This window comes from Merops nubicus, unplaced genomic scaffold (genome assembly GCF_000691845.1).
Source record: "Merops nubicus isolate BGI_N331 unplaced genomic scaffold, ASM69184v1 scaffold11639, whole genome shotgun sequence".
In the NCBI taxonomy this organism is placed as follows: Eukaryota; Metazoa; Chordata; class Aves; order Coraciiformes; family Meropidae; genus Merops; species Merops nubicus.
The window spans coordinates 1,391-72,943 of NW_008633073.1; the positions used below are offsets into that span (position 1 = coordinate 1,391).

General features: G+C 38.4%; 1 protein-coding gene across 1 annotated transcript; it reads left to right on the forward strand.

Annotated features, from left to right (window-relative positions):
- The first annotated feature begins 9,481 nt into the window (after positions 1 to 9,481).
- On the forward strand, positions 9,482 to 52,764 carry PLCL2 (phospholipase C-like 2). The gene is made up of 5 exons (XM_008948122.1): positions 9,482 to 11,964; positions 15,108 to 15,311; positions 28,155 to 28,230; positions 41,981 to 42,090; positions 51,508 to 52,764. Exons 1-5 carry the CDS (start codon positions 9,529 to 9,531, stop codon positions 51,685 to 51,687), a joined length of 3,006 nt encoding a protein of 1,001 aa, XP_008946370.1. The 5' UTR covers positions 9,482 to 9,528; the 3' UTR covers positions 51,688 to 52,764.
- The last annotated feature ends 18,789 nt before the right edge of the window (positions 52,765 to 71,553 follow it).

Below are 71,553 nucleotides of genomic sequence, written 5' to 3' on the forward strand. Positions count from 1 at the left end.
AAGGATAACAGCAAAGACTGAGAGGTTTCTTCACTCCTGAGCTATACTGAAAATTGTTGAGCCAACTTCCTTGTTTGAATTCTCCAGTACCTTCATCTGCAGTGTCAGTTTTGTCATCTTCAGTTATTCTTCAAGCTAAAAACAAGTGTAAACATTAATCTTTTATCTAATAATCAATGGCTGAAAAAAATAAGCACTTATAAAGGTAATTTATTTTCATTACTCTTTAGTAGTTAATATGGTGAGTTGGTTATAGTCGAGATATAGTTTCTTAGTACATGAGAAACTAGGAGTCTAAAATACTTTCTACTTACTTACCCAGGTTATTACTCTTTTCATGCCATCAAGTAATTTTTAACAGCTTTCTGTCAATGCCTTTTCCTCAGTTTAAGACTGAACAGTATGTAGTAGTTGCTGGTTTTCAGAAATTATTGTTGTTTTTATGAATTTGGTTAAAATATTGCTTATTTGGCTCTGAAATAGACATGTTCTGTTTTTACCAAGTTTGTGAAAACTGGATATCTCTTTTGCTCCGTTGAAAATGCTACCCATAAGCTTGAACTGTGACTGACTTAAAAAAATTAAAAGCTTAGATGTTCATGCCAAGCATAAGTCAGGCTTTGGCTCTCTCAGTGCTCACCGCAGTCTGGTTTCCTTAGATGATGCTTATTTATTTTCTTCTGAGATCAGATGTTTCTTTTCCCCTGCACATCTGTATTGTAAATTAACCCCTAAAGCCAAATGCCCTTTTGTTTTAATATCATAATTATGCAGATATACTTAGATATGAAAGAAAGCCTCAGTAGTGTTTGAATGTAATATTCGCTCCTGTATTGTAATACTCAGGTATAGCATTATCAAGTTCTCTCATTATGTGTATAGTTTTATAAACATAACTGTGTTTCATTAAGTTACTTCTAGAAAGCAAATATACTTGGCAGCATGAAACTGCAGAATAAAGAAGTCTTGATTACTACAGACTTTTTAAAATCTAGATCAAAATCAAATGTATTGTAAAGTAGTTACAACTCCTTTATTTTTGTCAAAGTAAGCATATCAGATTGTTTACTTTCTTTTGAAAAACATGTGGAACAGATTTATGTGTTTTGAGTTAACGTGGTGAAATACCGCCATGATTTAATGTTTTGGTTTTAAGAAGCTGACTGATTGATCCTCAAGAGATCAGGCATACATTTTGCTGTTAAAAACATGGCCACGAGAGGAGACACACCTGCTGAAAACCAGGAGTGCTCCATATAATTACAGTTCTGTCATTAACCTGAAGAATGTTCTCAAACTGAGCTACCATTTCTTTTCTAGTTCTCTGTAAAGCTTACCAATATGACTTGGAAACACTAACAGTGATGAATGTAAGACAGTTAACGTTTTAAGACATGGAATGTGTTCATGCTGCTTTAGAAAGTTGTAGCATTGAAGTTAGGACATTCTCTTACCTTGTTCAGCTTGCGTCAGCTTTAAGAGCTGTGCAAGAGGGAGCAAGTGGGAATATTCCTGGGGATTTCTTGGGCATCTGGATGGGAGAGGTGTCTGCCTCATAGCAGAGGTTCACAGAAGGCTCCCCTGTGACATACTGAGGGCTGAAGAACCTAAGGATACTTAAGACATAACATTAAAAACAAACAAACAAACAGGTTTCTTGACTAAATGAGCTTTTCTGCAAGAAGTTTTACAAAGAAAACCTTAGTCTAGACTTAACTTGCAAAAAACATCCTGTTATTTCCCTGCTCATCACAGTCACAGTCTTTAACTGAATTAAATTGCCTGGCCTAAAAGCAACAAGGATAACACAGGGCACATTTTTCTCTGCTTCTCCTAATAGGTAGTGTGTAGTGATCATATAATATACTCATAAATTTTCTGGTGTCCTGTTTTCCTGAAGTGAGGCAAAACAAAATGAGCCGAAGGAGCCCAGAGAACCTCAATTCTGCTATTTTATGGTCTTGGTAGTTCTTTGGTATAGCTTGCCTTTATGTTCAGTATGTGTATGAAATTGTTGATGTATATTCTGTGAGGTGGACTAGGATGAGATATTTTGTTTTCCCTAATGACATAAAGTTCTCTTGTCAGGTCATGTAGGATCTAATTTCAACAGAAAGGTTTCAAGTGCATTGATTTTCATGGAATTAATTTCTTAATAAAAGTGAGTGATTCTGTTCTTTCTTCCCCTTTTTAATCAAATCCCTGTTTCTAGTTGTTATTTTGAATGAACTCTGATACTTACCTGATCACATGATAAATGGACTTGAGTTTGCTAAAATTGCAGAAAAATAATTCAGCAAAAAAGCAATTTTTTGTTTCCTGAGGTAGTGAGGTCAATTAACTTGCTGTATGCCAGGTCCTGATGCAGGTCTGAGAGCCGAGGTGGAGTGAAGGGAGGTGCAGCTGGGTCAGGAAGAAGAGACAGGACAGAAAATTAATGTTTTGAAGAGAGTTTGACGAGGAAGTTGGTTTAGCTGTATCATGAGCCATGTAATTGGTTGATCAGAAGTAATATAGATAATTTTTTGGTTGGATATTGGGCTAAGAGTTGCCCCTGTGTCCATATTCCTTTAATAATAGGATTCTGCTAGTAAAAGAAGATCTAAAAAAAAAATAAAATCGTTACTTGTGCAGCTGATGTTCATATTTTTCTTTTCCTCTCGTATTTATAACGTTGTCTAACTGGGTCTGGCCGGGGTCAAATCACCACACGTGGAGAAAATACGTATCTCTCAAAAGGTTTCTGCAAACAGCAAATATGCCATGAATGCCAGTTTAGAAAAATATTTAAATGCTGAGCTCAAATATGGTGACCCATGACAAGTGGGAGGCCCTGTGTTTTCCAAATAGCTGATGTTTTGTCTCCCCCCAAATGCCTATTATTTCAGCTGAGGACACTTTGCTTTGTCTTAAATACAACTGCTCCATGCTGTGTACTGGTAAACAGTGGCTGCAGCTCCATTCAGAAACCATTGTACATGATGTGATTTAATATGTGCTGTTCCTGCAGTGTTAGGGATTCTGTCAGCTCAACTGTTAATTACTGGGAGAGTTTTTTCTTGTTTTGATTTTCACATGGTCTGCAAGCTTTGGACAGTTGTGTTAAAGCATCATAAAGTGCCTGCTTTTTAGTGAATTTGGGTCACTGTGTTGGTAAGAATCTCCTACTAATGACAACTTGGAAGGTACTGACTAGGAAGCACGTAGGTACGTGGCTGGAGGAGAGGTTCTGAGTGGTGGCTCTCAGCTGATTCTTGTGCTGAGTTGTTGGAGAATTGGGCTGAGAGAGGGTGCACCAATGATGTAGACCTCCTGCTTTTGCAGACATGGCTTCTAATGTTGAAATGCCTTCCTGTCCCACCATGTCTCTGCTTTCTGTCCCCCTTTCTCCCGTTTTTCTCACCCTCCACCAAAGAAGACTCTGCCATTAGCTGCATGTAACATTGTAAATCAGTGCTAAATTTTGTGTAACAAAAATGAAACACTCTTGATTTTACTAACCGATTAATTTCCTTTTTTTTTTTTTTTTTTTTTACTGACTCACACAAAATATTGCTTAGCTGGCAGCTGTATGTAGGAACCTATATATAATTATTATTTTGTATTTGCTAAAACAAGTGGTCCTGTTTATTGTTGCTGTATCAGTGAAAGCTGTTTTTTCAAAGAAAAGCCTAACTATTTTTTGTGATGAAAATATTTATGAAGAGAAAGATAATATGAGACTGACATTGTATTCATAACTCATTTGTGGATCTCTGTCTGCATTCATATGTCTAAACTCACAGGTGAAAGCATTTAGAAATTGAATGTTTTAGAATTCTGCCTTAAATATGTGTGATTTTTTCCTTTCAGTAGACCTAACTGTATCTAGGCATACTTGACTGCTTTCTTAAGTATAAAGAAAATCTGTAAAATTCAGATGTTGTTTTGTGGGGTTGTGAAACAAAATACTTAGGAATCTTAATTAACTAAACAAAGCTTCAGTTTTCTTTAACAGACCACTTCCTGTAATATTTTGCAATTGCTGCAGAACTGCATTTGATGAAGACAGGCAGTTTTCATACTCAAATTGGCTGTTTAAGTATCACATGCACTATAAAAGCAAGTCATCAATGAGTTGTATAGTGTCAGAAGAGTAGTTCACTCTATGTTCGTCATGAAGATCATTAGAGCGTCTGTTCTCATCATAAAGGAGTGAATTGTACTGCAAATGTTGACTACAGATGTACATTACATTACTTCTAAACCAGATTTTGTGCTATACTACATTAAATAATAGTGTGATTTTAAAAAAATAAACTTAACCCAACTTGAGCATGGCCTGTGTTCTCACCTACTCACCAGCAGTTGTTCAGACTGTTGCCATAACGCTGACCTTCAGATTCACAAACTTGATTCAGAAATCACATGCCAAAAAAAAATTATTTTTCATCTTAAAAGCTCTGGAGATACTGTACATGATTGCAGTCTTGTTATGACAAATATGTACAGATATTGCCATCTTTGCTAGGCTGAGCATCAACCTTGTTTGTAAGCCTGTTTGGGATTAACCAAGTAGGAGTTCTCAGGCCTGTGGATTCTGTAGACTGTGTGCCATCATTGCCACAAGATGTGTGGGTTTCTTCACATGCTCAGCCATTTACAACCAAGAACCTGCAGTGAGGTCCTAGTGTTAAGGGGATCTGTCTTGTGCTCAGCTTTTTAGGTAGTTGCTTGGTTGACAGAGCACTCACCTACTGACTGAGTGGTTAAGCTTCTAGTCCTTCTGCCTGAGGGTCTTCAAATGTGCAGCTCCTTGTGTGCTAGCCTTGTGCTCATAACACTAGGATGGAGCTGCCTTCCATGCTGCTGCTGACCCTCTGGTACGTAACCATGAACAAAAACATTGCATAGTTGGAGCATAAACAAGAAGCAGCAGGATTTGTAACCTGGGGAGGTGGGTATTCCTCTGAGAGGGCAAAATTCAGTGTCCTGATCCCTGCTGCATAAACTGTACATTTTGCATTCAGGGTCACCAAGTGAAATGTTTATGGAGTAATGACATCAGGAACTTTCACTTTCCAGACAAGTGCTCTAAAAATGTGTCATTCTGCCACTTCCTCTTGTTGCTGTTGTCTTTTCTGTGTAGTCCTCTGTCCCGAAATGAGTGCCTTGGTACCAGGTCTAAATGCAGATAGGGGACTTATTCCAGTTACAATGACCGCCTCATCAAAGCTGCATGTGGCTGCTTTAGTCATGGACAGAGGTGGGATTGCAGACACCAGTCTCTGAAGTTTGCATTGCTGAGTCTAAGGACCATTCTGTATTGACAGATGGAAGGACCAACCTCCAGCTGCAGCCCCTCACTTCCTACCTTGGGGTGGGGTGGATGGGAAGCCCTGGTGTTGGGCTACAGGTTCCTTCCCAAGGATTCAACTGTATTGAGCAGTACCTAAACTTCTTGGTAGCTCCAGGATTGAATGTGTTTTGAAATACCGCTTTCCTCATGGTATCTTCTGAGGCATGGTTTATTTGGACATTTACATGTCATAAAGTTCACTCTTTGCATCGTTTCCCGTAGTAGATGTTTACAAACCTTGCAGTATTCATTGTTTCCTCTGTCATCCTGATCTGTTACATTACCGAATCTCTCAACTACACCACTGTCCCTATCAGTACATGTGGTTATTAGAACTGCTTTGTAAGTAATTTTATCATAAAGTTGCATATATTAAAAACTTAATTCCTGAGTGCTTTTAATTTATTATGTTATCAGCTTATCTCCCAGTGTCTGATTCAAGATTCTTTGTTATTTTCAGAATTCTGTTTCATAGATAGTACTGTCTTAGTTGTACAACCATTTCTTTGTCTGTACCTTGAAAGTAATGAAAAAAAAAAGTTATCATGGAGATAGTGTTCCCTGTTTGCTCTTTTAAGCTGTTTTCTCCATCTGTCTGTCTCTCTTAAGTGCCATAGATGGCAGCTGAGACTATTTCTGGGTTTTAAACTACTTTGCTCCCGGGTAAACTAAACCCTTGTCACTTTTAACAGATATTAGCAAAGGTGCACAACAGCGTTATCTGTGGTCTGGTCTGTTTCACAGAATTTCTTGCAGGCGACCTTGCATGTGACACACGTGGTTTTAGGGAATGTATTGATGAGGTAGGCATTCTGGTTTCAATGGTAAAGTCTTCTTCAGAACAGGCAGACTTTAAGGGAAGTCCTGGGTTATGGTGTTGTAATCTGCAGATTGACATAGTCTTCATTGTTTGAGATATCCTAGAACGACTCTAAAAGTTGTTTCAACACAAAAAATTGTTGCTTCTGCGGTGGACTGAATTACGCATCTGTGCTGTAGAGCCAGTCTCACATTGAGCATCTTGGACAGCCTCAGGAACACTCTTAAGTCTCATGAATGCCGCTCTTAAGTCTCATGAATGCCGATAGGTCTCTCCTGTGTTTGTTCAGATACATACAGTTTTCTAATACGCCAGTCATTACTGATTCAAGACGGACTTCAGGCCATGAAAGACCTGACCCTGTTCGTTAATGCTGCCCCACTTTCAGAGTGACATCCTCCACATCATATAGCAGAATCTGTCTGCCTCCTCCTCCTTGCCAGACTGTCTCTGAGGCTCACAAACCTGCTTCATACAACTTGCGCACACTCTATGCGATTACATTCTCCAGTCTATGAATGACAGGTTCTTTTCTGTTGCTTTTTAGACAGGTGAATAATTCAGACAAGTGGATAATTCTGGCCAGGGTCTTTGGGGTCTTTGGGAAACTCTTCTTTAAAATCTTCTGTGTATGCAGATTGACTGTGACTGTCGTGTCTCTGTTAGGATGGGGATTTGCCCAGGCAGTCTAGTAGCTCAAGGTCATAGATTTCTGGATGAAGGGTGTTCTGGAGCTCAGAGCTGTGAGAAACTCACAGGAGCATTTTACAATTTTGTCTTCATGGTTGTCACATTCAGACAATTGTATCTACTGCCAGCAGGCTTTATATAACTAAGCCAAGTGGAGTGATTGCTTTACCCTGCAGAAATGCAGAATACTGTTGAACTGGCTTCAAATTCATCTGGCAGGCAAGCAAAATCATCTTGCAGGTGGCAGATTGTGTTATTCCTCCGCTCTGCATGTGTAAACTCCGATTCAGTCTTCAGGTATCTAGAGTTGGGAAGGGAGTTATCTTGAGATGGACCTATTTACCTCAGATAGCACCAAAAAATGGCAGATTTGTTTTCCTCCCTTGCTATTCAGTGTCTTGGATCAGACGCAATCCTGAGTACAGAGAAGGGCATAGACCTTCCTTCCGTTTGGCAAATACTGATCCTGGCCAGGCAGAGTAATACTTCCCAGGCCTTGACTGTCCTGGTGTCAGGAGGATGTCTGTCAGCTGTCTCTCACTGAAGAATTACGTTCCCCTCCTGGATCTGTGACTGAGAAATCTGGAGCATTACAGAATTTCAGTATGCGTCATTCCAAGCCCTAAAATACTGGACAAGAACATCATTGCTCATTTCTGTGGGGCTGTCCCTTGCCACTTTTTCAGGTTAGGAGATATAGATAGGTAGCTAAACAAGAAGCTAGGTGTAATATAGAACAAAAATCTTGGTAAACAAAAATCACATTGGTTATTTAATATTTTTTTAAAGTGAGGAAATATGCTTTTGTTTGAAAGCAGTCCTTATGCCCAAACTACGTGTAGTGAGATTCCAAAAGCCAACCCTGTGAGGTGTCTGTTGCAGGTGTTTGATCTGGAGTTGGAAATAAAACAGTCCTCTGTAGGGTTATTCACTTTTATGGGTCTCTTGAGAACTTGTGTAAAGCAAATTCTGCTATCATTAAAGGTGCAAGAAGTGTACAGTTGATTAATTTTCTCAAATGTGGAACAGCAAATATTAAGTCTGCTTGCTTTACTAATAATTGTTTTCGATGAAAGGCTTTTCAGATGCTTATAAATGAAATTACAGAATGGAATTTTTGATTTTTAATTTAATGATATTAAACATACAGCACATTTGCCCTGCATTGGAAATGCATTCTGTAATGGCTGTTTTTTATTTGAACATCTGTTCAGCATAGCAGTCGTTAAAAGTTTTCTTTCCCTTTCCTTTCTGCCATACAAGCAATGCTGATTTGCACTTGAGCGTACTTCAAAGGGCAACCTATTAGAGGGAAAATCAACATTCCTTTTGTATACAGCTTGAAAAGTAGTTTTTTTGAGATGTGCTGGAATATAAGAAGAACACCTCTAAAACGGGTATCTGATATAAGATTATTTCATGGTAGTATTATTTTGGACTAAAAGTTAGCTATCAAGACACGTGATGTTCTTAGAAAAACAAACCAGCTTTTTTTCAAACTCAAAAAATGCAGATAATGAAAGCACATGGGTTTATTAAATTCAGCTCTTAGGAAATTTATTGTAATTTTTTACTAATTTATTTGCACTCGTTTGAATTAATACAAACAGCAAAAGGAGGTAGCTAAATGACATATTTTTCTTTCCTTTTTTTTTTTTTTTAAAATTGCTTATATATGCAGTTTTCTACCCAAGCTTTCTATAGTAGACTAGTACCTCTGTATTACTTCATTGTTTTAAGGGCAAAGGTGAATCACTTTGGCTTCCTTTTCTGACCAGGTCTTGCATTTTCCATCCAAGTTCTTTTTAATGATACCTGGCTCTTTGGAACTAGTTAAACTTTAATCCTCTCAGACAGTTCTCTTCTGAGTCACTGCTGTATTGCCTGACACTCAGAACTTGCAGTGAATTTTGTCTGCTCCAGTCCAGTCGCTTGTGTTTCAGTGTAGCTTCTGAAGACTTTTGTGGATGTTTTCCTAGTGTAGGGGTGGCATGTATGTGTCAGTGCTCTGGACAGTCGGTGGGAAGGACGTGGATGGATGCAGCAGAGAAGGGACATATGTGTAGTAAGTGCTGTTAACATCATGTATGCATAGATTTGGGCCATATCCTATGGATTTAATGTGGTTAATTGGGTATTGATTTCTTCTGGTGTTCATGAGGACCCTGTTGGCATGGTATCAAAGCATTATATTCTGTACTGACAAGGTTCAGCAAGTGCCTGTAGGGACTGTGTCAGGACGCAGAGGAAGGATTACTTCTGCTGCCTTGGCTGAGGAACCCATTGTCTCTGTAAGCAGGTTATTACTAATGAAATAAAATGTATTTGTACAACATTATTATTTCATCAGCATTCAAAACTTCCTTTGTTTAATCTCGTGTTTTTACAAAATATTTTTTAAAAAAGACCCTGGAAGATTACTTGCCCAGGCAAGAACAAATATTAAGCTTTATTAGTGTTTTCATTTGTGGTGATTCCGGTAAGAATTTCCATCTTGCCGTTCATCACGCAGATGCCAGACCTTTTTGAACTACTTCACGAACTTTCAGCGTGAAGGTGAAATGCATTTCGGTGTTGAGCAAAATCATGCTGATACATGTTTTCATTTTTCCTCTCCCTTGTTCACCAGGATGGTACGAAACAAAAGCGGGAACGGAAGAAGACCGTGTCGTTTAGCAGCATGCCAACTGAGAAGAAGATCAGCAGCGCAAGTGACTGTATAAACGCGATGGTGGAAGGCTCCGAGCTCAGAAAGATCCGATCCAACTCTAGGGTGTATCACCGATACTTCCTTTTAGATGCAGACATGCAGTCTCTACGCTGGGAACCTTCAAAAAAGGATTCTGAAAAAGCTAAGATTGATATTAAGTCAATCAAAGAAGTAAGAACAGGAAAAAATACCGACATTTTTCGCAGCAATGGAATATATGACCAGATATCAGAAGACTGTGCGTTTTCAATTATATACGGAGAAAACTATGAGTCACTAGATCTTGTTGCTAACTCAGCAGACATTGCAAATATTTGGGTTACTGGCTTAAGATACCTGATTTCTTATGGAAAACATACTCTAGATATGATAGAAAGTACTCAAGACAATATGCGGACTTCATGGCTTTCACAAATGTTCAGTGAATCAGATGTAGATAATTTGGGACATATACCCCTATGTAATGCTGTACAGTTTATAAAAGACTTAAATCCCGGTTTAAAAACTAATAAAATTGAACTAAAATTCAAGGAGCTACATAGATCCAAGGAAAAAACTGGTACTGAAGTAACAAAAGAAGAGTTTATTGAAGTTTTTCATGAGCTTTGTACCAGACCTGAAATCTACTTCCTCTTGGTTCAGTTTTCAAGCAATAAAGAATTCCTAGATAGCAAGGACCTCATGATGTTTTTAGAAGCAGAGCAGGGTATGGCACATGTCACGGATGAAATAAGCCTTGAAATTATCCAGAAATATGAGCCAGCCAAAGAGGGCCAGGAAAAGGGTTGTCTTTCTATAGATGGGTTTACGAATTACCTTACTTCACCAGACTGCCACATATTTGATCCGGAACATAAAAAAGTTTGTCAAGATATGAAACAACCTTTATCTCATTATTTTATAAATTCATCTCATAACACATACTTGATAGAGGACCAGTTCCGAGGGCCTTCTGACATCACAGGTTACATTCGTGCTCTTAAAATGGGTTGTCGAAGCGTTGAACTGGACGTCTGGGATGGTCCGGACAATGAGCCCGTGATTTACACGGGGCACACGATGACGTCGCAGATCGTCTTCCGAAGTGTAATTGACATCATTAACAAGTATGCGTTTTTTGCTTCAGAATACCCTCTTATTTTGTGTTTAGAAAATCATTGCTCTATTAAGCAGCAGAAAGTGATGGTCCAACACATGAAGAAAATTTTGGGGGACAAACTACATACACAGTCTCCGAACATTGAAGACTCTTATCTTCCATCACCAGAATCGCTTAAAGGGAAAATACTAATTAAAGCAAAGAAGCTTTCCTCTAATTGTTCTGGACTAGAGGGAGATGTTACAGATGAAGATGAAGGAGCAGAAATGTCACAGAGAGTGGGAAAGGAGGGGGTAGAACAGCAAAACTCAATGACGGGGAAACGATTCCAGCTCTGCAAAGAACTCTCTGAGTTGGTAAGCATATGTAAATCAGTTCAGTTCAAAGAGTTTCAAGTTTCATTTCAGCTCCAGAAGTACTGGGAGGTGTGCTCGTTTAATGAAGTGCTCGCTAGCAAATACGCCAATGAGAACCCAGGAGACTTTGTGAACTACAACAAGCGGTTCCTTGCGAGAGTTTTCCCCAGCCCTATGAGGATCGACTCCAGTAATATGAATCCCCAGGACTTTTGGAAGTGTGGCTGTCAGATAGTAGCGATGAACTTTCAGACGCCTGGCTTAATGATGGATCTTAATATCGGTTGGTTTCGACAAAATGGAAACTGTGGCTATGTCCTTCGTCCTGCTATCATGAGAGAGGAAGTGTCCTTCTTCAGCGCCAATACCAAGGACACCGTGCCCGGAGTTTCACCGCAGCTGCTGCACATCAAAATCATTAGCGGGCAAAACTTCCCTAAACCCAAAGGATCAGGTGCCAAAGGTGACGTTGTGGATCCGTACGTCTATGTTGAAATACACGGAATCCCTGCTGACTGTGCAGAGCAAAGGACAAAAACTATGCATCAGAATGGGGATAACCCAATCTTTGATGAAAGCTTTGAATTTCAAATAAATTTACCAGAACTAGCTATGGTGCGTTTTGTAGTACTGGATGATGATTACATTGGGGATGAGTTTATTGGGCAATATACTATTCCCTTTGAGTGTCTACAGACTGGTTATCGTCACGTTCCTCTGCAGTCTTTAACTGGTGAAATTTTAGCACACGCTTCCTTGTTTGTGCATGTGGCCATTACTAATCGAAGGGGTGGTGGGAAACCTCATAAGCGGGGCCTCTCTGTGAGGAAGGGCAAGAAGTCAAGGGAATATGCTTCTGTGAGGACATTATGGATTAAAACAATAGACGAAGTGTTCAAGAATGCTCTCCAACCTATTCGGGATGCCACGGATTTGAGAGAAAATATGCAGGTACAGTTTTTACAATGAATTTGTCAGCTCTTATGTGTATTTTTTTATAACGATGCATATGGAATATATGTTTTTGACAGTCTTGCTGCATTTTATAAGTTATGTCATTTAAGTCTAATGCTGAACAGCTTTAAAAACAGATTATGTCAGAGATATTATAACATCACCCATGTTTTAGGTGATACTGTCTACCGAGGTAGCTTTGGGTACATATCTGCATTTTGTTGAACGTGAACTGGAAATATGACTCCAGTGTTAGAACTCAAGCCTGTTGACTGTGTCCTTGAAGGACTGTTAGATATACAATAGAGGAAAGTATCGCAGTATTTTAGTTTTAGGCAATTAAGTTGAAATGCAGGAGGAAGATACAGCTAACAGAAGAAGGAAACTTTACTGCTTATTAGAAAACTTCGTGCATGTGAGAGTATGTTCATTATAGCTTCACTTAGTTTTTGTTTTTTCCTCATTCCAAATAGAAGGCAGCGCTTTCAGAAAGACCATCTGCTTTCCATGATTCTTCCTAGCAACAATATGTTAGAAATACCTGGAAGTACCGCTGAGGTATTAGAAGGCATCCTTTAGAAGGAATTGCCTTACCTTAAAGGTCACGTAGGGTAAACACATTGAATGTCAGGAAAAAGTTCAGGCTGAGGTGCTTGTTTTTATAGAAACCAAGAGATCCCACTTCAACAATACGTTGTTTGGAGATTCCAATAAAGATTCCAGGTAAATAAACCCTTTTACATATAAGTTATAGTGAGTTATAAAGTTATGTTTTATTTCATAAAGCTTTTAACGATCTATAAACTTCTGGTGGAATGCCAGCTGTGATCAATAAAACTAAGTATAGTAATTTCAAATGAAGTGACCTATTAAATCTTCTTATGTCAGGTTATGGGGAAACTGATTAACTTTACCTGTAGTTAAACTATCGAAGGCTAGAATTCTGTCATATAAAGGTTACTCTATTTCAAGATATCTTACAAGGAAGTACTGAACCCAAGATATGAGGAGACAGTGAAAACATAACATTTTTGTAGCTACTTTAAAATCTTTATTGTGCATGTTGCTGTATTTTCCAGAACTGATATAATTGAAAACAGGCTCTAAAGTGTGATTACTTTGAACATGAGATACTGAAAAGTATTTTATGTATTTTATTCTGTCAGTTTGAAAGTTGTGCTATTGGCTAAATTCATCATTATCATGTCTCAATCAAGAAATATTTTAGGTGGATGAAGGAGTATTGGTTTTGCATAGCTTTACTGACATGCTACAATATGCACAGTTTAAACTGTGTAACTAAAGTTTTGCAGCTAACAAAAGTAAATAAACCACTCAAAAGAAATATCAACTTATGTCAGGGAATGTGAGTTTTGTTTAATTTCTCTATTACTGGAATTTTGTGTTGCAAATTATTATGATATAGTAATAATGTCCCCACGAGCCAAATCATAAAGAGCAAAGTTGTTTGGGTTGGGTTTTTTTTTGGCTTTTTTTTTTTTTTTTTTTTAAGATAAGCTGGAAGAAGAGAAAAAAAAGCAAGCGTGCAGGTTTCTCTAAATCGATGTACAAATAGCCAGCCTCTTTTTGTTCCTGTTAGGTGCTACATTAACATAACGAAAGCTGACCTCATAACTTCTTGTTACATATTAGTCACTGACGTTGCATGTTTAAGTTGTTCGACAGTAGGAGGGATAGTCTCTGGATATAAGGTTCAAAGTCCAAAGACAAGAATTATAGCTGTAGTTCTGTTGTGCCTGCCATTAGTCAATCTATTTGTTCCCTGGGTGCTTGTTAACCTCTCTGTAAAATTGTTGTTCATAATGGCTTACACTTGGTGTTTATCTCAAACAAAATCTGTTTGAATGGACTTCCCAATGTCTGTCTTTTCAACTATGTCATTGTGTCATTAAGGTATAGTCCAGTTAATACAGGTAGTTTCTGTTACCTGGACATTTACTAGATGCTACTAAAGGTTTACGCAGACTTAAAGTATGCTGTGACTGTAGTAGATGTAACTCGGTTTCACATAATTTTGCATGAATATGCTATACATACATAATTTGAAGTCTGCTTTGAGAATTTTGTCTCATAAAGGGACAGCAGAATATCTCAGGCTTGATTCCTTTTTGTATTAAGATTGGCATTATGTCTCTAAGAAATTTGTCCACAAATGAGTTTTATCATGCCAGCAAGATGGAAAGTGGTTTTGAGTAAAATTAAAACCTGTGTCAGATACCCTGATTGGGTAAAAATTGAAAGACAGGAGCACTAAGCACATTTGTAACTTAAATATACCATGTTTTTGGTTTTGTTTGCTACAGGAACATAAACTCCAGACCTGCCATAGATCACCAGCTCCCACTTGGTACAAAAATCCTAAATTCATTACAGTGCTGAGAATATTCCCATCATGGAATTTCAGTGGCTACTTGGAGTCACATTGTATTTGTAATACTGGAAATTTTCTTCAAGTTTAAGTATATGATTTTATATTCTGCCATATTGGATATAAAATATAATAAATTTTAGGGAAATGTACAAAATTGGTATTTATATTAAAGTACCTTAAAAATTCACTTAAGTGTGATTCTCTGGTAGGAATGACATCGGTAGTGGAGTTCTGGGTTGGTGAATCACACCAAATGGGAGCCAGCAGATCCACAGCACGTCTGGACTGTAGTTCAGGTATGTTTAAAGTTACAAATGTGCTGAATTCTTCCTTCTGCTTCACTTTGCTTAGCTAGGACGTTCAGCACCTAATATTTTGTTTCTCTTGGTGGCATTTTAAAAATTACTTTGAAATGTCTTGTACAATTTTTCAAAGTGTATAGCCAGTACGTTTTAGAATTAATTTATTTGCATGGTTAATTTTAGTAGTAATAGAGACCAGACATACTTGTTCTAAACAGATTTTTTTTTTTCTTGTGGGAAGTATTGAATTATTTGAAATTTTAACATTTTTTATTAAATGTATGTGTAATATTGGTTGCTTTGGAAAACTGCCAGTTTGTCAGGGAAAAGCTGAGTTAATTCCATGTAGTAGCTCAACTATAATAGTGAAGTATTCTATCCTGAGAGAATGAGACATTAAAATTCATATTTAACTGTAAAGGAAACTCTTTCTTTCCTTTTTGCAGAATGCAGTAGTCTCATTCAAAGAATTATGTGGCCTCTCTCCTGTAGCAAATCTTATGCAGTGCATTTTGGCAGTGTCTATGCGCCTGGTTGGGCCTGATAATACACCCTTGGTGGTACTGAATCTCAACGATCAGTATCCGACTATGGAGCTCCAAGGGATTGTTCCAGAGGTCTTGAAAAAGATTGTAACAGCATATGACATGGTGAGTAGCCCTTTGTGGTTATTTTTTATGCTATTTGAGAGACTTTTGGTGTATAATATATTTTTATAATATACTGTGTCTGTTTTGAAAGATCAGTTTAACCTGTGACTTCCTATTTCATCCTTCGTTTCATGTGCTTGGAAGTTGTTCTGTGAACGTACAGCAACTGATAGTGTTTTCATACTGAGTAAAACAGAGATTAATGTACTGCATGCAAATACCTAAGTGTTTGTACACTTCAGAAGGCAAAGTGGTTATAATGAAGAGTTTGTAACACGAAGAGGATGTATTAATTTACCTATTTTGCAGTAACTTGGAACTTTTTGCCTATTTATAAACCTCTTACATTAATTTGCTACTTTACATTCTCCATTTTAAGGACCTGGATTTCTTTTGGCTTTGATTCAACAGAATAAAAAAAATCAGGAACTGGTTTTAGGAATTGTAGTTTTAGAAGCACCTTGAAGTGATAAATTCTACACATGCCTTTCCATTTTCTTTTGCTGTATCCTTCTTACAGGTCTCATTTTATTAGGCTTTTTTTACATCTGTAAGCAGCTGTAATATTAACTTCAACCCCTATACTTCCATAAATATGTAAATTGTGTCTTTAGAGACTGGAAATTAAACATTTTACAAGAAGGAAGAACTAATACACTGAGAAATACTGTTTTACATCTGCCTTGCATTAATTTAAAGTATGGAAGAAAGATCCACACGAGTGTGATTTGAAATGTCTTCCTCCTACTGAAGTAATCTGCCACAGATTAATTGAGCCTTTATTTCTTTGTGTAGTGATTTCTTAATCTGATGTATCATCTGACAATAAGTAAACGTTTCCAGGATAATTTTGCATTAATTCTGTGGGCTAAAAGAGAAACCTCACCTCATTGTTTCAAAACAGTACTTGCTATTTAAGGAAAGAAAATGAAGGACAAAACAACAGTAGCCCAGTTTCATATGTATCTTTTAAACTGCTTTCTAAAGGAAAAATAGCTTTAGAAAAATGCTGCACCAAAGTCTAAAAAGCACTTACTGGTATTTAGCAATTTAGGTACAGTTTTTGTAGTTCAGTGATGATTTAAATGCAACAGAATTTGATTGGAATAGTAGCACAAGAAGATAGATAGTGGTATATCCTCTTAGGGGTAGCTTGTAGAATGTCACTGTCATCAGGATGCAAACAAGCTTGATTGTTGGGATGACACCTGTAAAATGTACATAATGAAGTTCTGTCTTGTTGATGGAGATGTCTTTACCTGCTGTTTGTTCTGGTGTGGTGATAGTGCTGGTTAGTTATTAAGCTATTCCGGATACTTAAAATCTTTTTGTAAGTCTGAACTGAGTGTTTTATTTTAATGTCACTTAGAGGTGACTCATGACTCCAGAAGTCTTTACAGCCCAAGTTTGGTTTGCTCTTCGTCACTCACATATGTTTTTTTTTCCTCCTGCATCCTGTAGTCTACACATGATTGGAACATTTATGTACTTTAGAAATCTATACTTTACTTTCATATGTAAGAACAATAGAATATTCAGTGGCCTGTTCCAAGGAATTTTTCCATCTCCTCTTCCCTAAAGGATAAAGACTCAATTTCAAAGAAAGACAAAGAGTATGACAGTGCTTTTATCTCTAAATGATAATGAAGATAAGTTAAATTAAGATTATTTTTGTCAAAATAATGAGGTGTGTCTCAATTTGTGAACCTTTGGTCTTGCCAGTACTCTGTCCAGTTTTATAAAAGGGTTTAAGCAGTTAAAATCTGTAGGGTATGCTGGAAAATGCACGTCAGCCTTGGGAGCCATACTGGTATCTCTTGCTGCCAACAGCACTGTGTGAAACAGTGGGAGACTTCCATATCATCCTTTCCTCAAGGAGAGGAGCAGAGATGTGAAGTTATTTAGCTCATAAATTGATGTTTGCTATAGTGACAGATGTTTAGTCTCTGATACTATCATAGTGCTCTTTTTGTGTGTTTTTGTTGTAAATTAATACAGTCAGCCCTCAACATGACACAGTGCTTGGTTTTGGCTTGAGGATGTTTTTGACCTGATTAATTAACAAGTGGGTGTAAAATTCAGCTTTATAATGAGAAGCCTTATGCAGAATTAAGAAAGAGCAGATGTACTGTTGAAGTACTACTACTTGTCTTATTTTGTTGGCTTAGGCCTCAGAATTGTATAACTATAGTATTCCAGTGAGTCAAGTACTGTAAGCATGAAATCCTGTTGATAACAGAGATTATGTTAAATATTTATTGAATAAACCTTTGTTAGTACTGTAAATGCATAGGCTGTTATTACTTTGTGTGCATTCTTAATGTGGCACATGCAATTATATTCTCAAAGTACTGCTGTTTCCGGATCATGATATTTTTGGCTAATGATGGGATACTTATTTGTCAGAAATACTCTCTTTTTTTTATAAAATGATAATAAACATATAAAGCAATATTCAGCCGAGATTTTTAATTATTAAAAAATTAGTTTTTATGTTGGGAGTGCTTTAAGGGCTGAGAAATGATATAAGACCCTTACGGTGGGATGGTCAGTCCACATTGGAATAATTACAAAAGAGTGCAGTACTGCAGGGGCACCTGGGAAGGTGAGAATATCTTCAGCTTAACACAGGTACACACATTTTTTAAAGAAACAATAAGTTCATTAGCATATCACTAGGTACTTGGAATTTTTACATGTAAACAAATAGCAGATAATGCTTTCTTAAATTGTCAGCATTCACTGTTACATTTATAGAGGAGCTGTAAGTGATAATGGCTAGTATTATTAACAGGTAGAATATTGTAATTTTTAATTTAATGAGTAGTTTGTCACCAGCATTATTGGAAGCAGAATTTTACCCAGGAAATAAAAGAATCTTTTGCTTTTATCCATGTTGTAGGAGTTGGGGTGTCTCTTCAGAATAATGAAAACCAAATATAGCTAGGAATTCTTGAGAAAAACAGAAGTTTAACTTGTGTATTTTTCTCTAGCTTCTTCATACTCCTGAGTATTTTTCACCTTAACATCTTTTCACTGTTTAATAATGTTTTATTTTTCCCTCCTGTTCATGAACTTCAGCTTCCTTTATGTGATACTTCAGCATGCACTCTGTTGGTGTCATCACACTCATCACTGATCAGTGCTGCAGACTGAAGCTTGGAGTTAAGGCAAGTGCCTCTTCCACACCATTGCATGTTTTTTTAATGTCTTATAACCTCTAAGATAAACAGTAAATAAAACTTAAAAAGTTAAGTTATGGCAAGAAGAAAAAAAAGAATCATCCCAAGTCTGCAACATTATTCAGTGATGAGTATAATAGCACTGCAAAGACATACTAGAGGACCATACAGATAAAACCAGATAATATTGAGAACTTGACTGGCTGCCCTAAGTAGAGTATGAAGTATCCTGTCTGATGAAGATAATTCTTTTTCTGAACTTTGCAAGCAGGCATTTATTTCTAAGAGGAAAGCTAATACAGAAAAGGGAGAGAGCTGTACCTGTGTGAAAGAATATAATGTGGCTACAATAATTGGCATTAAATGTTATTAAATCCTAATTAGGTAACGCTGCTAGATCTATTTTTTCACTGTTTCTGATGGTGGGTTTAGTTTTTTTTTTTCCAATGGTGAGGTTATGTTGTAATTTAACATGTCTGCAGACTACGGTATAGGAGGACTGTATTTGATTCAAATGGTATCAAATAAGATTAATAGATTTTGTATACACACCCCACGGATGGACTTGAGAGCAGGACTGTGTTTTTTGGTGGTAGGATTGTGAGATGGTGAAAATGAGAGATTCTAAAATACAGCAAAGCTGTTAAGCTGGAAAACACCATGTAATTGATCATGAGTAGCTCTATAGTAAGTTTAAATTGGATTACTTTATTGTTGGCTCATTTCAACTACCACCTCAATACAGCGGATTGCATATGCAATCTCGTGGAAGTTAACTTCATGTTATGGAGTTGCAGATTTGACTGATGCCATAAAATAAATATGATAGCCTATGTTCTGCACTTGAGCATGCACATCCCATTGGAAAATACATAGTTTAACTCTGTATCATGAAGAGTTACAGACTGGACTGATACTAGCAGGGCTTATTAAAAGATTATCTAAAAAACACTGATTGTCAAGGTTTTGGTAAAATGTTAATAGTCCTATCATACTTCACATACTGCTCAAATCCAATAAATCAAATAAAGATTCTTTAGCTTTAAAACACACCTTGATAGTCTTAGAGATGTACTGAGTGGGACACCTGTATTGAGAGTGTTGGATTGAAGTTCATAATTCTGAAGCAAGCAAGGAATATATCCATTGCCTCTTTTATAGGGCCTAAAAAATAATGATTAACAGATCTATTTTGAGTTGTGCTTAGATCATAAAATCTGAATTGGTTACATCATTGTTGAGGTAGATCCTTGATTATGGTTACTTTGCAACTACAGAAAGAGGGTTTTCAGTCATTCTGCTGTGGTTATAGAATTGTATCTTGAGAGAACAAGTAGATGAAGACTTTTCTGTTCATCTCTGCTTACTGACATGTGAGAGTTATTCAGTTGAGAAGCCTTTGTTCCACAGAATACCATTTGAGGTTGCAGACTTCAGGGGTAACCAAAAAATTTGAGATCCAGTGCTGGTAATTACCACTTTATTGCCTAAGATGGAATGAGTGGATAGGTTACGTTAACTCTTTTGTAACTTTCTTTTGATCTAACTACTCAATTTCTGATTGTGGCAGAGAATAATGAGTTCAGGATGGTCACTAATCTCCTGTAATCAAACTCAATCTTTGGATCTCATGTGTTTTTACATTATATAATAGCATCTGACCACTATCTGCTTTGTGCACCTGAAGAAAATCCAGCTTTTTCCATTTGCTGCCTTTTCTGAGGAACACGTGACTGGCATACTGATAGCTCTGTTCTGTTTCCTGGCTGGTTCAAAATGTTATTCTTGAGCCCATGTCTTCTGGAATCCAGCTCCATTGGTGTTCCACATTACAATATAACTCCTGCTGTCATCTGGCTTATAAAGCAAAGAACTTAGGCTTTTCACAGAACATTGAAAAGCTCTTTCTCACTGCTTTTATACTTAAGAGCATAACTACATAAAAATAAGGAGCCTTGTTAAAACAAAAAATGTAAGAGAAGTAGTCAAAAGAACAGACATCATAGACACTCTAAAGATACCACACAGGAGGATTGATGTAAATATGTAACACTTAGCAAAGAAGCAGTTGAGGACAAAAAGGAGGTGCTGTTCAAAAGAAGATGATGTCTTCCAAAAAGCTGAAGTCCTGTGCAAATGAGAAAGATGGGATTGATATTTAACCTTGCCATGGTTAATTAAAAAATATAAGAAAGCTATCAGTGAAGAATTTCAGGAGTGACACACAGAGTCTTAAAAATAATGGTAACTTCTTTTCTGAAAATACCAGAAACAGGAAGCCTGTCAAAGAGTATGTGTGACCACTAGCTTATCAAAGTAAAAAAGAAAGCCCCAGGGAAATAAAGCCACAACACTAAATTAGTTTTTTTCATCCCCTTACCTGTGGAGATTAAGGTTTCACATTAAATGCTTCTTTATGAAGTACATGGAGAATTCATCTCTAATTGAAATTCCAATAGAAGATATTACAAAGGAAGGGTGAAATGACTGAGAAGAGAAATTACCAGAAAGAGGTGGTAGTGGTATTCATTCAAGGGTTCTTGAAGATCTCAAGAACTGATATATCCAAACTGCTAATTGTTGTGAGTATACTCTCACTTAAACTATTGAAGTTAGTATGGTACCAGTGTTTTAAGAGGTTTCCAGGGAAGCTCATGAAATTACAGATCAGACAGATCATCTGTACTGTGAAAATAGGTAGAAACTATCGTGAAGAAGAAAATTAGAGGAAACATGGAAAAATGTGTTGGAGAAGAGTCAATACAGCTTTCATAAAGTGAAGGGCTCGTTAATCTCTTGGAGTCCCTTGAAGTGAAGAAGCATATAGACATGGGAGATTAGTGTGGTTGGATTTTCCAAAAGCTTTTGACGAAGTCACTTTTCAAATGCTCATATTGAAATGAAGTAACTATCAAATTTTTAGCCTTTTAAAATCACTAGCTCTTCTGTTCTGCCAACAACCAGGCCCAACAAAAATGATACAGCCAGCAGAAAGATGAACCAATACACAGACTGTATTGTACACAAAAAGGACATTGCATGAATGATCGCTGGGGGTACAAACAGATCAATCAGCTGGTACATAATTGACACCACCCCAAACAAGCCCACAAAAGATGTGACTCTGCCCACAACAGGTGGTATAAACGGTGACCTGAGGTTTCCCATAGTTGGCATGGGAAACAGCCAAACCAGCCAGTTAAATACATGAGAAAAAGGTGCCCACATGGCAACTCTCACCCAATCAGCCTGCATTCACAAAGGTCTAAACAGACCAGGGCCCAGCTCCAGGGAGAGTCAGGAGGTCTGCCCTGAACCAGGAAGCTCTGTGGAGTGCACTCCACAGACAGACACTCCTGACTCCCTGCAAGTGGTCCCAGCTTTTATCCCCAAGCAGACACCTGACCTTTGTCAACTCACTGCGGGACCCCTGGGGCTCATCTCCCTTATGGCTCTCCCTGCAGGGCCGGCCGCACCCTGGGGGGAAGCTATAAGGCAAACTCACCACCTCTGTATGAAGGGCTGTGGGAATCACACATATGTCAACCTTAATTCGAGGCTCGGGGTTCAGACCCCAGCATTTCACTCTTCTCTAACAGCTAGAGTAAATGTTGAACTTAACCTGATGTTCCAACAGGAAAAGAACTGTTAAAGACAGTTGCTTATGTTGGTTTTTACGTTAGGGTATGCTTTTCCAGTAAGTGGATTAGAGTTAGTAGGTATAGCTCCAGCAGCTAAAATAGTTAAGTACTCTTGAAGATGTATGACTTGATTCCCCCAGATTTGCAAAAATTAAGGTGTGAGGCATGTGAGTGCAACTTTCTCAGTCTTAGTAGTGGATTGTTATAATATGTGTTAAAACAGTAAGTTTCAGAGTTGGCAATGCAAATGCAATATTTAAATACCAGTAACACACACTATCTCACTATTTCCATTATTGCCTATGGCTTTGTACAGTATTTTTGCTTTCATTATCAAGTCTCTGCAGAGCTCGAACTGTCGTTATTTAGGTAATAAATGAATACAGTTCAGTGGTGAAGAGATCTAAGGGAAAACATACATAATTCATTGCAATTTAATATTGCAAATAGCGCAGGTAATGATTCTTGCCATGTTTAATAAATCATAATTGTAGATCCTGGGTTTTGAGGTTAATTTAAATAGTTACTGATTGTGTAGTTGTTCGTCTGTCGCAAAAACTGTTAGGAAACAAACTATTGATGGAAAATATAGTGAGTAGCTTAGGCAGTTTCTTCAAAAAGAGCTCTGTTGGTTATTATCAGGTTTTTGTTTTCCTTTTTATAACAGGACAGTAATTTTAAACTGAAGGTTGCAATTATGCTTCCAAAAACAGAGCTGCAGATGATAACCTAAGCTTGTGTTGGGCTTTCAGTCCACAAGGGCAGAAACAAACATCTAATTTTGGATATTCACACTCCAGTGCCAAAAGTTGTAATGTATGAGCTGTTTTACATTGATTGAAGGACTCTAATAATGACAACTTGATGCTTCTGGGAAGTCATGATTTCTTCATTTTTTGTTAAGTGCATGAACAGTGAAGCTCACTAATCCCTTTATGGCTAATGGCTGACTCACAGTATTCATAAGAGCATAAAACAATACAACTACTTACAAACAGAACAGCAAGCTAGATCACTCCTCTTCCTAATCTAGTCCAATAGAATGTTTATGGAAGAGCATAAAAATAAGTCAGATGCTTAGCAACTTCTCTTCGATGTACCTCATATTTCCAATAGTAGTTCTCTTTTTTTCTCAATAAATTCTTAATCTTCTATTTGTCTTTTTCATTCCATCTATGTGAAAAAAAATTGTGGTTATTGGAACTGTTACTGATGGTTTTAGTTTAAAAAATAATACTACAGAATAATTTTCTCACAAGGGTGATAAATTTCTGGTTCTCTGTATAGATATTTTATTTTTGTTTTAAAGGATATTTTCCTTTCATACATATGTGCATCCTTATTGTGCACTTTTAAATAGTGTTTTCATTCTATCAAGTTTAGTTTAAAAATTATTAAAATCAGTTTGCTGTTATAGCCAGAGTGTCAGGAAAGCAAGGAGGAAAGATTGTTTGATTTAGAAGAGTTTAATGTTAATGTAGTTTAGAAGATTGCTGCTGATTATTTTATTTACCCTGTCTTCAGCCTAGTCTTAAATATTTTACTCATGAGGAATTAAGAATGAATGTTAGACAGGGAGGATGGAAAACTTCTGGCAGAGGACCACAAGGAGAGTTAAGGGACTGAAGCACCTTTTGTATGAGGAGAGACTGACAGAGCTGGGATTATTCAGCCTGTAGCAGAGAAGGCTCAGTGGGGATCTTGAGTGGCCAAATACTGGAAGAGGTTGGTCAGACAGGTTGTGGAGTCTTTATCCTCAGTGACATTCAACACTCAGCTGGACACAATCCTGGGCAACTTGCTCTCCCTGACTGTGCTTTGAGTATGGCTGTTGGACTAGATCTACTAGATCTCCAAAGATGCCTTCCAACCTCAATGATTCTATGCAAATAAGGATTTTAGTAAAATTGGTATCTCTAATCAAAATTAATTTTTAGAACTGAGCTTTCTGGCTCCAGACAACAATCAATAATAACATCATGACAGATAACAATCAGGTGTGGTTTTGCCCAAACAGTCCAAAGCTGCTCTATAATGGAGAAGACTTATCTGTCTACTCTGCAGGTATAATCCAAAGCACCAAGATAAGAAAACAAAGTTGCTAATTTGCTACTTCTGTACACACAGAAGACTCCTCACATCAAACTAAATCTGCTGTAAAGCAGTAAGTTTTTTAGCAAACATATTGTCTAATTTTGAAATTATTTCTCCAACTGTGCAAGGAGAAAAATCAGCATGGAAAGCAGAGTCCTTGAGGTTGGGAGGGACTTTGGCAGGTCATCTGGTGCAACTCCCGTTGCTCAAGCTGGGTCACCTAGAGCAGATGGCCCAGGACCCTGTCCAGTTGGCTTTTGAATATCTCCAAGAGTAGAGATTCCATAACTTCTCTGGGCAACTTGTTCCCATGCTGAGTCACCCTCATGGTCAAAAAGCATTTCCTGATGTCACCCTCGTGCCTCTTCTTCTGTCACGGGGTATCACTGAAAAGAGCCTGGCTCTGTCCTCTTCAAACCCTCCCTTCAGATAATTTATACACATTGATGAGATCTATCCAAGCCTTCTCTTCTCCAAGCTGAACAGTCCCAGCTCTCTCAGCCTCTCTTCACAGGAGAGATGCTCCAGTCCCTTCATCACCTTAGAGGCCCTCTAGAGGACTCTTTCCAGTATGTCTGTATCTCTCTTGTACTGGGAAGCTCAGAACTGGACACCATACTACAAGTGTGGTGTCACCAGTGCTGAACACAGGGGCAGGACCATCTTCTGTGACCATATCGTGTATCATATATTATGATATCTAAGAGTTATGCTTCCCTTTAACCACTGTCCTCTTCCGAGACAAATGCAGAGGAAATTTCCATTTGGCTCCCTGAACTTGCAGGCCTTTGTGATCGAGAGGTAATGCTGCACCTGACAGTGCAGTGACAGTGGCAGTGTATCCTCACAAGTGGGAGAAATGTAGGAATAGTTTCACTTTTTCAGCCTTCCTTTCCACTCTCATCACTTTTTGAGTTGTTCTGTATTATAGGAAACACATACATGGAACAGGTTTTTTTTTGTCTTCAGAAAGAAGCAAGCTGACATGCCATATTGCAGTGCAGGAGCATAAGAGATGAAATCCACTTACCAAAAGTAATTCTTGTAGGCCCAAGAAAAAACAGGACATCATCTCTTCATAGTTCTGAAGTATCCCAAAACGAATTAGATTTCCCACAGTTCAAGAAAATTTACCAAAGGAACAGACATTCTTCTCGGAAAACCCAAGACAGTGTATATAGTTCAAAACAACTGTTTATGCAGCTTCAGAGCAAGCTTACCATGGCAGTTGTCACTGAAATGACTAAGGTGACTTCTACACAAAAATGCCTTCTCGTGCATTGACACTTTGCATACCGGACTGCTTGGATACAGTTTTTACATGTATTTATTTGAACTGTCTGTATTTTGCTTGGACATATAACATGTACATATAATGGTTCTTTAGAATAGAAGTGTTTATATGTTATCCCTAACAGATTTCCTTTCCTTGCCGTTTCTGCTTGGGGCAATGGTAGTAACTTCTGACCCTCTCTGGGTCACAAACATCTTTTGAGATGGTAAAGATACTATTACCAGTTTATGTAGATTGGGATGCCCTGTGTTTGATTTCCTTTTTTATGAAGTGCTATTTGCTGTTGGTGCTATTTGTACTGTTCTGGACTTAATAAAATATCTGAAAAATGCAAATTAAATATTTATTGGTACTGTTAAATGGACCAGTTTGGCCACTAAATACTAAACTGTTTTTAGAGGTGATGCAGTTCATGTAGTTTCTTCAGAAGGGTATCTAGTATGCTGAGATTTGAGACAAAAGGAGAATGTGAGGAGCATTTTATGGAAAGAGCCATTTTAATAAAGATTTGGTTTATACCTACTTTAAGTATGGTTTCAGTTTTACCGTTGGAATGTAGGTGTAACAGTATTGGCAACACATATTCACAGATTTCAAAATGTAAATGTGTAGTGTGCTGTACTTGCTAAAAATAAAGTTCATCCTTGGTGTTGCAACTTTGTCGATGAAGGTATTTTCTCTCACTGAGTTTCATCAGCCAGACACAGTTTATCATTGGCTGGTTTTTCCATTTTAAAAGGCAGCTGATGACTCTCTTGGTGTGCTACCAACCAGCTCCACGTGCAGAGGAATGAATAAATTCTGGAGTTTTTTTAAGATTTCTTTCTCAAGGTCTGTACTCTTTGTTAAGTATGATTTTTAAATATTTAGGGTCAAGTTCAATCTACAACTTTTCCTTAAGTTTGGGGTATAAACAGGGTATTTTATCTTCTACTAGAAGACCTGTTTTCATGAGCCTAGCAGAAATAGATCTTGACTTGTTCAAATTCAGCTGAAATTCACTGAATGCTCTCAAATACATGCACCTGTACATACGTTAATGTACATGCAAAGGCATATACAGTTTACTGTACTTAATCTTCCATGAAATAACAGAACAGATTTAAAAGAGCTTTCCAACATGAAAAAAACAAGCATAAAGGATAGTCTAGACATGTATATTCTGTCTTTGATTTTCTGTAACTCTCTCTTAATGAGAGAGTTCTGATTTGCTGAGAAAGAGGGGTAGATATATATATTTTTGAAATATACGACTTCTTCATTTGGTTTGTGAAGACACAGTCACATGAGCGGTCAGTGGTACTGTTAGCAACACAATTCCATTAATTTGAACCAAGAATAGATTTCTACTGATCTTCACCATGCTTTTTAAGGCAGGGGCAATATGTAATAATACAGGGCTCTAGTCATCACTGAGAACTCTGGACTAATCATTTAGTGTTTATTTCTAAAACACCTTGAGAATATTTTGAGTGTTTTTTTACATCTTTCTTATTATCCTTTTGTTAGAATTACTGACAGTTTTTCTGATAACTAGGTAAAATGGTTGTGTGATGTAACAAATAGAGTTTGATGAATAGAGCAAATGATCTGCCTGGACTCTGCAAAAATGTAATGCCTCCTAGGTCCATAAAGAATACTGTTTTGCATTTCCCATTTTTCATTGGCAAAAAAAAACCCCAAAAAAACATAGTCCAGTATGTAGAGATTACCAGAGTAGTTCTCTGGTCATACTAAGATTGGGGTGGGGTGGCAGGGATTGGAGGGAGAGTTGAAGCAATTCCAGTAAGTGTTATATATTCTGTATTTAAAATATATTTGTTGGATATTTTGAATCTTTACTTTGCAGAAAAAATCAACATAGGTTAGAGATGGGAATAAATATTGTAAAAGAGTTGCTAGAAAGTGTAAGTTCTGAACTTCATAGAATACTATATCAAAGATGTCAGTGGGTAAGGTGTGAGGAAAGGCATTACCTCTCAGTATATACCCTAGGCTAAAAAACCTGCACAGTGCCCTCTTAATTGGTGTGCTTTCAGCTGAACTTCCATGAAAGGCTTTTTGTTTGGAAAGATCAGGTAAAGGAATAGTTTATTTTTCTTTTTCCTCCAGTACCAGCCTCAAGAGGTTGGTTTTCCTCTATAGAATGTTGTTTCATACATATGTACATGTCAAGCCACGCAAGGGAAAAGGTAGAGAAACAAATGTGGAGAAGCAGTGGGATGATGCCCAGGAAGACGCTAGCACTGGGTGCGAGCGGTCTTTGTCCCCAGTGTCGGAGTGACATGCATCCAGGCTATCTTGCCCGAGCCACCAAAAGTGAATTACCTCATAAATAGTTCCGTAGCTTCTATTTGCTTTGATAGGCAGGGAATTATGGAGTAGACATTTTACCTCAGTGTTCACAGATACCAGCCCAAAACTATCATTTTTTTTCATGTCTTTATGCCATATTTAGAGCACTTCTCTGCCTGGTCTTGATCAGGAAAGTGAATGTATTCATTATGCCAGCAACAAATACTAGCTTATTCATTTGAGTATGAGTTTAAGCATCTTTTACAGATAAAAAAAAAATCAGTAAAAAATGAATTTTACTGATATTTCTGTATATTTTAACTTATTCTCTCTACAGATGATTCAGACCATCAGGATTCTGGTTGAAAATACAGATAGCTTATATGAGAAGATAGTACAGTGCCAGAAAGCGGGTAAGTACAAGCTGATTTTAAAATATGTTATTAAGAACTTACTGCTTTTTTCTTTATTTCCCAAAACTTTTAATGGATTTTATTTATTCAACAGTAGGGAAAAAAACACCCTAAAACTCCAAACCAACAGCAAAAACCCAAACAAACAAAATTATTGAAATTTAGCCACATACAATAACAGTGAAAAGAACATTTCAACTTGGAGAAATCAAAGATCCATAGAATTACAGCTTGCCTTTGGAAATCTTGAGCATTTTAGGGACAGTAGCTTGTCAACATAGTAATTTATGCAAATGAAAGCATAGGATTACAGGACAGAAAGTGAATGATCTCCCTTCACAAGGAAATTTTTTAACCGTTTACTCTGATTTCCCCTTTTACTATGTGAGGACCTTTCCTCTTTTGTTACGGTAGGCTTAATGTCTTCAAGAGTCTTGGGGCAGTACCTTGCCTTGTGATAATTACCTGAGAATAGTTCAGGTATTTCATCCCTGTGTTTCTCTAGATGTGTTGGTTGAATACCATTTGGTTCTGCTGGTTTGTTACTATTTTACCTCTTTGAAATAAAACTAGTTTTGCAGATAATTGCATGTATCTTCTATGGCAGGCTTTTGAAACCCTATGGATGCAAAAAATCTAATTTTTAAAACTTTCTTATGACTTATTGGTCCCACAGATTCTCTGAATTTTTTCCTATTTCTGATATATATTTGAAACGGATTCTGTAGCTAATTCTTAATCCCTTCATAAATTGTGTCTTTTTCACCTGATCTATTGTAATGGTTTTCTTATTTGAACATGACTTTGAGTTCTGAAGCTTTCCATCTCTTTTGAATGGCATCTCTGACCTTGCTGTTTAATAACACTTGTTTTCTTTTGATCTCTCTTAAGTATTTTTAAAACAATGTTATAAATTCACTCAGAGTAGTGATGCATCACATTTTGCGTGAGAAACAGGAAGTCTGCTGCAGAGTCAGTCAGAGTGTCTACAACCATGTCTTGTGTGACTCAATGGGGACAAAAGCTTTTCATATACAAATACATTTTTATCTATCTGATATTCAGCATCCTGCTGCTCCCATCATCTTCCATGATTTTCTTCTGTTCTTTGATCTGCTTCATTGCTCTCCTATAAATTTTGGTCTGTTTTCTTCATTGTCTTTTCCTGAAAGAAAAAATAATGCTCTTCCACCCTCATGCTTCCTTTAACGAACTCTTCTCTTCTAGCGGTGTCTTCAAACTCCACTCAGCAGCGGAAAGACATAACCATTCTGAATTTTTTTGGATCTCCCCTTTATTGACAGCACACATTCCTCAGACTCTGTGAACTTGAGTCACACCATAGAACTGTCAAAATACTTGAAAATTTTAATTTGTCTTATTTGCTGCAAGCTGTCAACCATAAATAATCATAAATACTATGGATGACAAATATTTTTCCACACATCTTGTTGGTAGATGCAGAAATTTGTCTAAAATACCAAACTCAAAATATATAATGCTGCCCTAAGAACATTGTCTTGCAGACTTGTATGCTTACTTCTTGAATTGTCTCCCATTCTTGTGATGATAGTGTGCTATATTTATTTAGCTTCATCAGTGTCTCAAGCACTTTAAATCCTTGATTAGATGTAAAGCAAAAGCTAATTGCCTACTTTACCCTCTATTTTAGAATTGTCCTGCCAAAGATTTACTTTCTACTAGCTCATATGGATTCCAGTAAACTTTCATATGTCTGATTTTCTTGAGTCTACCAGCCTTATTTCGCATGAATTGCAACTGGGTCCAAGAATCCTTTGTTTAAGAATGCTACAGACTTGAAGTCTGTGCTAAATAGCGGAGATTTTGATCTCATTTGAATGAGAAACCTCCAGCATGGTGACATAAGGCTAAGTATGGATTATGTAACAGATCCTGCTATTTAGGGTAGCTTTAGCTCTACAGGGTCAAGCTTTTTGGGATGAATGAGCTGAATTGAATTACCTTTTAATAGCAATTGTTTTTGAAAATTTCATGACTAATTGATCTTGTGATCTCAGTAGATGCTGCTCTATTTAATTCTGAGTAAAAGACACATTTTCTTATGTAGTTTCTTGATCAGCAAAAAGCAAAATTATGCCCTTGACTGGGCTTTTTTTGTTCTGTGAAAAACTGCTAAAATAAGAATACTCAAGCTGCCAATAAGCAGTAAATTTTTGTTGTCATGATCAGGCTTACAAGAGAATTCTGTTAGAATCTGTTAAACTGTTTTCTAATTTAAGTTTAATAACAAGACTTTTGGCCTCCTTTAAAATTCAGAAAACTAATTTTAAAATAAATGCACCGTTATTTCTTACTTAAGTTGATGGCCTATTCAATAAGCAAAGAGCGATTCTTGAGATGGCTCTTTCCAGAATTCAGGTTCTTTACTATTAATATTCTCTAAGAACATTCAATTGTAAACCTGTCTGCTCATTTTGGTTCTTTAAAATAAAACCATATCAAAAAAACTTTAGTTCCTACTGTACTTCTCACTTTTTAACAGAATTTAAATGGCATAACTTCAAAATTATTGTAGTGCCATTTCTTTTGTTTTGATATTAAGCCAGTTGAAGATTCTGCAAGAAAATAGAATGTAGGTGCTAAAGAGAATTTAAAGATATTCCAGTCCATCTCCTTAATCTGTTAAAAACTGAAATATTCCTATACCTGCTCTAGAGTAAAGTATTTGCATGTGCAGGTAGCCACACCTGATTCCTAGTCTCCTTTGTACCCAGTTGACATAATTCTTGGACATCTGTTTTGAATCTACCATTGCATTTTTTTGGTTTATAATTTAAATACTGTCTGAGCTCTTCTCTGGTTAAAAGAGAGAACCCACAATTAGGAATACGGTTTGAGCTCAAAATTCCAAGTATTCTTTAAATGATCAGAGGGACAACTAATGAGTGAACATAGTTTGCTAATGGCAAAGAATTATTGAACATAATCAATGTAGATATGACTATGAAACAGTATAGGAGGATCTAATAACACTGAGAATTATAAAACAATGTGTGAAATGTAGCATCATAAGGGTAAATTAATGTGAGTAGGGGAAAAAGTAGCCTCAATGATACATACAAGAGATGGTCTCTAAGCTTTCTGCTTTATTTCAGGAAATGAAGTTATTGTATATAGTTCCAACAGTATCAATTTACTGATAATAACGTGCATAAATATGCATTCCAACACTGTGTGCTGGTAGTTTAGATTGTTTTTTTTCTGTATGGTTTTGGAGTTACAGCCTTTCCTAGTCACCTATGCATCCAGAACTCGTGTCAAGGTTCTTAGCCACAGTATCCAGTTTTGCTTTATGTACATAGTTTTCCTCGCTGTTACTTTGATGATGTCTGTCCCTGTATTCATTTCTATACTTTGTCCTGATTGTACGTCAGGACTGAGCTGCTTTCACTTTTCTTGTGCTTGCTCATTTGATAGCAAGATTTTCTATTGCCTGATAGATTGTCAGCCATCGTCATGCTTTCTATCATGTTGTCCCACAGGCTCACTGTAAACATCCACCAGCCTACTTCCTTTGAATTGTGTTTTAAGATTATCCCACAAATACAGCTAGATTGACACATGTCCTCCTACCACCTTAACCAAAATAGTTTTCTTTGCTTGCTTGTACTCCCCACTTTCTTTATCCATCTGTTCTCTTTTTTCCTCATACTTAGATTCTAAGTTGTTGGAGCAGGGATTGTCTTATTTATTCCATCTGTACAGTGACTAAACCAGCAGGGACTTAGTTTATTAAATAATGCAATTAGTAAAAAATATAAAATGAGTATGTTTTCTAACATGTCCTCCAAAGCAGTCCTTCAGCAGTGTTAGGAACAGAACAGAACAGCACAGAATATAGTTCAAAAAAGGAAATATCCAGCCATTCTGGATACTGCCAAGGATAAACACAGTGTACAATATCCATTGAGAAAAAGTTATGTTTGAGATGCGTGCAGAAAAATATTAGGATGATGGTGATATAAGCACTACAAATACTACTTGGAGGTGAAAATTAAAGTAATAAAATAAATTTGTTCAAATAGCTATAGCTCTCAGTTCCCCACTGACACTGCTGAAGTTTTTCAGCAAATTGACACATTTACTGGGCTGGTTCTTCTATGATTTGTTCATGTTACTTGCATTCTAAATTGATTTTTGATTTAGGGTGCACCAAAACAAAGCATGTAAGATGTAGAAAAATGAATATTCTGTGTCATATGTTATGTACAGGTTAGTTAAGCCATTAGTAGTGCAAAAGAAATTTATACAATTAAATCTTAATAGAACATTTTTTACTTGGTATATCGGCATGCAATTGAGTTTTTATTTAGACAGTGAAAGGGAATGACTAGATCAGTTATTCCCAACATTTTTGTAAAAAGTGACTTGAAGGAGAATTTGCCATGTTCATGGTCTGGGTGCTGTGGAGTTTACAGAAGTTCAGCAGAACTCGTTAATTTATGTCATCTGAACTACTGCCTCTCAGCACGGCCTGACTTGATTAGAAGCTACTGCGTTGAAACTGTGCCTTCATATTTAGGGACTGAAGAAATGCTACTTTATCTGTTATCGCTGGAATTCATAACTGAGCAGTATTTAATGTTTGCCTGCATCAGTAAGACCTGCTGATCTCTAGGTCTTAGAATCAGACTTTTCTTTCTCTTTGTCCTTATGGTTCTGGAATCCGGTTCTTCTCCTGTGCCTGTGTGAATATTGTTGAATATTCAACAATATTGAACAGTCAATATTGAATATTCAAACCCATGGGAGGTGGTGGTGAAGAATTGTGCTTAGATCAGCTTAGGTAGCATTGGTGAAAAGATGATCAGCCTTTTTCCTTTATATTCAAATCTCTCCATTGTTATTCACACCAGTCATACGGTATTTTTAATGTATTGCTCATTGTACATAGCTTAGTGTAATATATTGGACGGTGTTTTTTTGAGAGAATCTGATAGATTTTGCACAAGGGTGGATGATTCCTAGGATACATCTCCTGTGCTTCTAGGTGTTCTTCATGGTCTCACTTGCTGCTCCCAGGGCAAACACTAACACAGGCTTTGGTATTGTTCTCCTGAGTTTGCTGCTTCACATAAAATCTTTTCTTTTCCTACTGTTAATGCAATTCTAGCCCTGTATCGGATAGCTTGTATTAATGATGTCTATCTAGAGCTGCGTGTGCAACTTTCGGCAACCTCGGTGAGCAAAAATTATCGGAGAATTTGGGTATGTACTGGAAATAAGTTGTAAGAGGCTAAAATAAAAACCTTGGTTCTAAATAGCCTTTCCCAGTACATAAATATTTCCAAATTAATCTGTTACATTACCTTGTAGTTCATATTTTTAGCAGTTACTTTCTACCTGCTAAAATGATTCAAGAGGCAAGATTAATGACGTCTCTTAAGAAACAGAGAAGTATACCAGAGTGCACGTATACAGCAGACATTTTATGTACTAAGACTGGCTTAAAGCTACGCTGCTATCCTAACTACAATTCAAACCAGAACAGTAGGAAAGGATGAGGAGTCTGTTTATTCCTCCATGGAGTATCTTTATTTACATGTGACAGCATAACTAGTACAACAGCTGCTGACTGAAACTAACCAACAGTCCCAATCTATCCATAGTTGGGGGTTAAAAATAACACAGAGTTGGTCAAGTGTTATAATCAGTGTGGCTGAAAGATAAATTTTATAATATATGTGATTTGCTAAAGTACTGAAAAGCTGAACAGGCTTTCAGATATACATTCCCCGTCTTCAGATTTTAAACAGTAGCAATAAAGAATAACAATTACAGATTGGGGAAGAGGCTCTGGGTTTAACGGAATGTGTTAATCAGGTAATTTGAAAGAAAAAGGTACCAAACTTCTCCAGAGCAGAAGGTGATGTTAAAGAAGGGAGAGGTTACACGCCTGTGGATGCAAGAGGTAATAATAACTATTGCCAGTGAAACAACGTGGGCTTAGCAGGATCTGAAGACTGGGAGAAATAATAACATGCCATAAATCAATGTCTTTATTAAGTCTGCTTTCTAGCCTTCAGTAAAATTAGGATCTTTTTTCGTTAGACTTGCATTGGCCTCTCTTGAGGATCAAGGCTGATAAATAAAAGATGGAAAATAAATTGGTGGAAAAAAGCCTCTGCTCGTAGCTCTGTGTTCCTGCCCTTTATTTGACAGTATTAATTCATTCTTATATATGGTAGTGGCTTAACTTCACCCACATTTAGAAACCTAGTCTGTCTTCATGCAAGACTGTCCTTGTGGATGAAATTTTTCCCTATATTAGGGTGAAATACCAGAAGTCTTCTTTTCAGAGCAGATGTTTTAATTTGTAAAGGCCTTGTTTTCAGTGTGGTTTGTAGGGCAGCTGCTTGGAGGTGCACAAAATGTGTTGGGTGTGCGGGTTTTGTGTGTTTTGTAACTTGATAGGCATCTTGTTGACTTTGGTATCTAGAAGGTTGTTACATAGGAGTGTTCTTGAAACTGTTTGAGGAAGGTGGAGCTGTTTGCTCAACTCCTGGATGTAACTGAGTTTTCATTAAATCGAGGCAAGATATCACAAATGTCTTCTTGGTAGCTTCATGACAGCATAAGCTTGGTGCTGCAAGTACTTTGAATCTCTTCTGGCAGTGGTTCATAAAGAAGTTGGTGACCATCTTATGTCATAAGTGGTTTCCCCAGCATTAAAGGAAGTGCCTTATATTAAAAACTGAATCATTGTGATCGCATCTGGAACTGAGTTGGAAGACTAAATATAATTTAGTCCTTGCAGAGAGGTTGAATTTCGACAGGCTCATCCATTGTTGTTTGGGGCACTGTGATAAGAAAGTTACCTTGGGTGTAGAATTTGTCTTTGCTACTTTTTAAGAATAAAAGGGCAGCAAGCACCAAAATGTATTTTTAACCATCTTAAGTGGAGGCAGTACATGGCTGGCTGTCTGGGGAACATTTCCACTTACTGCAAGAGATACTGCACTTTGCCAAAGAAGCTGAAATAATTCTAAAATACTGAACATTAATTTAGTTAATGTTATTATTTCAAGTATTAATTTAAACATTTTGAATGCAAATAATTCAGGCCTGGAGCTCCTTGAAGCTGAAACATAGCACACTCAGAATCTGCACAGAAATTCTGATTCTGTAGCTATGACGTAAAATGTTTTGGGTGACTTCCGTGGGAAGCAGGTGCTTGGAAGTACCTAAGCATCTAATCTTTGCTCCTGCTGAGGCTCAGTTTTTGCAGGTAGTAGTGATCCTTAGATAATACAGACATGCTCCAAGTATTAATTTATTAAGATTCATTTTACATCTTTTGTGAAAAGTGTTCTGTGAGCAAAATATGTAAAAGTTCACAAGTGTAGCGACTTCTGTTGCTTCTCTAACATGATTTATTTGGTTTATTGTTGATGTGATCTGGTGGCCAGACTCCCAGTCGCTTTCCCGATAAAATTCATTTTAAGAGGAATTTGTTTGTGAGATTGAGATACCTGAGTGTTAAGAAATATGACCTGAAATAAAAGTATTAAAAACCATATTTAATGCTGTAAAAAATTAAAGTCCTGGCTTTCAAAGGTTCAGCCAAGTGCAGCAGCTGTATGTGCAGATTAAATATTTATATGTGGAAATGGGTACTTTCAGCATACATTTTTTCCTAGAAGTCTTTCCTATGTTACCATTTAACTTATGCAGTACAGGAAGAAATATTTTAACATATAAAGTGCTTTCTTATTTGTTTTTTTCTTGTGAAGAACAAAATCTGTGTTTGCAAATTATTCACAGAAACTTTGTAAACATTTAGGATGAGTGTACTGCTCAATTGTACTTACTCAATTGTAATTGAGCTGCAATATGTGGTAACCTAATCAAGAGCTGTATGGTATTTTTCTTCCATTTTAAGAATATTTAATGTTTATTTCCTCTTTATTATTTATTACTCTTATTTTGTTTGCTTTTAAATTAAAGTGCTCTACAAATAATGAAATAAAATGTATTTAACTTAACTAAGTTAAATGCTTACCTTTAGTATTATCAGTGTGTTCTTTTATATAGTTATAGACAAATATTGTTTGCTACCCATTTCATATTCGGCCTACTCAGTGTATGCATTTATTGCCAAAATTTTACCATTGAGCTGTTTCACTGATAAAGTTCTCTGTTAGGAGAAAAACCTACCACAGGAGGAGCACATCTGCTGTGTTGTCATACCTTAGCTTGGTTGTAAATCATGCTCTTGGTAAGAAAGCTTTCATGAAAGAAAACAAACGAATATGTCAAGTAAAAGTTTGGGTTTAGAAATACAGTATAGCAAGTGTTGTGCTCACAGTTTTGCTAAGGATTCCTTGAAAAATTAGTATCTCAACCCTCAGTTAAAGAAAAGGTGTACAGTTTTGTTATTGAGGTATGTCATTGCCTTAAGACACCTCAGTTTCTATACTTGTCATATCAGTTCTGCTTTAGTTTCTAGACATAAATGTGAAATCAGAATATGCTGAGCATACATGAATGCAGGTGTGAGGTCTGCTATGTTACATTATTTAGAGGGTTCATCACGCATCTGGTTGAGGAAACACAAGACTGGAAGGTCCTGAAGTCTGCTGCTAGGTACAATTTTCTTGAAATTTATTATGTTGAGCTCTATTTTAAAATGAAGATGAGTTTTTGATTTGATTTTAATTTTCTCCTTTTCAAGGTTGCTTACAGGGCCACATTTACAATGGTTACACATTTTACATAAATTCCAGTTTTACTGCTGGACATTCATCCTAATAGTGTCATTTTGCTGAAATGATTCTTTGATGTCCAAGGTCTTACCTGACTGGTGTGTATCTAGAAAGCAATTACTCCTCTTTTGGTTTTCTTTTTGCTACACTAACCAAGCAAATTTTTATTCATCTCCTCATATGATACAGGATTCCTATTGCTCTGATCAGCTTTATGGCACTTCTCTTTTCCTCATGCTGTTTGAAGTTATTGAAAGTGGGAGAAAATAATTGTACACAAAATTCGAAGAGAGCATCTCGAATGGTAGAGTATTCTCAGGAGGAATGAAGAAGTGTTTAAGCCATCTAATGCATTCCAGGCTTGGGGCAGGGGGGTCTGAGAGAGGGAAAAGCTGAGACGTTCGCGAAATTCAGACTAAACTAATCAGCATTCACTGGGGAACCAGAAAGTGATTCAGCATTGAAGGGGAAGATAATTATTTGGAAATACTGAAGGATTGCTTATGAGAATGCTTTAAAGAAATACAGCATACCGCAGAGGAGAGGGATGTATTGAGAAATCTTGGGTTATGATTGGGAAAATTTGTTGGAAGTATTTTGTTCAGTTTAAAAACCTGCTGTTGAATCATGCTGTTGCTATTTTGTTACATACATTACAGTGTATTTACGTGACTTAAAATAGTTGAGGTGAATATTTCACTGAGAAGCTGACCTTCAACATGGAAGTTGTGAATTGGATTATGAAAGAGGGAAGTGTTTTTGTTTTGCAGGCACTTAGGAAATTGCCTGGCTTCTGTCAGCTAGCCCTTACTTATGGTCGAGTAGGGGTGACCAGACTTCTTAATGCAGCTTATGCAAACTAAATGTGCTAATATTCCACAAACAGAAACTCAGAAGGGAGTCCAGGTAATGGTGTTTGAAACCTCATCATGCTGTCATAAGCAGCAGAGTTACCACAGTTTAATAAAGTTCAAGAAGGGTAAAAAGTAGGACAAAGCCAGTCAGCCTCGTTTCAGTTCATGGGAAGGTGGTAGAGTAAATTCTCTTGGAAACCATTTCCAAACACATGAAGGACATGAAGGTGATTGGGGAAAGTCAGCATGGAGTTCCAAAGGAGAAATCAGGCTTAAAGAACCTGACAGCCTTCTACAGTGAAGTGACTGGCGTGACTGAGGAAGGGAAGACCTTTTCTGTTTTGACTTTACTGAGGCTTTCAGCAGTCTCTTGTAACATATCCATAGACAAATGAAGTAAGTAGAAGTCAGGTAAGTGGTCAGTGAGGTGGGCTGAAAACTAGCTGATCAGCCCGGCTGAAAGCATTGTGATCAGCAGCATGAAGTCCACCTGGAGGACAGTCACTAGTGGTGTGCCCCAGAGGTTGATATTGGAGCTGCTGCCACTTAAGCATCTTCATTTATCACCTAGATGATAAGGTAGAGAACATCCTCAGCAAACTGATGGAAGACAGAACTTGGAGGAGGTGGATACAGCAGATGGTTGCACTGCTACTCAGAGGGACTTCAGCAAGCTGGAGAAGAGGGCTGATGGAAACCCAGTGAAAAGGGTTCAGCAAAGGGAAGTGCCAAGTTCTGTACGTGGAGAGGAGTGACCCCATGCACGTGCCAGTATTTAGGCTGCAGGCTGACTAGCTGGGAAGCAGCTTCAGAATTGCTTCAGAAAGAGCTTCAGGACCTGCATGTCCTGGTGGATAAGAAGCTGAACATATCTGAAGTGCATCACCAGAAGGCTACTGGGGAGTGATCCTTCCCCCTACTCAGCATTGCTAAGGTCACAGCTGTGATGTTGCATACAGTTTTGGACTCCTCAGTACAAGACAGACAGAGACGTGTTGGTGAGGGTCCAGCAAGGGCCACAAAGGTGATTCGTGAATGGACTCGAGCGTCTCTCATGTGAAGACAGACTGAGAGAACTGGGACTGTACATCAAACACTGGAAGAGATTGCCCAGAGAGGTTGTGGAGTGTCTATCCTTGGTGACGTTCAACACTCAACTGGGCACAGTCCTGGGCAACCTGCTTTACTTGACCCTGTTTTCAGCAAAGTGATGGAACTTAATGATCTCCAAAGGTGCCTTCCAGTCTCAGTGATTCTGTGTACATAAGGATTTTAGTGAAGTTGATATCTCTAATCAAAATTAATTTTTAGGACTGAGCTTTCTGTTTCAAGACAACAATCAATAATAATTTCATTATAGATAGAAACATTTGTTCATTGGGCACAAATTAAAACCTAGGAAATTCCATCTGAACAGTAGAAGAACACACATCTTATATGTGATGACTTGGAAATTTGTGGGTAATACCCTTTTTAACATCTACCAGAATGAATGAAAAACATGAATAACTTGTGCTTTTTTTGGATTAAGCAGGTGATATATGCAGAAATAGGTCAAGAGTGATATATCAGGTTAGTATTGTGTCTGTTGTCGTCCAAGAGCTCTCAGGCAGTTCAAAATTACTAGCAGCCTGATAGTTCTAGAAGTGATTAAGCCTCATAAAATTAATTTGCTTACTATATCTTAAGGAGATTGAGAGCTGGATTTTTACTTGCAAGGAGTTATAAAATTCTGTATACTTACTAAAAAAAAGACGTTAAACATTCACTTTCCTTTGGAAGCATATCTCAAAGGCACTTTTACATGAATTTATGTGGACATGTTTTTCATTTTATTAATTTAGCTCTAAATTAAAAGCTATTTCAACTTTTTTTTCCCCTTTTTCTGCTATCTTTTAAGAAATCAGTTCCATTTTGGAATTTAACACTTTTGTTATTACTTTGCCACTATTAATGCATGAAAGAGTTCCAAGGCAAAATGCAAGAAAACCAAGTAGGGACATGGAAGAGGAATGCCAAGAGAGATTAGTCAACAGCTCTGCTGCATTCATACTCTAAAATTAAGTTGTCCAGATATTGCGTAGCAAATACCGTTCATACCATTCAGCAGATGGAAAAACTGAGACTAAGAGGTGCAATCATCCATTTCAGTTTATCAGGGAAAACTAGTAATAGGAACAGGAAAACTCAAATCTCCTTGCCTCTGGTTGTATGTTTAGACTTAGAGCAGGATAGCTTTAGTTTAGAATGATGATGAGGAGTTGCCCTTTCCAGGCCATAAGAGGTGTTGAGGATAGGGTGGCAATTAGTGTGGTGTAATCAGGAGACACTTGTTTGCTGAGGGTTAACACGTGTGTGCTGCAGTACAGTGATCAGACTTTGTTTGATTTTCTGAAAACGGGCATGGAGATGTTGCTGCTAACTGCCAGGAATATTTAGCTGGACGGAAATGGCTTTGGCAGAACAGAAATGTAACATAGCATGAGCGTAAAGAAGGAAGAGAGTCACCACAGAAGGTGGTCAGTGAACCAAAAAAGAGCTCTTCTGGCTAGCAGAACGTGTGATCACCACTGTCTTTACATTTGAGATACTAATGACTTTGTATACGTAGAAGAATAATCTGAAACCTGCAAAGCACCAATTTCAGATTGATCATGCAAGCCCTCAACATTATTCTTAATATTTCTCTAAGTGGCTTCAGTTCAAGGTTATTATTGGTCCCTAGTGCCCATGGATTTGAAGGGCAATGTTAATAAAGGTGGAAATGACTTACATAACTCCAGAAGTTTAGCAGTATAGTCTCAGAATTCATAACATACTTCAGAAAAGCTGTATTTTTATGGTGGCTCTAGGAATGTAATATTGTAAATATGGATCTGTGCATAATCTTTCCATGATCATATTGAAAGTTTATGGGTTTTGGTTGATATGAACAGGAAACGGATACTTGGACACAGTGACGGATGAATGAACTTTAATTTCTCACCTGGTTAGATATCTGTTTTGGGGAAATAGAATATGAATGATTTACGTGAGGCTGTACTCTAGAGACAGAGTCAGAGCTATGGAGGACTGTTTGAAATAAAAATGGTATAGTAGTTTAATTCAGGGAAAATATTTGCTGTTTGTTTTCCTTGTAGTAAAATTTAAAATAGTAAGCAGCATTAAAAAAGAAATCTTGTCTTCCAAATGAATTTAAGAATAATTTTAAAAATGTATGTCTATATACATAAATAGAAGTAAGGTAAGGGAATGTACAATGAAAACATTCAGTCGTATTTCTTTCTTGTAATGATATATCAGTGTGTGGCAGAGAGATTATGAAGAATAGATACTATAATACTCTAGGATTGACAGACAACTCAAGTTTATATGCTTATTCTGTGATAATTAATTACATGTAAATTTTGAAGCACATGTAATCACTGGACAAATAGAAGGTCTTAATCAACAGAGTTAAAATTATAATTTGTACTTAAGCTATAACTTAAACTGCAACTTGGCTTTACCTTCATAGTTGTAAATCACAACCACTTGCCAACTTTTACCCTCAAAGTACCCTTTATGTTATTACTGGTGGAGATGCTGAGAGCACTAATTAATGTATGACTTCCATAGGACAGTTGCTGTAATTCATGTTGGGTTGATGGGTGTACCCGTGGAAGGCCATTTTAATTCTGCTGGATGAAGGAAAGTATTTCAAATGTATTTTCATCTGACTTGTAACAGCAGCATGGAAAGCAAATTATTTTTCTTACATCTGCACAGTGCACTGGGTTAAAACTAAAGCTTTGATTACACTAGTCAATGTTTAGATCAAGCTGATCTGAATTTTGCCAAAGTTTTTTTGATTGGAGTTTGTCAGATAAAGATTTTGTGGACAGTCATTTACATGGGTTTATAAAATGTCCTCCATTTTTTCATGGCAGTGACCCAACAGGTACTTCAGTGTGGATTTTGGCTTAGAGAAGTTTTGTTTATATTGACATGTTGTGTAACATTTCACATTACTAGATCAGATACATTTGTGCTTGAATAAAATTTCTGAAGCTATTTCAATGTCCTTTTGCATTGCTAGTTTTAAATCACTATCTCTGTAACCACAAAAATGCATTAAATAGATACTACGTTCCTCCTTATTCTCCACAGCGATGGAGTTTCATGAAAATCTGCACAGTATAGGAGCAAGAGAAGGCTTAAAAGAAAGAAAACTGCAAAAATCTGTAGAAAGCTTTACATGGAACATCACAATTTTGAAGGTAATACTTCTTCATTTGGTTAGTTACTGTATTTTTCCATTCACAACTGACATTCTAATATTGTTACTGATCATTATTCCGTGTCACAATTGAACTGGATTTATTCACTTCTATAATCATATTTAGTTTAGTTTATAACTTGAAAAGACAGAAGACTCTCAATGTGAATTTTTCTTTTCTATTGTTGTGGGTAATTGTTTGTCTGACATTTTGTTCTTAAAATGTTTTAACATTAAGAGGGTCCACTGCAATCTTGACTACAAGGGTGAAACAATGAGTATTGATTTCTGTGAAGTGACTCAGGCTGGGAGGAATCTATACTGCTGCTTAAACCCAGCTTTGTGATTTGAAAGGGAGCTAGAATGTTAAGGTTAATGCACTTACTGAAAAACAAAGGGAAGCTGTTGCTCCTGCAGTCAGTGATGAATGGTGATTAATGATACATACAAATTATATTAGTAATCCAGACTGGAGTAAATTGAGTGTATATGAGCTGGAGATTCTCTTAGCGTTTTGTGGAGCATTTTGTCTTACGTTTTGACACAACAGTAAGTGATGAAGTATAAATAAGCTTTTAGCCAGAGACCCTCAGAAAACTAGAATGTGGGACAGTTCAGCTTTCTTATTGCTGGTCTTTCATCTCAGCAGAGTGTATAAAAATTAATAAAGATAGCAAAACTGCCTCCCTTAATTTATTCCCTTGACACTATCCTTCTAGCCCGAATTATTCAAGTTTTGTGTTTACATCCACTAATGAGTTCTTCTCTCCCACTCAAATATTTCATCACTACATTAAACTATAAAGTCTGGTTTAATTATGAAGAAAATTATTTTCTCCAACATAATTCTTTATTTATAGTTCTTATCGATAATTGAGTTCCCTGTCGCCTCCTCTTACAGGGAACTACTGCAGAAAAGCAGTAGTACACATGTACTTCTCCAGCTTTCCATGTTAGTTTCAAATAGTAAGCTTTTCCCACTGTTGCTTGGTGCTCTGGTCTCCCTTGTGTTATACTACACAAATCCAATGCAGAGGAGAATCTGTTGTCGCCAACACTCGGAGCCTAGATCGTGGCTACTCAGCCTCTGCTGCTGAGGGCCATTGAGACACGGGCTCCAATGTGGAGGATGCAGCAAATGGCGTCTATTGCGTCGCTGCGATTGCTTGTATATGCCAAGCCCCGCCCACAGCGCCCCTCGTGGGCGGCCTGCGCTCTCCGTTACATCGCCAGATCTTCCCAACGCCGGCCCCTGCCTAGGGGGGGCTTTGCTTATTACAACAAGAATCTTAATAAGAGGTAAAATTTACTACAGCATGTACAGTTCACACATTCTAAAAATATGTGTGCAGGTTCTTATAGGTAAAAGGACCAGACTATCACTTTGCTGTTATTAGTGTGAAGTTCCCTAAAGACAACATGTGGGATGTGTGAAGTACCATTCCTGTGCTACCTGGGGGATATAGAGGAGGAAAGTCAATTCAGTGGGTTGGGCAAATGTCAAATAAATACATTTTTATCCTTCTTTACTTTTCTGTCAAAGGTATTAGATACCAGGTTGTATAGACAAATCTATTCTAATGCTACCTGGAACAGCAGTACCTTTGCTTCATCTCTGCTTTCCATTCAGAACATAAGGGTTGTTGGGGGGGGGGGGGTTTGCAGTTGGTGAGTTACTGAAATGTGAAGTCATGATTTCTGTGTAAGCCAGGAACTGGAGAACCCACATGGTAGATCTGGTGCTTCAGAGCTCTGAAGGACTTTTATCCATACCCTTAGGATTAACATAATTATGAAGTGAGAAGGCCTTCCTTTTGAAGATATTGAAAAAAAGCTTTTCAACACTGATTTTTTTTTCCCACTTGCAGATTAAGGTCCTTTCTGTAGGAAGGTACAATTTGTCCCATAAATAACACCAAAATTTAAAAAAAATCAGTGAGATGTTTAATTAGCCTGTTGTCAAAAATTTAACAGGAGATGTTAAAGAATGTTATGGTGTCCTGTTACTTCTTAAAAGTTATTTACAATTATTACAATTCACATAGGCATCTATTAAGTGCTGTTACTCACATTTAGATGTACAAAAAGTTAAAGGTTGTGATTTGATTGAAGTAACACATGGAGGACTTTCACTCCAAATTCTTAATTATCATAGAATCATAGGGGTTGGAAGGGACCTCGAAAGATCATCCGGTCCACCCCCCCTGCCAGAGCAGGACCACCTAGAGTACATCACACAGGAAGGCGTCCAGGCGGGTTTTGAATGTCTCCAGTGAAGGAGACTCCACAACCTCTCTGGGCAGCCTGTTCCAGTGCTCTGTCACCCTCACAGTAAAAAAATTTTTCCTGATATTGACCTTGAACCTCCTATGCTCCAATTTGCACCCATTACCCCTTGTCCTATCACAGGTGAACACTGAAAAAAGCTTAATTCCATCTTCCTGACACTCACCCTTTACATATTTGTAAACATTGATGAGGTCACCCCTCAGTCTCCTTTTCTCCAGGCTAAAGAGACCCAGCTCCCTCAGCCTTTCCTCATAAGGGAGATGCTCCACTCCCCTAATCATCTTTGTAGCCCTACGCTGGACTCTCTCCAGCAGTTCCCTGTCCTTCTTGAACTGAGGGGCCCAGAACTGGACACAATATTCCAGATGCAAATTATAGGCTGTAAATCTAACTTATCTTGTGTTACATAATTAAGTAGAAAAAGTTTATCAGTTTCTAAGACACTACTTTTCCTGTTTGGAGAAAAAGACCTGTAATCAGTCTTGATCTAATACTGTGTTGCTCCATTTCCATTTTTCCAGTTGTCTAAAAGTGTACGAGGACAGGGATGAAAAGTGAATGCCTACCTTTTTTAGAATGAAATCTGATCTGGAGAGTGACAATCTGAGCCACTTTAAGAAGAATTTATTTTTTCTGTTGAATTTCCTGTCTGTGTCAAATAAAAAACACAAAAATAAACCCCTGTCTATTCAGTGGTCTCAAATTTTGCTTTCAACAAGCAAACAGTTGAGCATCCAACAGACTGAGGGCAATGCCCTGCTTAGATAGCTTTAATGTTTTGTTCTTGGAATTAGGAACTGTTTTTTGTATGGTGTCTTGGCTCTGCTTTAGGAATTGCTGTGTGGCTCTGAACAGCATTACTAAATAATGCTGCATGAGTACATCCTCAGCTCCCTCATAGAGGAGTCGTAGGATGCTCACATGGTGTGGGTGATGTATTTTCCAAATGGATTAAACTGCATTCTACCCTCAAGATACATATTGATCTCTTTTTTTTTTCAGTTGGGATATTTTGACTACAGTTAATGCAATGGAAAGTTTGATAAAACAACAAAATTGACAGCTTAATTCTAGGGGAACTCTTTGTTTAGAACATCTGACGTAGATACCGAATATCTATACTTGTGTGTGCCTGCAGACGCACTACAATTACTATTTTAAAGGTTTTTATTTTTCCTGATTTGAAGCCATGTGGCCAAATTTATTATTGATATAGTGTGTTTGAATTCAGCTGCAATATATCAAATTTGTGTATGTTTTATCCGTACATTCTCATTCCTACACACACCGTATATGCATATAGAGATATATAACTTCAGAGGAAATCTAATCTGCTTCAGTGAATTTTGTTACCTAACTGAGAGATTTAGAGATTGTACAGAGTTAGAATATTCCTCCTTTTCAAAATAGGCTGTCATTTGCTGTTACTTTATTTATTGTTATTACTCAGACTGATAGCACTCTCAATTTCAAAACATGGGTAATCACATTTCCTACCAGAAAGAGTACACAATTGAAGAAAGAAAATCATTGCAAGTGTTGTTGCAGACGACTTCTCCAAACAACTGAATGTAACAGTTTATGGACTTTTCTGGCATAGCGAAACTTGGGGAAAAACCTCTATGGGCTCAGAATTTGAGATACCCATAGGAAGAGCATACCAGCATCTTTAGCATGGAAGACCTAACTTTGTAACAAAGAGCTGTTGTAGACACACGGGGAGAGTTCAGAGGAAGTGCTCAGAATGAAAATGGGTCCTAGCTCTAGCATTTGTGAAGTACTTTGTGTTGGCTGTGAGTTTTTAGACATGTCACATTAGACTACATGAATTACTTACATTTGAATGAAATCCCAAGGCTTGCAGTTCATGGCATCTGTTATCTCTGTAATGACATTTGTTCTGCACCTATGTTATTTTTACAAATGTATTTATAAGTAGAATGTTCAGGGCACTTACAGGGTGCAACTTATTACTTTTCTTTTTTTTTTTAAAAATAAGCTGAATTTTACAGACCAAATCCGCACGTGGGTTCAGTCAGCAGTGTTGTCACCATGGGGCACTCGTAAAGCCTCTGACAGCTGCTACCTAGTCCTGTAGGTACTCATAAAACCTCCCATATCCCAGTTCGATTTAAATACCTGAAAGTATTATCCTCTTGATGTTGCCAGACTGATTGGATTTTGGCTACGAATTAAACCCATATTTACAAGTTAGGAAGTTATATCCTTTATGCCTTGAGTCTGTAAATACACTCAGCACATGCCCACTGAACATGGAGAACTAGAGTATGTCCCCCTGTACCTAGCAGCTGCTGCTCAGAGAAACACTTTGAGGAAGGGATGGTGGCTTCTTACTTGTCCTGGTATGAGCTTTGGGTCCCAGAACCTGATCTAAATCCCACTCATTACTGATTCAGTTTCTTGGGTTTTTCTGGGGGAAAGGGTGCTTGTTGCAGTTATTTCAAATGTCATCTCTAAAGTTTCACTTCCATGTTCACACACTCACTGGAGAACCTGTTAACCCAAAATCATGAGAGAACACATACCAGGGTATAGAGGTGGCTATGGTGAGATAGTCTAGTTGATGCTACATCTGATTGACTCATTCATAGGGACAAGAACTGACTGGAACCACTGCATTTAATTACCTTTCAGGAGCTACAGTATGAAACTACTGCTTCTTAGCTGAAAGCTTCAAACCAGAAAATTTTTAGTGTTAATTAAAAAAAAACCACAAATAGAATAGTTGACACAGGCATATTGCAACAGGGAGGTACAAAGGGTATTGAATTGGGCTTCTACATTAATTCACAGTCTTTATCATTGTTTATTAAAAGCTTATGAGTGAACATCAGGGTTTGTTTTTTTTTTATGTTCTTTAAGGTCTTTGTCATGCCTGCCTACAAAACAGCTTGGTGCTTGATTCTTTTTCTGAAGCTTGTAAACATCAATATGTGAAATAAGTATTAAAGTTACATAGTGCTCAGTTCTGCTAGTGAATTCTCATCAGGGTGAAGGAAAGGGAGCAGGGATTTCCGTCTGCTGCTGTGAGGACAGTGCTGTCGTGGTGCTCTGCATTCATGTGATGGTGTGCAAGGCCTCTGTCGCTCCTGTGCCCACATGAGAATTATCACAAACTGCCTGTTAATGACAGTGCTGGGAGTACATTTGAGTTTTGTGTTGTGCTTGCCAGGTAACACTAAGGGCTAAATTGATTTACACTTTGACTTACCTGAGGTGAAACCCTGACAAAGGCATCCCCACCACATAGTGAGAAATATATGGTTTTGATTCTGCAGCTGCTCCAGATTCCAGAATTGAGTTGTCTCTGTGCACCAGCTTTTTTCTTTGAATTTAGGGTTTTTTGTACTTTCTTAGGATAAATCTGCTTGACTGAAGTTAGAGCTGTTAATAGGTTTCTTGTATTTGCTTTACTATATGCATTTTATCAGAGCAGTTAGACTACAGCCATTTGGCACTGGTAAGAAGGTGAAAGACCTCCAAGTAGTCCGTAGATCTGAGAAATTCCTATGTTCTTGCTTGTAGTCAACTGACTGTGCTATTAAATTTTTAAATCAACGGCTCCTACTGCGAAAAATGGGACCTTATGCATCTATGGAATGCACAGAATATAAAGAATTCAAACTGAATCTTGAGATCCCTTGGACAAGGGATATTTCATATATAACTAGAAGGAAGATCTTTGAGTTCTTTTTATTGTGTCAGGGCAGTTTTTTTTCAGATTTGGATGACTTTTTTACTTTGCTGCCTTTTAGATGCATTGGGTTACTGTTCAACAGTGTTCACTGTGACTACAGCTTGGATTTGAAAGATGCATACTGCTTTTTTCCTCACCATATGGCTTCATGATGGTACATCAACAGAGCTAGGCACTTCACATAAATTGTGCACACTTCTCTCGCTTGAGTTTGTGCTGTATTTAGTAGCAGTGGTTAGCTCTTGCTTTGTCGTTGGATCAAGATGAACCAGGAGATAATGACCACACGGTTCCACAAACATTTTTCTGAGTTCAGTAGCATTCAGAAATCATTTACTTCATTCTAAGTGTTGGAGAAGAGAGCAATACACAGAGATTCATTTTTTTATTTCACCCTGGTCTAAACGTGATCCCACTTCGCAGACTGCTCTCAGTCTGAACCCCTCTTGTCTGCAATAATCCAGCCCCTTATCCCAGATTATCTTTGTCTACAAAGTTAATCTTGCCTGTTCAGTCTTCTCCAGATGCTGCCAGTTCTCTGCTGGAAACCAACTGTTGCTGCTAAGCCCTGGCTTCCTCCTTCCTCACTCCATACTGTATTCTCTTTCCACTTCGTGCGTAGTTACTCTTCTGGCAGCTTTTTTCCTATTGCTTTCCAGTTCATATAACCCCCTCTTTACCTCCTCTAGACATCCTTCCTGATGAGTCTTAATTTTAGTTTTCTCATCACATTACCTGATTTCATTGTATTCTTCTATCTTCTCCCTGCTCTGTGTTTTTGTTTTTCTCTCTCACCAAGCTCTCTCTCATTACCAAGCACTCTCACTCTTTTGAGTTACTAGTCCTTCTCTTTGTCATTTTCAGGCTTCTGTCAGCAAAGTGGATTTTATCAGTCTGTTTTCCTGATGTATTCCAGTCCCAAATGTTGCCTCAGTCTTTCTCTTCTCCGCTTACCTGTCTGATCCAAATTCTGTGGTGTTGTTCTGTGTTTGTTTTTCTTTATTTTACAATCTCCTTTTTCAGTAAGATACAGTCTCCACTTTGTATAGTACAGTCCAGCTTCCCTTTCTGCAGTCCTAGACTTCTTGTCAGGTCAGTCGCAGCGATTGCTCTTGCTCCCTCCTTTTCTCCATCCATGTCCTTGCCAGAGTCAATGTTGTAGGCTCTTCCTTCCCCTCCTCCAGTCTGGATTTTGGGCTGCTCACGTTGGCAGCCAAGCATTGGTGGTAAGACAACTTGGAGAAGCCATACAGAAAAACACCAACTTTTCCTTTTAAAGCATATTCCTTATTGTGTACAAATGGAATATGCATTGTCTTGCCACATTGTGGGAGCTGTCAGGAGATGAAGAATGATTGAGAATGAAATCGTCAGTGATTGTACGAACCACAATCAAAATCTTATTTTTGTTTATTAAAAGCTCATAACTTGGATCCATTTTGCTGGATCCCTGAAGTCATTTGAATTGCAAGTCCCTACCCCAAGTGGGAGCTGGAAGCAAATGGTGAAAGATTGTTAAAAAACATCCTGACAGCATTTTCCTGTCTTTATTCTCAGAACTGAATGAACCATATGGATGAGGTTAAAGAATAATATTAAACAGTAATAATAATAAAATCTGCCAATGGCAGAAATCCTGCATGGAAAGTGTCAGCTGAAGTAGTTAAAGTTTGGCAAGTATATAAGCAACTAAAAGCAGGTTTTTTGAGAAGAGAAGTTTGGGACTAACTTATTAATAGACTGTTGTTAGCAGATCTTCCTATAATAAACAAGTTGATTAAAGTTCCAGAACTATTCTCTACTAATCCATGTAAAATGGAACTTGGACTAGAAACAGATGCACTCCAGATATGACTCACTTAGTCTGCTTGAGTGTTTTAAATTAGCTTTTAGTTGTTTGTCAGTTTGGAAAAAAGTATGTGATTTTTTTTAAAAGAAAAAGTAACCCTAGTTTTCTTTACCAGAAAATATTACTTAAGGTTGTGCTGTGACTGGTGAACTTCTAGATTTTTTTTCCTGTCTGGTAATTAGAAAAAAACACTTTGGCTATTATAGTCTTGGATGAAGGGAGGGTGGGCATTATTTTATGAAGAAAGCAATATTTGTTTTCAATTTGTATGCCTCAAATGCGTAATTCTCCTTACTTCATCGGGTAGCATTTACGTTCTGAGTTGCTGAAGTATCACACCATGAGTGCACACATGGTTTTGTCTGACTGCTCCTCTACCTCCCCTCCTTTATTTTTTAAATGAAAAAGTGAAGTTGGACTGCAGCCTTATTTGGCAGAGGAAGAGAAGCAACATATCTGTTATGTCTCTAGAAGAGATAGCAGCATCTCTTCAAGAGAAGTGGCTGTCAGGAGCCAGAATCTACACAGGACAGACACGAGTACCCTATTACAGGAGAAGGTGCAGGCAGTGGTCATGCCTTATTAGACATAGGAACCGACAGTCTCAAGGAACTACACTACCTCCTTGTTTGTTTGTTTATCTATGTGGTTTTCTCCCCTTCAGCTGGAAATGCTGCTGTTTAAGATCTGGCATTTTTGAAGCATGGTTTGCTTTTCTGTAAGCTGTGGGGCAGTTCTCCAGGAGGGCAGACACAGCGCCAGCCGTCCCTTCGGCCCTCCCAGATTTTCTGCACGTGTTTGTGAACTTTTCTGTGTCCGTCAGTAAGACAGGTGTGCTCACCATGCACTACAGCCTTGCTCATACCCCTAGTCAGGGTAGGCTGCAGGAAAGGCAGTCTGTAGTCTGATAGTGGAAGCTGTTGTTAATAAATACAAAGAGATGGAGTAGCTAATACTGCAGGACCTAAAGCACCTGAGAGACAATTTGTCTTACAGCCTTACTTAGAGCTTAACTACAATGAAGAATAAGAAGAGTAAAGAGGGATAGCAATAGTGCTGAACTGCAGACAAACCTATGAAGTCTTTGTCATCACTGCCCTTTTTATACATTCTGTGCCAGCCTGTATTTTCATATTTCATGGTTTGATAAACATGGATCCTTTACCATGCTACTACTGAATGAATGATATTGCTAGGGAAAAAAAACCCAGCTCTATAAAAACCAAAACCCCACAACAGTTTAATGGCTCCCTGAAGTATTAAAATCAGCCTTTACAATTTTCTCTGTGCAGAAACATTTATAGTCCCCATGGATTAAAAATACAGCACAGATTACTTTCCTGAAAGCTGTCAGGTAGAAATGATCCCTATCCCTTGTTTATATGACTGGTTGACTCGAAGTCAAAAAGCTTGGTTCTTTTTGAGAATCTAATTTTGGGTTTTGGCGATGCGGGATATTTGGTAGTTTTTTTTGAGCAGGGCAACTGTGCCATTAATGTGAAAAAGAAAAGGAGGGGGAACTATTATTTATTGTGTATTATAACTGCATTTTTTCATTTTAGGGACAAGCTGATCTTCTCAAATACGCTAAAAATGAAGCACTGGAGAATCTCAAACAAATCCATTATGCCACTCTTTCATGTGGACTCAATAAGCCAGGCACTGAAAATGCAGATATCTCAAAACCTCGTCGAAGTCTGGAGGTGATACCTGAAAATGCGGGTGATGAACATGGAGAATGAGAGAACATTCTTCTCATAATTATGGAGTTTATAACTCTGTGACCAATTGTAGCTGCATAGGACGTTTGCTTTGCACTTACTGTTGGAAGATATTTGAAATTTTTAAAGCACAACTGGAGAAGCTAATTACAATCTATTGAAACTGTGAATGTATGTAGCAACTCTGCTTGTGAAGGCAATGATATTGTGTAACACGGAAATTACATTATTGGCCAAAATATAGTATATATGTAGAAGATACTGTAATTCAGTAATAGCGTGCTGAAAAGTTCATTATAGTGCCATAGAGAAATGAACATTTTAAAAATGTTAACTAGGGGAAAACCAGTTGACAGAATTTGGCAAGATGCCTTGATTTTCAAATGAATTGGGTGCATGTGTCCTTTACTTGTTTGCACAATTTGTTAATTGTGCTAGTGAGGTGAATTCTTTTGAAAATCAGGTCCAAAAATGTAGAAACCACGTTTTACACTATATGTAATTCAGCCGCTCAGATATTTGGGTTTGAAGTGGTATTGATTTTATTGTTGAGCCATAAATTAAAATGAGAATGTAATTAGACAGTGATCACTGACTTCAGTGCACTATAGAAGAGCCATTATGTAAAAGGAAAATGTGCAATCAATCTGATAGCCTATGTCAGAAGAAGATACATACCTATTTTGCCTAAGATCTTCTGCAAATGCGTGTAGATAATGTGACCAAACTGCAAGCAAAATGTTGTAAATAGTTTTTCATTTTGTGAAGCGCTCATATTAAAAAGAGTTTTATGAGGTTGCACCCAGACAAGTAAAGCTTTTAACTAAATTTTAACTTTTTTATTTTTCAAGTATTTTATTCCTTACAGAGTAGGTAATATCTCAATAAGCAGGTTTGTCAAAAAAAAAAAAAAAAAAAAAAAAAAGAAAAGCTGTTCTTGTTCTGTTTTGGTTTTCTGACAACATTAGGTAAAGATATTGTAGCTGATACACTCATTGTAAAATGACTATACCAACTTAGAGTGTTCTCTTACTGTTTCTGATTTAACAATAAAATGGACTATAATTACAAAAGCTAATAAATTTGAAGAAAAATAAGCAAAATCCTATGGAGACTAACATGCAGTTTTTGTTTGGTTGTGGTGAAAAAGGGGAAGATGGTTATGTCTGTTGAAAAGCATTGTTTTAATTAGAGGTCTTCAAGGCACGCATTCTATGCTGTTTTTTATTTTTTTTTAACCAATCCAAGTTGCTGTTTCTGCATTCAGATTGTAATGAACATCTACATATATATAACATCCTGGAAAAGTCAATGGAGCTTTGACCAAGAACACTGGTATATTTGCACTTAATCTGAATTATTAGGGACTTAAATTTGTTTCCTAGTCATAAAATTAAAGAAGAGGGGGAAAATGAAAACAATTTACATAGTAAATGTCACATCTCAAGCCTGACTTTTAAATGTCAAGCGTCATGGCTTAGGAGCAGTTTTAGAAGGTGCTAAGCTCTTTCAGTGTCTGGTGACAGACTTTATGCCTCAATGTTCTGATTTTGCCAGGAGCAAGTTCTGTTCTGTGTTGCACAAAATGAAACGTTTAACCTGTGGTAGACACCTGCAAGCATTACCTTTTAGGCAGTCCTCTTCTATGTTGTCAGCTGGAAGTCTTCCAATTGCACCTGAAGCTTGATGGGAAGCAATGTGAAATTCACTCTTTTGAGCCAGTATGAAATTAGTCCCCCATGGCCAAATCTATCAGATCTAAAATCTGATTTATTTACAACAAAATAACCGTCTTACATCAAGATTCAGCCAGGCCACAGAGTGACAAGGTTAGTTTCACTTATTCAGAAAATCCAAACTCTAACCTGTTGGAGTTTTAGTACTGACTTGTAGTCCTAACTGAAAGGTACAGACTGTGGAAAAATGTTGGTACAAGTGAGCGTTATACTTCAAAGAGGCCTAAAAGCCAGAAAAGCTCCATTAGCTGTCCTGGCCCACCACTGTTTGCGTGGCATTTACAGAATGATGTAATTTATGTCACAAATGAAAAATTTCTGTAGAGCCTCTTTCTTCAACCAGGTTATCAGATTTGGTAGCTTGGGTATTGTTAGGTGTTTATATATTAGTTAGGTATTCTTGGGTATTTATATATTTCTGTTCAGCGCATTACGACCTTGAAAGAGGTGAGGGAACGTTGAAAGGATTAAACACAGTTTGGTAGTTGTTTCTTTGTTTTAAGGCAAAAAAAAAAGTGAAAAATGAGCATTGCATAAGCTAGGGCTGACGTATTTTATGTTGAACTACAATATATATATATATTACTCTTCTTACTCTGATCCTGTTCTGCCTTGTTAGAAAGGAAGTTAATACCTTTTTAGAGTAATATCCTTACATAGTATCTACTTTAGAAAAAAGATATTTTTAAAAGACCATTAAAATATGTTGAATTTGAATATAGTACAGATTCCTTTAAAATGGAGGTAACTTTTGTGCATTATTCATACTCAGTCCAAATCTGTATGTACCATAAAGCCTTAAAATGAACTCAGTCAGGCAAATACACTGAAAGAGGATGTGTAGCTAAAAATCCTTTGGGGAGCTCCCATGTTGCATGTTAGAAGAATGCAGGATAAACACCTGCAAGCAAAATATCAGGCTCTATTGTTAACCCAGTGATGATAATTTCAAAACCAAATTTATTATTACTGTATTTATCAGCTGCATTTTCTTAAAGCATTTTTTGCATCCATGATGGAATTTACTTTTATTATTACTCCATTTTTTACTGTGTTTATTTTAGATTACATAGAAGAAGAAGCACCCAAGATCTGGTGAAATGTTTTAATCACAAGTTGACTTTACGCAGTTTTTTTGCCTTCATTTTCTTACATGTGTTGTAAGAACATGTCAATTACATTTCTTACATGTAATGTAGTTGAACTGTTTACATAATTTTCAGTAATGAAAGATGGAGCCAAAACACAGGTGACTGTTTATCTGACTGCCTTTTTTGCTTTTATTTGGTTCCAGTAATGTGTGAGTGAGTATGGGTATGTATGGAGACCTAAGTCAACATACTGCTCAATTTAAAAGAAAATGCGATTTGGGAAGGGAGAAGTTCACATCCAGATTAACCATATAGGCACTAACACTGAATTCATCTTTTGAACACAAGAAAAAGGGTAAACAGTGGCTCTTTGAAAAAGGAGCATCCCTCTTAAGTGTTGTGTGTTCTTCCTCCCTAATATCCCCTCCTCTTTGGCTGTGCTTGGGTGATAAACAGCAGCTATTGGATTAATTACATTATATTATGTTAGCTACAGAGCCCAGAACCATGCCCTCCATCCTCTGAACATGTTGACCAACCAAAGAAAACAACTCTGTTCTCCAGGAATTCCCCCAGCAGCACTTACTGAGGGGCACAGGTGAGCCTATCGATGCCACCAAAGCAACAAGAGCCTTCAAAACAGCTGGGGGCCACGCTCTGCTGGTGAAGTTGTTACCGTTCTTCTGTCAGAGGCTGTCTTCTAGTTCAGTCAGTAGGCTCAGGGTGTAAGTGCAGTGTTGCAGAATTTCCCCTTTGTCTCAGGTCTTTTGTTTCTTTCCTTTCTCTTTGTGTTCTTACATTGCTGCAGCAAGGAGTACTAGATCGGTGCCCTGCACAATGTCATGCTTGCCCATGCGGGCATGGTGAAAGATGCTGTATGACTCAAGCCTTTTTTCATCTATTTCATACTGCACAGGAGTATTTTTATGAGACTACATGTCTGGTTACTGTGTTCACTTCTTCCTGTTTTGAAGTTGAAGCAGCAGTGAGAGAGATGATTCAGAGTTGCCAGCATGAAAAATGGAAGTGAGTTCCAAGATGACTAAAAATTTTAACTCTGGTCTACTAATTAAATGAACTAATCTGAAGGGACCCAATCCTCCACTCTTGCAGTTCTTGAGTTTCCCTTCTGCTTGTATTATTTTCTAGTTTTCTACTACGTGAATGTTGTTTTACCAGTAACGCTGATCACCTTTCTGTATGCATTGTTTACCGCACACATCAAGGAAGCTCCCAAATGTGCGTGGTATGTTAATTTTTCTCATTAAGCCTTAGCCTACCTAGATTTGCACTTATGTTAACTGAAGGTTCAAAATTAATATTAGGAGCAATATTTGAAAAAAATATTTGCATACAGATCAGCCTGGCCATCAGCCAGTTTCATGGCACGCTATGCACTCGCAATGGCACGTACTCCACTGTGAAATCATGATTATTTATCCCCATATAGCTAACAGTTGGAGCACTGCTGCCAGAGGGTGACTGGTTTTTAGCCCATGGTATTTTAATACTGTGAGCAAAATTTTGAAACTGGTAAAGTCACCAACTTGCTTCTTTTGACTGTAATGGGTGTAGGACTTCCTTCACCACATTTTTTATTTTTCTATTCATATCTACTTACTCTGACCAATTAAGCTCTCTAAACTGAATACTTAACAACTTGGTTTAAAAATTAATAGATCTGCAGGTATCTTATAATGAAGTCCAGTCTTTTGAACTGTAAACATTTTTAAAAAAGTGTTCACTGTTCTTATACTACCCCCCCTGTTCGTTTTGCTTTCAGTATTTTGAAAGCAGCTGTGGGGCCAGGTCAGTTTGATAATTTTCAAAACTAACCCATGTGTGCTTTTTACTCATTACAACTTGTTCTCAGGAAGAAAAAGGCGGTAGAACTCTTGAGGTTTTCTGGTTGTTTCTGTTTCTGGACACTACTAAACTTCCCTTTCTGACTCAGCACCTCTGTTCTCTGGGTGACTGTGGAAGGAGGGTAGCAAAACAGCAGCACAGCAGAAAGATGAGAAACAGGACTTGAGTATAAGAGCAACCACAAGGCCTCATAGGCTTAAGGGAGCATCCATTGTAGTCAGCTGAGTTGGAAAGGCAGTGAAGGACTTGCAGCACATGAGGAGGAGGAAGATACGCAGAATTGGATATAAAAAAATAAATAAGAGTTTTAGCCCAGGAGTATGGGCAACTACAGGATAGCATGGTCCTGCTGCCATCCTGCAGGATCCATAATGCTTCCCGGCGGTACTAGAAATGTTACCCGTACCCTGCAACAAAGCCGTGACGCTTCTTCCCTTGGCAATATTCTCTGGTGTGGCCCAGAGAGCAGGGGTGCTGGGAGAGCGGCTGAGTGTGGATGCTGAACTCCTGCTTCAGCTTCTGTGCCCAGCTGCGGGCGCTGCCATGGGGTACATACTTGTGCCACTCCTGCTCAGAGGAGCTCCCTCCTGGGGCCACTTGGGCACACCCGGAGCTGAGGGGAGAGGGGAGGGTGAAGCATGTGTGTGGGTGTGACATCGAGAGAGAGCTGTTGGAGAGGCGGCACAGGAGTGTTGTATGAGAGTGTTTGTTACCAGCAATCCAGCCCTGCTAAGCCGCTTGCAGTCTGTAGAAGAGCTTTCTGAATGATCCTGGATGTTTTATTGGTTACCGGTTTTCCATGGAGAGCAACGTGGAGGAGCAGAGTGCCTTTTGGGCTGGATGCAGGATTGTCCTGGACATTGGTCACCGTCTGGGAGAAGGAAAGCAGCAGGGCCAGGAAGCAGCGCAGGAACTCGAAGTCCTGGGCTTTGTTCCCTGGCCCTTAGCTTCCTCCATCGATAAATTGGAGGAAATGACACCTACCACTTTTTTGAAGTAGCAGAAGAAACATACTGTGTAACTGCAGAGAAAAAAATCCCCACAGAAGGCAGCTAGGAGTGAAATAAAATGACATATAAATAGTACATGGTAAGGAGGCAGCACTTTTTGTGTTTGAATGCCATGTACAGTAGGTTTCACTAGATCCTGGTTTACAAAGCGTGCTGATGCCCTCATAGCTTTTCAGTGGCATGTACTTAGCAGACATACCCGAATGTGCTAATGATTGGTGAAGAAGTGGGTTCTGAAATAGAAATCCTATCCATTGATTATAAACTATGAAATACAAATCCTATTGGCTGATACAAACTAAGCATGACTGCCTGGGGTCCCAAGTCCTGGGACTCTCAGTATTTTTATTGCCTTTTGTAAGAGAGTAAAAGATTTTTTTACACTCTTATAATATAGGCTTTACACTGTGGGTCACCGCATGAGCACTTCTTTTTTATCTCAGATGTTATTTTATGGATCAAAAAAAGCCCCTCCCAGAAATCTTAGGAAAAGCCCTAGGACTCAGCTGTAGATCTCGATCGCTGTCCCAAATACCAGAACTGATGATACCTGCTGTGATTTTGGTATGTCCTGAGCCAAGTAATGATTAAATTCCTCAAGTCTGAATATGTAACAAACTCTTCAAGTGTCTTTTTATATTGGTGCTGCTACTAGTGTGAGGATTACTGAAAAAAAGACAGCATTTTTTTTGATAGGGACATAAGGGTCACCTCGTAGACCAGGAATCTGTAGTTGTGGAGGTGGGTAGGGATCTTCCCAGGAGAATAGTGGCTGTCCCTGCACTCCAAAGAGTCTCATGCCTGTGACAGGGAGCAGTCGGCAAGCAGGACTGCTAACAGCATTTCCTGAACATCTTTCTCTAGGGTGAAGTAGTTTGTGCTTACATGTATCTCCTCACAGTTTAACAGAACCATACACTCTACTCACATTTTTTTTCTGAGGCTTGATTCACAATCAGTATTCAAACTTTTTTCTTGGAGAGAGTTGCATTAATTTTCAAAGTATTTTTCTGGTACTCTTTCCAGAATGATTTTAACAGCTAATCATACAATAATAGAGTGCCATGGTCAGGGGCATCTCCCATGACACCAGGTTGCTCAAAGCCCCGTCCAACTTGAATTGAAAACTTCCAGGGATAGGACATCCACAACTTCTCAGGGCAACCTGTTTCAGTGTCTCACTACCCTCATAGTGAAGAATTTCTTCCTTATATTTATTCTAAATCTACTGCCTTTCACTTTAAAACCATCACCACCTGCCCTAGCATGATATACCATTGTAAAAAGTCCCTTCCCAGCTTTCTTGTAGGCCCCCATCAAGTACTGGGAGGCTGCTATAAGGTCTCCTCAGAGCCTTCCTTCTCCAGGCTGAACATACCCAACTCTCTCAACTTGTCTTCATAGGAGAGCTCACTAAGAGTTAGAGCTTGAGTGCATGAGGGGCACTAGTGATTTTGGTATTGTGGCAACACGTAGTTTTGGACTGAAAGTCTGGCCAATATAATGTGAGTGCAGCTTAATACTGGAGGAGGCTGCACTGGAGACAGTATTAATTGAGAATACCTCTTAACTCAGGAAGGGGAATTGGCAGCAGTTACGAGATTAAGGACAGAACTGTGTATAAGAAGATACGTTCAGTCCTGGATGAGGGATCAGTTAATAAATGCAGCCCCTTCCCCTCCCCCCAGTCACAGGCAAGGCTTCTCAGACATGACAGTTCAAGATAAAAACTCAATTTTGTATTAGAGTAATTCTCTGTGAGTGATAATCCATCACATGTGATGGAGCACTCTGACAGCATCTTCCCAGAAGAATTCTTGAGAAAAAAAAAAAAAAGTGGCACTTTCTGCCCACATAAAATCTCTGCCTAAGCTCAAAGCTCAGTGGAAAACTTCAAGAACAATGATGGGATATGAATAGTGTGTTTCAAGCTAATCAGAGCACAGAGATATGCTTTTTCTGCCATAGCAACATTATTGAAAGTCTTATGGTCATAGGAGCAGGACCCTGGAAAGATAACAGGCACCTACACTGGTGGAGATGCACAAAGCAGGTTGGAGCACTGTGCTCTAAAATCAGTCATCTCCACTGTTTTAATAATCCTCACAGACATCCTCAGTCCGGTTGCCAAGCAGTGCTATATTTTTCATGGACTTACTTTCTGGTACAGATACAAACTAGAAAGACAGTTAGTTAATAAATAACACTGTAATGAGCTACACTGGAATTGCAGCTTTTGAAAGTTGCCTGAGTATGTAACATGCAAATGACGATGCAATTCCTCCAATTGCTGAATCTCTCTGAAACTCAGACCCTCACACTTCAGATTCTGTTCGTAGAATTTTCATTAGAAAAGCCAGATAAAAATTATCTTTCAATCTGTACTGCAAGTAATAGTACCTATGAGACTAAGAACGGCTGTATTTCATATTCAGATATTACTGTTTCTGGGTTCTACAGAACTGTTTCAAATACATGTAGCTATAGGGCAAATGTTGAAACCCTTTAGTAAAATAAAAGGCTGCAAAATACAGAAATCTATAAAGGCCAAGACTTTCTCTTTATAGTAGGTAGTAGTCACGGCCACAGGATTCCACTGAGGCCAACTTACTCAGCGAGCTCAAGAAGGATACCTTGCAATTTAAACAGAATCTACAGGATCTCGGAGTTACAGTGTGTTGCACTAAACAAGGGATTATTAAACATCATATATCAGGGCCTAAAATTACTTCCTGATGGTTGAGAAAACTTTGAGCTATCTACTGAAACAACTGGTAGTACCGGTCAATGGCCAACACTAGCTGCTACAGTAGATCATGCGTTTAAAGCCACATGATAATTCCTGTAGTTCTGACTAAATTTAAAATATTTCTGTTATATGTTTAGGGCACATGATTTACAATTAGCATTACCACACCACAAAAAAAAATGTTAAAAACAAACCTCCCTCGAGCATTACTGACACTGTGAAGGACTAGGCACAGATTTCAGACCTATTCAGAATCACGCAATCGCACCATGTCCCACAAGTCCTGACTGTTAAGTCCCAAATGCAGAAACCAGACTGTGTATTTAAATGAGTTTCCCAGTGTTGTAGCGAGAAATAGATGACATCAAGAGATGTCTGTAGCTTAGTAGTGCTGCTGGTGGCTCCTCCATAAAGCTGGAGAGCAAATTCAAATGGCAGGGGACAACAGCAATGAAAGACATCAAGCTGGGGGAATTTAGGCCTGCTTTCAAAGCCCTAGTCAGCTTGTGGTGATGCTCAGGAAAAAAAAAAAAAAATCTTTGAATCCATTTTTCTTGCTTACTCCTGTGATATTTCTACTGTTTGCCTTTGGCTACCTGCAATGCAAAGGTCCTTACCTGTACCATACCAAGAAGGCAGCAAACATGGCTCTACTTGTGGTGCTGAGACAAACTCTTCTCAGGGACCCCAGAAATGTGGTTTTGTCACACTCCTTTTTCCCAGTGACAGCTTTGAAACCTGCCTTTTCCATCATGGTTACTGGCCTCTCCTCCCGTGGCAGCTGCCAACCTGGCAGGGGCTGCAGCAGGGCTCAAACTGCCCCGCAGAGCAGTTGTGAGGCGGAGTGAAAGTGCTGGAGAGATGAAGACCTATAGCTTTGATAAGCTGCTGCTGAACTGCAACCATAGCATTAGGGACTTCAGGAAGGACTGTTGGGCAAGATCATAGAATCACAGAATCATAGAATCCTTTAGATTGGAAGGGACCTCCAAGATCATCAAGTCCAACCAAAGAAAGGGTCTGGGGTCTGCCTGTGAAAGCAGTTCTGAAACAGGAGTGAAGGAACCCTGCAGTATTAGGGAGCAATTGTCACAGAGAAAGGCACTTGAAAAGCTGGTGCTGTTCAGATGTCCTGAACCATTGTTCTCACTGTCAGTGAGGACTTTATGCTATGTATCAAATGACTTGTAATGTCTTCAATTAATCAGGAAGGAAGAGTATTCATTTCTAAATAATCATGTTTGGAAATGCAAAGAACATAAAAAATAGTCTTACAGTGATTCTATAGGGATATAATAAAAGAAACAGAAATGGATGACAGCTATCCTGACTGTCCATCTGCAGTGTGATGTGGCATCTTCATACCTTGGACTTAATTATGGTTTAGGGAAAGACAGACCCTAAATGGAATTTTATCACAGTCTAAGTTTTCCCAGCCAAAATCAACAGCTACACACAGATAAGCATATATTGTCAAAATTAGACAACAGCTTTGGCCTGGGTCATTTCTAGTTGTTTCAGACTGAATACGGAGGGGAAAAAAAAGAATCCTTTTGCAGTAATTCATTCTGCTACTGTACTTATCCCCAATTTTCTGAACTGTCAAGCCTCATTTCTTCAGTTACATAGATTGACAGTCCTCTCAATAGTAATTCTCATTACAGTTTGAAGGACACCATGGCCTAGTTTTCTGGGGTAAGCACTGAACAGGGGAAATGCAGCCTGCTATTACTTTGTCCATGGTGTTCTGCAATGCTGATAATGATACTGGGTTCCTTCTCATATGCTGGCAATTTGCTAGACAGGACGATTGACAGAGCTGTAATTCATCAGCCACAGGCTCGGGTGTAATAAACTGTGGCAAGGTGGCAAGTGTCCCAGTGTAGATGATTTGAGCTGAACAAAACAGGGGGATTTCAAAGGTCCAGATGCTGTTTTCATTTATTTTCATGCAGCCACATGGAATAATAATTCATTCAGGATTACAAAGGGAGAGGATGGGTTGCTGAAGTGAGAGGAGGATCTTCCACTAAACCCTGTGGTCAAAGGCAGGGTTTTCTCTGTGCTTATCAGGCTTCCTCTGAAACAATATTCTTCACAGAATTCTATTAGTTCATTACCGATTTGATATGAAAAAGGTTATGTTTCCACCAAGCCTTTTATCCTTTAATTAGATTTTTCTGTTATTGATGCTCTCATAATAAAGGTTATGTTTGAATGGAATTTATACACTTACATGGCATTTAAAACTGCACAGAAACACTGTGTGAAGTCATTGCATGCAAAAGCACTATTAACTGCATGTCAGCATCCAATAAACTCTCTTCACTTTTAATCCTTTTTTTAAGATCTTGAAGCTTATCTGATGTTGTGACATTTTATGGCATTTAAATGTCTCAGCACTGAGACTTCGTTCTCCTCGTGCAGACAGCTCTTCTAAGACTGAAAGAGCTCTAATGTTGCAGAAGAGGCAGGGAAGATGACAAAATGGGCTGGATCGCCAGCTGTTTCTCAAGTAAGTTGTTGTGGCCAGCTGAACTGCAAACACAAGCTGGAAGCTCAGACTTTTCCAGTGGTTTGTAGCATGCTGAGGCGATCTGGAGTTGGAAGGGCGTTTGTGCGGAAAACAAAGTTAGACTCAAATTCAGCTGGAAGGTCTAAAGGGAAGAAGTATGAAATGCTGGTCTGGTATCGTAAAGACGTGTTACCACATACTGGATGATTCGTTGTGAAACTGTTCTCAAAAGCTTCAAACTGCCAGCCGGTTTCAGACACAACGTGAGGGGTTTCTAAAGTAAAACCTGACACAAGTGAAAATAGTTGAAATGACTGAGAAACAGAGTGTGCTTATCTCATTAACTGTTCCCCCCTGCAGCACATCAAACCCTAACGTCACAGCAGCGGGCAGGCAGGAGGCCAGCCCAAACCACACTGTGGCGCAAACACCGAGCGAGCAAGTGGAGGGTGGGCAGGCCTTCCCCTTCTGGTACTGCAGTGAGGGGATCAGGTGCTTTGAATGTTGTCAGGAGATGACAAACGTGTAACCTAACTGTCTTCCAGCAGGCCTTTGATGCTCTCGGGTAAGTCCGTGACCAACCACGACGGCGTTCATCCTCTGCCACAGGCTGACCACACAGATAGCGGAGGAGAACTCAGCAACTGATGAGCTGATAACAGGAAGTAGAATAAATCCAGAAGAGTAGCAGCAATGGTTGTCTCTAGTGTTTGTGTGCTTGCCTTGGGCTTGCTCTGCCAAGGGCCACACTAACACACAGCACTGATGGAGGAAGAGGATGTTGAGTCTCCCTGGAATGGTAGATAGAGAAGGTTGCCCTAGCAAAAGACGCTTCTAATATATAAATCTATGCCAGAATGTAGCAGCACTGTGCAGGTATGAGCCACCCTATTGCATGGATCTTGCACATATCAATTGCATTAGAGGCATTTTCAGTACTGACTTTTCCTAGTTTCAGCATATATGTCATCTCACTGCAGAGCTGGCTGTCTACAGAGACCCATAACAAATGCTCACACCACAGGTGGCTTTACTGCTCGTTCTATTACTGAGACAGGGAAAATCTGAATCAAATGGCTTTGTCTTGCAAAGAGTGGCTAAGACCCTTCTAAGAAACACAGTTCCATCTTTTTCCAAGTAGCATAAAGTTTGTGCCTGCCAAGTTTTAAGGGAGACAAATCCAATCTGTCTAGAGGACATCTCTATCCTTCTGCCAGTCAAAAGATGTGCACACCTCTAGGAGGACTGAGCTCATTCTCCAGCGTGCTTCACTGAGGATGCAAACTGCAAGCAGAGTAAGAGAGATTTGGTGCCCTGTAATCCAGAAGAGAAATGAGATGTCAAGGGTGTTTGGAGCCCAAGCTGGGGCTGGCCTGACTTGGAATGTTTTGAGAGAGAAATATGGTTTTGTAGACCTCAAACCATACAGAATTCTTGAGCCCAGCTGAACATATGACTAAGCTGTCTGTGGGACTGAGTATAGGTGTGCTGGTGTCCTGGGATTAGGCAGGAAGGCTCTGTATGGCCTATGTGTAACATGTTGCTTGGGGTACACCACAGTCTATTTCTGGCTACCCTGTGGCAGAGCTATGAATTTTCTCTCTGAGCATGCTTCAACAAAACTGAACTACTGCCACTCTCACTGATTTAAAAGGTACTATTAGCTGCACTGTTTAGAAGGTAGTCAGCTCCAGGTGAGCAAAAGCTGGTGCCAGATAGATGTCATCACTGCTACTGGGAATAGCTGTTGGTAGAAAAAAACTCTGAAAATAAAGCTGAAACACTAAAAATCAAAGTTTGTTGCTTCTGAGACCCCACCTTTGAAAATGTCAGTCATTTGCAAGTCATAGGCAAATAGCCATCAGATGTCTTCCCTGGGGTGCTTCACTCATGTAAAACATCCTGACTTTGGTCACTGACAACTATTTATATTCCAATTTCCCCACATTTTGTGTAAATATTGGTCTGTGGTCCAGGCTGTGGTTATTCCTAAATTTATCTCGTTTGGTTTTCCTGTCCCTATTTATAACACTCCTGCCATCTTTCCTGAAAGTTGCCATGCAGCTAAATTTGGGATCTCACCAGCCACTGTTTATTCTGTACCTCTGCAGAAAATGAAAGGAAACATCACAGCTCCATCTCCTCAGCATGAGGGATGCCACAGCACAGGCTTAACTTGGTCTCAGATCAGCTCTACTGAAAATTTATGGCAAATATCTTTTAAATACAGGAGGAAAAGAGTTAGGTGAAAACACTTCAGATAATTTAGTCTGCCTAACAGCAGTTCTAAACACCAGTTCTAAACACCAGTTCACCTAGTGTCTTCTGCCTAGATCCTTCACTTGCAGCAGGTCTTTAAATCCACATTCCTCCCTTCCTAAGAACTATAAAATGATGAAAATTAAAAATTAAACCATTTTTGTAGGTTATGTTTTTCAAAGGCTTATTTTTCTCATGGTAAAACTTGCAGTGTATTTCTAGCTTGTCTGACTTGAGCTTTCACTCACTCACCAGCTAACAGATCCCACTACAATCAGAAATCTTTCTTGTAATCTAATCATTCTGAAACATAAATTATATTGTGAATCAGATTGAAGTATTTCACTGAACTGTGTTGTCAAGACCTCAAGTCATTCTTTTGCATTCCTTGTTAATCCTTTTTGATCTCTCAGCATAAATTCAGATGTTGACACTAGGAAAACTTTATATAGAATTTCAGGAATGACAGAGACATGATCCTTGCTAGTCACGCTTCTTCTTTCCTAAACGTGTTTGATGCTGTCAGGTAGTTGAGTGATGCAAATCCATCCGTACAAATAACTTCACCTCACCTATATTTACACGCTAGTAATACGTGTCCTCTGTAAATTGCAATATTAATTTTATTTTTGTTTTTCAGATCAGTATAAAGAAATTGAAAGCAACCATCAGGCACTAATGGACTATGTAGCACTCCACTAGAAATGCTTCTTTAGGATAGTGTCTTCCTATTAAAAGTTAATTACATATTAATATCATTAAACCAATTTAGGCCATTTTAATTAGGTTAAATTAAAGATATCAGGCATGACACAATATCAGTACAAAATTATCAGTTTATACACTCATCAAAGAAGAAGTTAAGCTTACTTGACATTTTCCTTAGTAAAATAATTTTTCTTTAAATAAATTTTTTAAGTCATCACCCTTTGATTTCTCTCCCCCTGACAGTTTTGACCAGTGTAAGTAATGTGCTATTCCTCCTTTTCCAGGATTTTACAGGTCACTGTGTCTCTGTCTTTACGCCTTTACAGTACTACTGGTCTTCTGGCTTTTCTATCCTTTATCAGCTTACCACAATAAAATAAGAACAAAGTCAAAAGTTCAGAAAGTTTCTGAACAGTTCTTTTAATGTTCCTACATAAAAAGAGGGACCCAAATCCATCTTGTTTACTTAAGGGTACCACTACTTCGGCGATAAATGTTTTTTTGATGCAATGTTGTACAACTCCCAAACATCTGATAGACACAGTAAGAGCAGATGTCATCTTCAGAGTGAAACAGGTTTATGCTCAGCAGACAAAGCAGAGACCAGGGCTTGGGTTTTGTTGCTGAACATCATGTGAGTGTCAATGCTCCCCAGCAGGAAATATGAAACATAACATTGACTCACTTTGGTGTCTGCTGCAAACCCACAAAATATCATTCTTTGAGTCTCAGGAGTCTTGGGCTTAGCAAAGACCATCAATTTATGCACATAAACAAAAAAAAAAAAAAAAAAAAAAGGGTTTGCTCTGAAGAAATTGGTAAATCCTGTGTACAGTACTGGGACGCTGAGACCTGACATAGCCACCTCATCTGCCTCAATGCTACCTTTACAACACCTCTCTGCTTGGTTTAAGGATCGATTCATTGTACTAAAACACTCTCCTTTGGAAGGACAGCAACAAGCAATCTGAAGTTGCGTTCATTGCAAATAGCCATCAAAAAACCCCAAGTTTTTGAGCTAATTTTGCAGATTTTGGAACAGTCATGAAAGTAAATTTTGAGCAGTCAAAACACAGCCATTACCAGTTACTATTTAATGAGTGACAGGTCTCATTCAGTCTAACCTACACTCTTTTTTCTTTCTTTTTCTTTTGCACATTCCTTTCTGGCACTGAAATACAGAGCCAGACTCTTTATGATAACTCTATTTTGCTAATTAATCTAATTAAGTGCTGTATGCAATTTTGCAGAGTAGGGCAAGCTATTCAAGATTGTTATCATTAGGCTAAAGAGCTGACAATTGATGGAGATGATAATTTTTTCTTAGCAGGCTGCAACCTTTCCAGGAGCAACCCCCTTCCCTGGGGGAGTTCTTCAATTACATCAATAATGCTTCTGGGGAGAAAGAACTTTGCTTTTTAAGAATCATGTAAACAGATCTGCAGCAGTTTCTCACTGCTTTTCTTGAGAAGAAAAGCAGCAGCTGGTTATTAATACCTGCTGTGCTCAGTTTTGACAAGCTTGCAATTAAGAATAGCAACTACTGTCTAGCTATGGTGCAGGTTGTGATGTAGGGGTTTAGAAGGTGTCGAGTGGGGTCTGGAGAAACCTTGGCATAATAATACAGGATCTAGATCAGGAAAATGGCAGGACTTGGAGTGTTTGCTAGGCAAGCTGGGGAAATGAGCTTTAAACTGCTGGTGTGTTCATCGGATACAAGTCTAACAAAAAGATAAGTGTAACTGGAGGAAGAGGTTGGGAAAGCTCATTATGATGGCTCTTGCTAGTCTTAAAACTTCAATAAGCAGGACCAGGAAGGACATTTTTGGCTTTTTTAACACCATTCCCAAATGCCATTGTTTTGCCTGCAGAATACTCAGGGGGCTCTGAAGCCCTGGGGGACTGTGTGGCTATGATGTCCCTGCTGGAGGGAGCCCCTCAGCCCTCGGTGGTGACCAGGCAACTGATGTCTCTGGTCTAAGCAAGCTCAGGGTGAGCTCAGGGATGACCGCATGCAGCTGGGGCAGAGCTCTGCCCACGGAGTAGACAAACTCATGTGGGTCCTCCTGATGGCTCAATGGGGCTTTGTAAATGGATGCTTCTGCAGCAGCCAGTGGGAGATTTTTTAGTGCTTAATTTTGCTTCAGACGCCTGGTTACCTTCTCTGAAAAAAGGGTGCGTAGCAACTCACAGGGGCTGGGTCTCACCTCTTTCCGTTGTCTCAGTTCCTTCCCTCTGCCAAGCTCACAGCATCCTGAGGACATGGCCACAGAGACTCCTGTCTCCCTCTCACACAGCCTGAAGCCACCGGTAAAAAGCTTGTCTTTGTGGTTTTGTGTGAAATATCTCCTGGTTTGTAGCAAAGACGGCTCCTTTCTGCCTTTCTTTTATTTCTCAGCCCTAATCCTGTAACCACAGCAGTTCACAGGCTGGTGGGTGCTGCAGCAACCTCTGCTGCAGAGCCCGTTCTCCTTGGTGGGTGGATGCCAGCTCTATTGCACAAGAGTCTGGCCAGCTTGGGGAAGCACATGGGAAACAAAACTTCTGTGAGGTAATACGTAACAACAAACCCCAGGCTTCAACGAGAAGCAAACCTGAAATACCTTCTAGTTTTGGTGCTTTTTAAGCTTTTGTATGATGTTATGGATCACCCTCAGCTTGCTTGAGGCAGTTAGTCTAGCTCTGCTTAATAGTGTTCATTAAAAACTCCATCAGTGTGACATGTGGTGCACCTTTCTCTACAAAAGAACTCTGAGCACAGGCCACCAATACTGATAAAGGACCGTTAAGTAAAAATCCAGGTCAATACTAAAATGGTGGTCAGGGATTCCATCAGGCAGGGAGAGTTTGGACAAAGTGAATATCAATATGAATCTGGAGTTTTTTGCATTTGAATCCTTTTGCCCGGGTCTGCTGAACTGATGTCCAGCAGGTACCTTCACTCAAAAGATAGGACATTTTTTTCTCTGGCTGCAGCCTTTAACACTACAATAGGTTATATACAGGCACAAAACCATGCTGTGGTTTCTCATTCATTTCTTAAATAGGAATTTGCTGCTGCTGTGGACACTAGATGTATTCCATTCCCTGTATCATACAATTACAGCATTTTGTACTTCATTTGGTTTCTGTCCTTAGCTCTTAGAGCTATAAAGTTACTTTGGGCAATGAAGGAAGAGAGTTACAGTTGTTTTATTTAAGTCTTTACTTCCCCAATCTTTGCAGTATTCAGTCAAAGTTCTCCTATAGATGAACACTGCAGGACACTCATAGAGAAAGCGTCCCAGCAAAGTTGATTGTGTCACCAAGAGAGGCAGTTGCACAATGCAACTTCTGTGCTACATCTACAAGTGAGAGCTTTCCCTTTGCATCAAAAGCAAAGTTTACTCAGAAGAATTAGAGGGGAAAAACCCACTTATTTTTCTGTTGCTGTTGTGTGTTCAGCATGGTTTTAGTGGCACAATAACCATTGACAGGACTCAGAAGTGATGTTGCAAGAGGCTCTTCATGTAGCAAACACAGTACCTTTAATAAAAAGAATTAGACTGATGCCTGAATTGGGACTGAAAAACAGGAGTGCAAATTGTGCACTGGACATTATTTCCCCTGTGGGACATTTACACTAACTGTAACTATGCTCAGCATTACTTTCTTCTGAGTGATTGAATAGCGTGGTTGTCAGAGCACAAGAGCTGCTGCAAGGCTATTTGTGCATCTCCTTGTCTGTAGCAGATGCATCAAAGGAAAGGGGCTGCTTTGATCTTAGCCAGCCAAAGCAGAGCTGTGTACACACAAGACCTGAGCTCTCTTCCTGACATTGTCATTCAGCACATCAAATTACGCATGGCAAATCGGCTTCCTAAGCTCTGTACCTCAAAAATGAAACAGATGGGCTGTGGCAGCTTCCTCACACTGTTAAATAAGGATGAAGGGAATATTGATGAAAACTCTCCTTGGTAGATTGCTTTGAGGTCTACAGGCTCTAAGAAACACCAAGGGTTAATGTTATAGAAGGATGACTCCTTTCCATGTTCTTTTAGAGAGAAGGGACATTTATTTTTAATAATTTTCCATTTGGATTTTGTCTTCATTTAGTTTTTGAGGGTGGATCTAAATTAATACAATGTTCATTATGCTTACTGCACAGATAGACACACAGATAATTTTGCCTTTAGGAGAAAGCAGCACATAAATGGCAGCAGACACTGGACAATTCTGCTGTCATACTGCTATTACAAAAGCAAAGAAGCCCCATGCCTCTGCTGATCTTGTATGTGATCTAAGGGGAACTAGATGTACAAGTTCTAGGTAGTATATAATTTTGTAGTGAAATAACATTTGATACACAGCAACCAATTGAAGCTGAAATTAAACTAGCGATCATAGATCTATGTTACAGTGTGATCTTCAAATGGACAAAGAAGCAGTGTAGGTTTATACATTCATACATCTTGCTTAATACTGTTTACTTCCTCTAATAACTTCAGATCACTCAATCCATTTTCCTCAAGTACAGCTTATGGCTGGAGGGTATTTTGGACTTACTCAGGCATTTAGAAATACTTTGCAAATACAACAGAGGCAACTGATCATAAAGCATATGATATTACCAATGGTGTTATTAACATTTTCTCAGCAGAAGCAATAGAGGAGAGAAAAGGCCTCTCTCTCTTTGACGAATGAGAGCTAGGTCTCTGAGGGATCTAAGAAGGAAAGTGAGCTTGGAAATAACTGCCCTGGATCCTCATTACATTGACACTGTTTCACAGGACAGGAATATGTTTTGATAAAGTTACTGCATGACCAGTATGAGCTTTCTTTATTATTCAGAGATTAGACATATGTTGTTTGTGATTGCATCGTGCAAAGGGTGTTGGGCTCAGGATGACCCAAAGAAGCTGCTTGCAGTGGGAGCAAAAATCTAGGACATGAAATGGCTATATTCAGTATTGAACTAGCAAAGCAAAATAAGGAAAAATGAAAAAAAAAAAAAAAAAAGGCAAGCAGAGTACATGTACAAAAAAGAAGGAGCTTAGCAAGAACTAAGAGATTGCTGGAATCTTGTCTGTTTTTAAAAATAAAATCTTAGTCAGAGTAAGGGGAAAAATTTAGAGCTAGCAAAACAACCTGGCTTTCCTGGCTCTCTATATGCACTATTTTGCCAGGCTCCAGTTAAAATCACCCAGTTTCTCCCCTCAGAAACAAACAACCCTGTTTGCTCCCAAAACTCAAAGAAAGCTTAATTTGCTTTAAGCTGCTAAAAAAACTTCCTGCATCTTGGGTTAGCATTGTGTGCCAGGCTTCAGCGTGCTGAGAAATGAAAAAGTACTTTGTGATAGTTCATTCCTTGCTGCGTGGTGCCACAGTAATAAAAAAGAAAGCTGCAAACCTTTCCTTCTTAAAAAGGCCAGAAGGAACAGGGGATTAATTTAAAGAGTTCAGAGTCAAGATCGTGTCATCAAAAGTATACTCTCCAGCCATTTCCAGCCTCAGAGAACATTGGTTTTCTTGGATATTTGGGACTTCAGTGAACTGCGTGATAGAAAGAGAAAGCTGCATAAAGCTGCTCACTGTTACAGCGAGGAAGGTTAATGAAGTTCATTTAACAGACCAGTGGTGCAAACCCACTATCAGATGGCTTGTGCTGGTCCCAGATGGCTTAGGTAAAGCTGGGAACTTAAACAGGTACTTTGCATTTTGTCTTTGGATTAATAAAGCATCAAGATACTTACAGCTCTTCTGCTGCAGGCTTAATGACTTTCCATAACTATGTGCTTTAACCGAGAAGGAACACATCTTATCACTGTATACCTCTAAGTCACTTTTTTTTTTTGTCAGCTAATTGAATTATTTTTGTCATAGCTGAACAACGTTGGCTGTTGTTAGACCCTTTACTTTGGGTCTGTGACTAAATCTGTAAGACTATCACAAACAGAGACCACACACAGGAATG

Coding starts and splice junctions, on each gene's coding strand:
- PLCL2 (XM_008948122.1), top strand. CDS start 9,529: ATGCCAACTGAGAAGAAGATCAGCAGCGCAAGTGACTGTATAAACGCG. Junction 15,312..28,154: donor TTGTAACAGCATATGACATG/GTGAGTAGCCCT, acceptor TTCTCTCTACAG/ATGATTCAGACCATCAGGAT. Junction 28,231..41,980: donor AGTACAGTGCCAGAAAGCGG/GTAAGTACAAGC, acceptor TATTCTCCACAG/CGATGGAGTTTCATGAAAAT.